The sequence below is a fragment of the Gastrolobium bilobum genome, unplaced genomic scaffold (assembly GCF_033153095.1).
Source record: "Gastrolobium bilobum isolate Gb01-03AN ecotype WA unplaced genomic scaffold, APGP_CSIRO_Gbil_v1 utg1240, whole genome shotgun sequence".
Taxonomy (NCBI): Eukaryota; Viridiplantae; Streptophyta; class Magnoliopsida; order Fabales; family Fabaceae; genus Gastrolobium; species Gastrolobium bilobum.
The window spans coordinates 181,753-253,490 of NW_026898998.1; the positions used below are offsets into that span (position 1 = coordinate 181,753).

Genomic DNA, 71,738 nt, shown 5'->3' on the forward strand with positions numbered 1-71,738 from the left:
CACTATCACGGGACCCATAAGTTATTTCTCCGTCAGCCCTCAGACTTCAGTAATCAATCACTTTATCATGAAATAATCTTTTAAAATAGGCATTGAATACGGTATTCTGTTAAAAAATAATTTTTTTTATTATACAATTTATATTAAATACTATAAATTAAGAAATAAAAATTTTATATAAAAGTTATGAAATTATAATTATTTACAATTAGTAACTTTTATTAGATATAATGTAATTTATAAAAAAATATATATGATATTTTAGCTTTTTTAAGGAATGTACTAAAATGTACCTTCTAATTGACAAATATAACGATGAACTTATACATTATCTTGAAACACCGATCAAAATGTCATTGTTTATCAAATTTTTTATTTAATTGTCACGCGAATAATGTTATTTCTCAATCTGTCACGGGAGAAAGTTCGCTACCCGGTGTAGCGAACTCGGTTTGCTGACGTGTCATATTTCTAGTGGATAACAAGTACCAAGTCAAAAAAAAAGGGGGAAGTTCGCTACCCTGTGTAGCGAATTTGGTGTCCACTAAAAAACGTGACACGTCAGCAAATCGAGTTCGTTACACCGGATAGCGAACTTGCCCTGTGACAGATTGAGAAATAACATTATTCGCGTGACATTTAAATAAAAAACTTAATGAATAGTGACATTTTGGTCACTGTTGCCGTTATCTTTTGCCAAATTAATTGTGAATTTATTATAAGGAAATAGAACCGGAAGGCGTAAGCAGAGCATGGCGGAATAGGATATGTCACTTCCGATTGGGAATGTGATTAGACCAAGCACAGCGTCTTGACTTTCAGTGTCTGCACAGCAGCAACATTATTTTACTGACACATCTAGACCCATCCCTAACCAACCTAGATCCGTTGTCCCCAATCCCCATTCAAAATTCATATTAAACAGTTCTTTTTTCTCTTTTTTTGGGTAATCAAACAGAAAAGTCACATTAAAAAAGTTTTAGATTCTTTTGAAAAAGATTATAATCCTAAAACTGAAATGGACATCTTAGAAAGATCAAACAAAGATGAGAAAGAAACAACGGGATTAATTGGAGTGGTATATATTTAATGTTATTTAAGAAATATTTTAAGATTTAAATTTTTGTGAATGTAAAAAAAAAATTAAAAAAATTAATTTTACCATAATATGAATGTTTTTGATTTGAATAAAATTTACTCTCGTAAAAAAGTACATATAATTTATTAACAAAATTAAACAAAAACAAAGATGAAAAAGAGATGTATGAAATCTGAAATCTGATCGCTGCCCTGCAGCTGCTGGCAGGCATTAATAAAAAGTTGATGACCTTTTTTTTTGGTACAAAAAAGTTGATGACTTTTTTAGACCTTTCTCTGCTTGCACTTATTCTTCATTTGCCATTTTCTATTGCGCACCGTTTTATGGGATTTGAGGATAAACTTGTTAAAACATTTTATGATATACTCCAAAAAAAAAAAAAAAAAAGTTTGATATTGTGTTAACAAAAATTTATGCCTATTTTACCTACTTATTTTTAATTATTTAATTAACATCTCAATTAATTTTCACTATTTCTTTTTTCTATTAAAAGTTTGATGTAACGTATTGAAAATGAATCGATATAAAAAATATTTTATAAAAGTTTGACTAAATTTGCTTGAGCTAAACTTTAATGGTAGACCACTAGACCGGACCAGAGGACTCAGTTTTACCCAAAGGGTTTTGTTTTGTTTACCCAAAAGAGAAAGGGTTTTTGCTTTATGGAAAAAAAATGGCGGATCTTGCTTCCTGGTTAGGCTCAAAAATTAAGATGAAAGCTAATAATTAAATTAATTTGTTGAAAATATCATTTTAAGAAACTATTTCTTTTATGTATCCATACCGATGTTTTGTTTTATAATTACTATTACACAGAATAAATTAAAAGTTCTACCATTGTCTACGAAAATCGAAAAAATACTTTTAAAAATTCTTAGAATGAGTGCCCAAAAATTAATGAGTGCTTATAAATAAAGAAGAAAAAAGTTTGGTTATTGTCTAGGAAGAGCGGAAGTAGGGAGCAGGGTACATTATTGCTGATATTATAACAGAAACAAAAAGTGAGGTAAAAACTTGGAATATCATTTATGAATAATGAGGATTACAACGAAGCTACACTTATTTATAAGAGAGCTAAATACATACAATGTAAACTCAAAAGCTGAAAGCAAGCTAATGAAGGAGAATAACAGAAAAATTGATACACTAACAAACTAAGCTAAATAACATAAATCAGTTGCAGCCTTCCATCTGTCATGGTTAAATGCGAGAACAATTTCAGAACCACCACTCATTCAGTGATCTGGATCAATTAAAATTGAGCATTTTCTGAAAAGTGTGTATGGAGAAAACAGACCACGTGGTCCAAGTTCACCGAAATTTTTTTCCGTTAAATGCATGTGCGTATATCTATGATATTGCATGAGCGTTTTCTTATGGAGAATGAGTTTGGGCTTGATGAGCTTGCATGTTTCCTGGAGAAGAGTGGGCCTAGACTTGGGTCGATGTAGTCTCTTGTCTAACCCATGCCCCCTTCCCCCAATACAAATGTGGCTTCTCCACTGTTTGCAAAAATAATATGACAATTTTATTAAGCGGCTTGTTTAGTGTAATGTATAAGGTCTGATAGTATAACTTTATACTATATGTTATAACATTTTTAGTTATTTGTTGAGACCATCGTATAATATAAGCTTATACAGCAGAACCCTTTAATACAACAAAATGATATATAATTTAATCAGGCCTAAAATGGTGGAATTAGGCCTAATAAGGGCTTGAAATATTAATATTGTTAACGAGTATAATTCTCAAAAATTAATATATTAAAACAAAAATTTCCAATATTTTAATTTTTAAAATATTGAAAAATTTTGTTTTTATAAAATTTAATATATATTTTTTGGTACAAAAATAATATATTTTTTGGACACACTGATCAAATTTTATAAAAATTAATATTGTATGACATATTTAAAAGAATTATATAAATTCTTAACTAAAGGGTATTTTTGTTAAAATTATTTATTTTTATCTTATCTAGTACTATACAGTGTATTACCAAATACTGGATAATATTATCTTATATAATATATTATTTTATATAATATTATGTCAAAACGCTGGATATTATTAGAATTTAATTAAATATACAATGAAACTTTATACTATCATATCTTTATACAATTAAACCTTATTGTACCAATGTTGTAAGAGTCATGTCCCGGGCTTAAAAGCTTGTAACAGCTTGGGAGCTTTAATTAAGCCCAAATTTTAAAGGCCCAGCCGCGGATCAGGCTTCGGTTTTTGACACTTTATTTCTTTTTAAAATATTCATGTGACTGTAACTAAATAAAATATATATTTTATATATATATATATATATATATATATATATATATATTCTTTCATGTGAACCGTACTCCAAAAAAAATATCCATGTGAACCTTTTGACAAAATTTAATTTTAACAGAGTAGTACGTAAATTTCTTAAGTACTTACGTTAATCTTTTTAAAGGGCTGTGACGCCTCAATCTAGGGGGTTTCTTTCATTTTAATTTAAAATCATTTTTTTTATAGCCTAAAATCATTTTAAACATAACGGTCGTATGCACAATTTAGTAACTGGTTAAAAAGGACATATCATATGTACCTAAAAAGAAAAGGAACATATCAAAGGATGTGATTTATACAATAAAAAATTAATTAAAATTAAAAACATATTCATCATCATCATCATTCATTTAGGAATGAAGCGAAAACAAAAGAAATAAATCAGATTCTTTACTACCATTATGTAAAAATTATCATACATGCATTTACGTAAATAAGGTGGTTAATAAAAAAAAGAGTGAATAGTGGGTAACATAAAGATGCACAAAAGATTAGTAAGATAGATTACGAGTTATCCAAAAGAACATTTAAGCATAATATATAAAGAATACTATGACCCCACTAGGGGGTAATTTCTTTTCTGGTGTTCTGGGTAGCGCGCCCCCTTAGTACCCAAAAAAAAAAAAAACTAATTGGGGCTTTATGTTGGTAGGGAAAAAAAAAGACAATACTTCCACAATTCCGATATGCTCCCATCCAATGATTAAACGAATATTTCAGTATTTCACAGGTTTAGGAATTGATTTATTCAACTTAAAACATGGGACGGAATTTCATTTTCACTCATAAGTTCTTATCTTTGTAACAAATTTCTTTTCTTCATAAATTAAGATGTGTACATAACCTTTATATCAGAAAATGGCATTCCTGTAACCATTGATTATTTGTTCTTAATCTTGTGTCAGAAACACAATATGAATATTGCTTTTTTTGTCTTCAAGTAATAATACTGTCCTTACGAACGACGAGCCTCGTTACCCATAAACATTAATCGCTGTTACTCTTGTGGGTTGCCATTGAACTTGGGACAGAGTACGGTGTCTAAGACCGGCGGCCCATAGTAGGTTCATTTATAGGGGCATAGAGCCCATGTTTCTAATTACTACGTAGAAGTTGAACTGGGCCTCACCCCACAAACGATTCCATTAAGAAGAAGTTGAATTCTATTATCCAAATGTTTGGTCCTACGAAACCAAAAAGAAAGAAAAAATAGTTGGTAGTAGTTCTTAACTTCATATGTATTCTAAATTCTAATAGAATCAGTAGTATGAAAACCGTTTAAGAATTTATCAGAATTTATTGATTGATTAAATGTTAATCTACTTTGAAATGCTAAAAACAGGCCGAGATACTATTAATTAATGCCACAAGTCCAAATTGCATACTAAACTCCACACCGTTATACTTTCTAGTAGCATTTTAGTTTCTCGGATGAGTCAAAGAATTTGAACTCATTACTTACATGATTACATTAACCTTGAGTAAATATTATTACAAAAAAAATTAGAAATTGATTTTTTTTTAATCCAACACAAAGATAAAGCTTACTATAGTTAGATGAAATTTTAAAATTACGTAAGCAGCAGAAGTCGCTATTACCGATTAATAGAATAAGTAAAAATTATTTTCTCAACGGAGGTGGAAAGTGAACCCCTAGCAATTTTTTTTTTATTGAATTTTAATAAAAAAGAATATGGGCCAGCCAGTCCTAATCACGGCACAATTTGATAAGTGTTGCAATGTAACACAGTTTCATTGACCAATACACTAAAAAAAAAAACAAAGAAAAACGTTTCCTTTTTTTATTATAAAATACTCACTCCTTCATACTCACCACTTTAAATATTAAATATTTAAAAATATTAATTAGTATATTATTAAATTAATAATAATATTATAATAATGTAATACTAATTAACTATTAATGCAAATCAATTATAATCCATCCATATTGATTTCATATATGTTTAAAGGGTTTATCATCTATCATTTAACATGACCACAAAAATTTTCCTACACACACAACATTTTGTGGGACCCGCAGCAAAAAAAAAAAAAAAACTCCGGCACGCAAAACGAATCTCTATAACATAACACAATCACTTTTCCTACAACATAACTCTTATAAAACCCATGTTTAAATGTAGTGACTTTTATATAGGATTAGTGAAAATTGTACTCCGAATGGGATTTCCTCTAATTTCCACTAATCCAACATCACTTCATTCCATATACAATTATGGGAAAAGTATTTCTTCAATCACCGAAGATAAAATTATTTTCAGTGAGCCCAAAATGACATCATTTTTTATTATAAGATTAAAAAATTATAATTATAAAGACTAATATAACCCTACAATATATTATAATTACAAAAATACCTTGATTTTCATTCCAAAACGATATCGTTTTGGAACTTATCTCCATTGATTGGAAAAATCTTTTATCCTATAATTATACTTCACAAAATTTAGACTAATTTGAGACTTTTTCTTATCTCTCGCTTCCGTCACGTGAATCATTATATCTAAAGAAGCCTTCTTGGACGTGTTGAGTTCCTTTTTTTTTTTTAGTTACCCAACCCTAATTATCTCTTTGAGACGAGTTGGCTCCCTCCGGTATCCCCACGAGCTTCGACTCTTTGAGCCGGCTATGAGACTAATCCGGAGTGCGGGGGAACAGTGATGACTAAAGGTTCAGCCCCCTCCCCAAGAATGCATTCAGCGGGAATCGAACACATATCCAACCTCACTAACTCAGCGCCAAGTTACCAACTGAACTGCACCCACTGGGTGACGTGTTGAGTTCCTTGCCTGGAATTCAAATTACGTACAGGTTCAAAACAAAACAAAAAATCCATAAATTTCATTTCTTAACTAGTTCCAAATGCATTTTTTTATTGCATCTTATCTACATAACAGTTCAATTCAAGTAAATGAGGTGATTGATCTTTGTTTTTATGGTTGAAAATTTAGCATAGGTAATGGCGGATTCAATATTTTTATGATGGCCATGAAAATAAAAAATTTATATTATAAATAAAAATACTTACAATAAATTATGAACTTAATATAAAATATTTATATAAAAATTAAAGTCAGTTCACTTGACTTTTGTTTTACATTTTTTCATATTATTAAATTATTTTATAATTAAATTTGTGCTAAAATTCAAGATAATTTCTTTTTCAATATACGGAAAATATTATAAACATATATCTACCAAAAAAAATATATTATAAACATATGAAAATATGTTAGGAAAATTTCTCTATATGAGCTACCAAATAATATTTTTTCACTACTCTTTTCAAAAAGTAAACATGAAATTAAGGAACTAACAAGATGAGTGAAAAATATCTGCATTACTAGATAACTAAGCATCGAAGTTATGAGTACTAAGTAGTTATGAATTAAAATTACTAAGCATTGAAATTACTGCATTGTTGTTTCATATTAAAAGGCTATGAATCCATTCAGTGACAAAACTATACCTGCGCAAATGACTGCATGTGCATACACAAACTTTTGAAAAATTGTTTTATATACTGATCACAAAATGTGATTCCCTCAAATCACAAAATGACGGGTCAGTGACAGACCTACACTTGCACAAGTGACTGCAAGTGCAGACACAAACTTTTAAAAAATTGTTTTGTATACTGATCACAAAATTTCATACTCTCAAATCACAAAATGTCCCTTAAGAATGTTTTTGTAATTGTTCTATTGTAATAATTTAGTTGATTATTGATTACTATTTTTTATGTTAAGTTGAAGTTTTATTTTCTTGTTAATATTCTTTTGTTTTTTAATGTATTTAAAAAAAATTAAAAAAAAAATTCGAAAACGCTGCTCGCAAACCCCGCCACTATTTCTACGAATATAAATAAAATTTTTTGGATTCGCCACTGAATCCAGTCAATGACGACGTCAAATGATTAAAAAATAACAAGATGTATATTTTTGTATATTTTTTTTTTCAAAACTGAAATTGCTTTTCTTTTATTTCAAATAAAATAAGTTATTATTAGAAACACAACCAAAATTCCTTACCTTGTTGGCCCTGCATGTTACAAACCAGTGTTTGTTGATTTATGATACAAGGACCGTGAGAAACAGGCTTCTTAAGCAAAGGAAATAATAGTTCTATCACTGTTTTAGTCAAAAGAAAAAAAGAAAGAAAAGAATAGAGAGAAACAGAAAAAATGGCTAATTGGATTAGAGATAGGGTTTTCTTTATTTTCTTTTAATTTAAGAGGAACTAATTTTCAACCCTAATAATATATCAATATTATCAATATATATGTATAGGTTTATATTTCTTCGATCCCTCGACATCCGGCAGTCAATTATTTACCATATATATAAGTGACAACATTAAATGTGAGGAATTATAATTATACAAAAAATGAAAGTATTAAATATGAGGAATCATAACTGTACACTTGTCATTGATGGACGTCAACTGACTGGAGAAATAATTTGACTATATATATGTTTACATTTCTGCAGCAATAAAATATTTGCCATATATATTTAAAAGCATTAAATGCGGGGAATCATAACCATATAAAATATGAAAGCATTAAATGTGAGGAATCATAACCATACACTTGTCGTTGTTGTACGTAAAGCGACTGCAGAAATAATTTTATCATATATATAATATAATTAAGAGGTAAGATTCAGTGTAAGATTTATTATTTTTATCTGGACGTATACAAAATTTTGGAAGGGGGGTGGTGGACAACTATTACCTCCGCCCTATGTAGCATGGCCATTGACCGGATTCATTTACCGCGAGAGCCACAGATCCACTGGGTGGGTACTATGATGGTCGCAACTGGACAATGTGGAAGCTACCCATGTTTTGTTTCACTGAAGCAGCATAGGTGTTGAAGGAGTTGAAGAGACTCCAGGGGCCAATGCATTCATTAGGATCATTGCCTTTGACAAAAGGCGCCAAGTGCACTGCATCAATTTCAATTTGCATCGACCGCTTCAATGTTGAGAGCCTATATTCCTTAATTAAACTGCTCAATTAGCATGGCTAGCTCTGCCGACAAATAATTGTGACCTTGAATTTAGCACTTGTTCTAAGTGTTCAATCAGATTTTGACATGTATGGTTTAGATTTGGCGGCAAACAAATAACCCATTCAATTGTAGGGTGATTATTATCTTGTTCCGATCATTTGTCCTCAACTTATTACAATTGAAGGATGGTTGTTTCAAGCATTGTCTAGTGACTCATCTCATAATTGAGTTCCTGTCAATATGAGGCTTCCGACCAATCAGCTGCGTCAGAGAATGAAGGGTCAAGAAGAGAAAACGAACGCAGAACAAACCAACAACAGAGCTCCCACCCAACTTATGAGATAAGACAATGACCCTTGCCACAGGCACTACAGGGTAGTGCCTAATGATAAGGCTACAACATTAGATTTTAAAAACACCCGAGCAATATGTTAAATAACTGAGATTTTGCATCTTCTATTTTGTTCTCAAAACATGATTATCTTAATTACATGAAAATAGTGTACAATTATACTCGGAATACGAAATCAATTATTGTTAGATGTCTAAGATTCACCCCTAGACTAGCCCAAAGAAAAGGCATTAAAAATTCTTGAAAATCACATATCCTCTAGGTACTATGATGCGACTGGACAACCGGGAAGATGACCATGCTTTCATTCCGATCATTGATTCAAAACTGCGCAATGTATAAGGGTTTGGGCAAAAAATGTCGCAAATAAAATAACTACAGAGTACTAGATTATACAATTAAAAGAACTCTGTCTAGCCCTTAGGGGGGAGAGAAACAGAACTTAATTTGAAACAACAAAATGAAAATCAAAATAAATAAAACAGAAATTTGAATTGTTCCAACAATTTTTGTTATTATTCTTCTTAAACAAAAATAAAATAAAATAAAATTCAGAAGTACAATTTTAGCTTCACAGTCTAGCTTTGTATAAAATCATTAGCATACTGAGTTTAGGAGAAGATTCTTTGGGATAAGAAATAATCTCGCAAAGCTGAGTTTCTTGCCGCCACGTCTAAATAAGAAAAATATTTTTAGTACTACAAATGTATTTACCACTTTGGTACATTTTTTTATATCAAATATAGAACAAAATAATATATTTATGCTACTCTTTTATGATTATTTCCTTTTCTATTCTTTTATTCTCTTTTTGGTAAGGAATTACCTATCACATTGCACCCAAAATGTGCTCCTAAATAAGGGTCATGTTATCTGATTCCAAAAGCACTTCCTGGATTTGACACGCCTTCAGATTGCTTTAGGTAGTGTTTACTGGCAAGAACTGAAAATTTTGCTCCCAAAGTGCACATGAGAATTTACGTGAGAATTTGATGAAATCACGTTTGGTTGAAGCTTTTCGGTAGATTTGTCCATTAATTAGCTTTGCCTAGCAAATCAGGAAGACAAGCAAAAAACGGGTTGATGTACTGTTGAGGAAGCCGTCTGAACAGGTGGAATTGCTGTAAAAAATCGGATAAATGAAAAAGGTGATGAAGACATGACAACTTTACCCCTCCTTCTTTCGTGGTTCGAAGGTTGTAATAAAACCAAGGAGTTTTTATAAGGATAGTTTTGTAATTTCATTAAGTTTTTCCATCAATATTTTATCTTCAACCAAACACATATTCAGAAATTTAATTCAATTTTTCTGGTAAAATTTTGCCCAACCAAAACAACTTTTTAAAAAAATTTCTATCTAACTCACTTTCCCTGTAAATCCCTAATATTTACATTTTCTTAGTATTAAAAAATTTCTCTCCAACCAAACACTCTTTTACTGCTAGTCTGCTATGCTAGCGCAAGATATTCAAAGTTACAATATTCGGTAAAAAAAAATAAAAAATAAAAAAAATTACCTAAAAATATTTTTAAAAAATTGAAAATGGAATGTTTTGCTAAAAACGTTATCATATGTTTACCAGAAAAAAAGTTATTATATGGTCCACGTAGCAATTTATTAAGGTAGTGCAACTAAATTAAAGAGTAAAATTTAAATGTGATTTATTCTAAAATTACTTATCTCTATTTTTTTTATTATTCATATCTTATTTTTTAACCTGGCTAAATTATGATTTATAAAAAAAAAATATGTGCAAATATTCTTCGATCACATCTTATAATTTTATTTTATTTTCGTTTACCGTTCAAAACAAAGGAGGTTTTAAACGACGTCCGAGTCCTTTGAACAAAAAATAACACCATAGAAATAACTGATAAAAAAATTACTAGGGATGGATAGTTTTAGAATAATTTAAATCCTCCTAATTTATTGCAATAAATTTTGTAGTTTTGCAATTATTGTTAACATCAGTGTCTTATAATTTCATCTAACCAAAAAAAACCCTTGTAGTTTCTTAACACATTGAAATTTAATCGTTAACATCAGTGTTTTAAAATTCATCTCGGACGGGCAAGATCAACTCAGATCTCGATAATTAGATTGGTTTTTCAGTTCGAGCGATTATTTAGATTAGTCGTACAATCAATCCGGTTTGAACCAGTCAACTCGGTTAAATCTCGATGATCGGACGAGTTATACGAAATATGATTTGGACCAGTCACAATCAACTTTGTTTTTTGTTATATCTTTAGCTCACAAGTTATAAATCTTGGCGCCACTCTATTTTAGTTCGTGTGAAATTATTGCTTGTTTTTCTTTAATGTTGATAATAAGAAGTTTGACATTTTGTTGTTGGTTGAAAATGACTATGGTCATTTCTGGTAGCTATAAGGGGGTGTTTGTTACTCAGATTATATTGAAATTCCTTGGAAAGCTTCGTATGGAAAATTAAAATGTTATGTTTGGTTGCAACAAATGCAAATCTTTCCCTGGTAAAAAACTTGCCTGATTTTTGTTGCTATATGTAAATTGTTGTACGATTATGTTGTTAGAAAACCCAAAGTTTAGGTGGGATAATTTTTTGCATGAAAAAGTAAAAAGCAACTAAAATAATATTGACCAAATTAACCCTACCTTTTGTGTACTAATTTTGAATAAAAAAGTAAAAGTGGGGTTATGTTTGTAAAATAACCCACATCCCTACTACTATTTCACAGTCAACCAAACATCAATTCATTAAACTTAATCAAATATTTCTGGGATAAATTTTGGTCAACCAAACACATTTTTGTAACTTATCCGGAATAAAATATTTCCAATCACATTCCGGTAAAATTATTTTCTCAGTAAATTTTTTTTTTCTCCTGTACCAAACGCCCCCTAAGAGTATTATGAGACATTTTTCTTTTATTAATGTGGTGCATCTCATTATTTGTTTGAAAGCCTACAACATGCAATAGTGATTAGATAAACCCCTACATAAACTTTGGCCTTAAGCAATGAAAACTATAATCCTTTTTGGTTTTTTTGGAGTGTAGCAGTATAACCCAATAAGCTTGAAAATTTATTTCTTGCTGCATAATGAATTGTCATTTTATTCATCATTATAATATGAAAAAGATTCTATAATTATTAGTTTTTTTATGTGAATTTTTAATATAAGTACTATATTTATATTTTTTATATGTGAATAATATATCTGATTGAATTAATAATCCAATAACCTAATACATCGACCAAATTAACATATTCGAGTTTTAAAACACCAATTAACATGTACATGTACGCAAAATCAAATAAATTAGAGAACATGTGGAATAGCGTTGCGACATGTTCACGGGAGCAAAATGTTCTCATTTTAAAATTTAATTATTTTAGGTTCAAAAATTTATTATTTTAATTTTTTACCCTACAATATTATGTTTTTTTTGCGGTAAAAATAAGATTGGAACATAAAAAAAAAAAAAAAAACTTCCCGCTTTTCCAAATTGACCACATAATGAGTGTGTATGATAATCTTTTCGAAATTAATTTTTTTTATTTTTTTCTTAAGAACAAAAAATGGATAGAAAACTCGTTTAATAAAATTGATTTTTTTTTTGTTACCAGAACAAAAAATTGGTTTAATTTTTGTACTGAAGAACAAAAACAATAATCTAAAAATTTCTAGTTGTTTGTTCTCGGGCACAAAATCTCACCAGTACCGTCACCGCCACCATCACGATGTCACCACCACTAGGGGTGTTCATTAATCATTTCAAACCGACTCAAACTGCGGTGACCGAACTGAAAAATCAATAACCAAATTAATTGAATATCGAAAACCCGATAACTAAATTAACCAAAAACTAAAAAGCTAAAAAAAAGAAAAAAAAAACAACATACTTTAATTGGATTGAATCAGTTTTCGATTTGGTTGGTGAAAATCAATCCAATGTATTATATATTTATTATTTTTGAAAAATGTAGACTTGGAATTTTGTTATTTTGTAAACTTGAATCTTAGATGTTGTTAATAGCAAACTATTTTGGTTTAGATTTTTAACTCTTTAAGAGTTTTAAGAGTTGTTTTAGTTCGAATACTTAATTTTTTCATTTGTTTGTAAATTTGTATGGCTGAAAACTTAAACTTTTAGAAAAATTGAAAATTGATCCAATTCAAACCGAATTAAAATGGATTAGATTGAATTGGATTTTAAAAAACATCTAAACTTAATGGATGATTAAAATATTAAACCGAAGGGATTGAATCGGATGATTTTTTACTTCAAAATCTATCCAACCCAAATCGAGAATACCCTTAACCACCACCTCCACCCATCGACCATCACTACCACCATGCCACCTTCACCGCCACCTTCACCACTATCACCATCATCATCATTGCAACCATTATCGTCACCGCTACCGCCACTGCCACCACCACCACCGTCACCAACTATCACTATCATCGCTGCAGCCGCTGCCACCACCACTACACCGTATAAAAAGTCCAAAATAAATGTATGTTTAATAGAAATTATTTTTTATTATATCATTTATTGTGTTATCAAACACAATTCTCATTCTTAGAATAAAAATAGAATATGTTATCAAACATATTTTTTTTCTCTATTCCAAAGCACATAAATAGAAATGAATTATTTTTTTCAAAAACAGTATTAGAGAACAGAATGATTGTGATACACATCCTGAGTGTCTGAGGACTTTTTTTTCAGCTTCCTTTTTTCTAATAAGTAAAAACTAGGCTAAATAAACTTTTACAAAAACTACTATAATTTTTTATAATGAAAAAAAAATTCAAAAGTCAAAAGCTCATAAACATTTTTTAAGTTGTATCAACTTATTTTTAATTTTAGCTTTTAAATAACTTTTAATCTAAAAAATTTATATAATCACTAAGTAGCTAGGTGCTTTATTTTAAAAGCTCTTTGTTTAGCTTTTGCTTGAAATAAACATAAATAAGTTATTTATATTAAATTTAAAATGATGTCGTTTTAGGACAAAAAATAAGATATTTTTGTAATTAAATTATTTTAAGATTATAATAGTCTTTTAACCCAAAATAATTGTTTTTTGAGTGAATATAAATAATTTATCCAATTCTCAGTACATGCCATAATTTTTTATTAAAAAAGGCTCAGAATAGCACTTGTTGGGTGACCATGGATAAAGTTCAGAAGAAACCACTCCAAATTTTTCCAAGAGGACAATTTGAATCACAAACAATACGTACAGGGAAGTTTTCATTTCCCATTTGCATGTTTCTGATTTTCATGAAAGTATTGGTATTGCCAAGTAACAAACTCAATTAAAAATGCTCTGTAGAAATTAACATTAAAAACAGAGAGTGAATTCAACAGATATAATTGACAAGAAAAGAGTGAAATCCCATTAATTCCTAGCTAAACAATATAGAAAGAAAGGTAATATGTAAGATACGATGGTTTACAGGACTCGTATATGTTCTACCTTTACAGCTCTATCACCAATCAAACCTCTTTCTATCTAAAGGAATTGGAATTTCCTTTTTCAAATTCCAGATATCATCGTCCCAAACAACATCACTATACAATGAACTGAAAGCTTCACCCATGAAGTCCATGTCCCACCCTGGGTACCAAGTGGAGCCCCATGACATTTGCTCATCCACAACACCTCCTAACCATGGTGGCATATACTCATCCCAACACCAACTCATTACACTATCAATTGCTCCCTGCAACAGCCCACCCACTAATTCTCTGCTTTCGTTCCTCTCCTCCTCCTCCATCACGCTCTTGCCCCCCTTCTGCTCCGCCTCTTTCTTTGCTTTCTTCTTCCCCATTGCTGCAACATCTTCAACTTTGGTAGGGTTCGTGGGTTTAACCCCATTAACATTCACACCTCTTTGCCTCTTCATCTTGGATCTTGGTGAAGAATGAAGGATGTTCTCTTGTGAGTAATGAAAAAGTAAAAGGAAATTGATGGTATTTAAAGAGTTGTATTACACGAAATGTAAGAGTCTAGACAATTTTGAGATCAAGTTGCATCGGTGATGTGATGTAAGAAATAGTTTTTTCATATAAACTCACGTTCGTAATCCTAATTATTCAAATTTGACACAAAAATTCTTAAATTTTTTTAAAAAAATGAGATTATGATAATTAAAATTATGAATAAGAATTTCATAAAATAATATCAGTAGATAGGTGGTATTCTTGAATTCCCATCTAAGTGGACATTTAGTTGAGGAGAAATTTTTTAAATACTAAGGAAATAGAATTGATAGGGAAATGGTAAGAAAGTTAGATAAAGTGAGATAAATAGGAAAATGTTAAAAAAAATTGTTTGGTGGAGAAAAAATTTACTGGGTATTTTGCTTCATTTTCCTAGCTATCTTTGAAAAACCATATACAAATTGGCTTTCCTAACAGTAGATTTTCCTAGCTATCTACCACAAAATGTTGAAATCTATGCAAATCACTTAGATGGAGAAATTGAAAGAAACCGTGAATCAAACATGGCTGTTTTGCTTTTCCACTTTCACTTGCATAAACATCCTCAAGAATACCCCCAACCAAACACCACCTAATAGTTCTACGTTGTTTCGCTCCAATGATCGAAATGTCATGTTTTGACTCTTTTGTGACATATTAAAAAAAAATCAAAAAATTATCAAATATTAATTTTAAAATCAACCAATATTTTTTTGAATTATTGACAATCAACTAACTATAACTTCAGGAAACTTAAGCAAACTTCTTAAAAATATTTTAGACTATTAAATAACTTTTTAATAAAATTCTTAAAAAAAATTATTTTTACGGTATATTCTTAGGAATCCTAATTCCCATTAATAAAAAAGTTCTCCTTTATTTTTTGGGTAACCGGCATTCCCTGCTCTAATTAGGAATGTAACGACAAAATATCCCGCCCTTGGGAACCACAAGGGGGCAAGTATCAAGGAAGTTTAGCTAGAGTGAAGTCAAACTCTTCATCTGGCCCATTTTTTTATGTGGGAGGGCCTAGTGCAATGAATATTTCGGTGAAAATGAGGTGGCTATTTGTTTTAAATTAACCAAAGGTTCACGCTCTTTTTTATTTATTTTTTATTTTACAGCTATCACTATTACCTAATTAATTGTGTTAAAATCATGCATCCACATGACCCTGTCCATAGCTTGTGATTTACGTGCAAGTTGCTTCGCTCTTTTTCTTTTTCTTTTTTATAAACTGCTTCTCTCTTTACTTGCAACTTGCTTGTCTCTTTTGATCCTTTTTTTTTTTTTAATTATTTGGTCAAATGTGCAAGAAATCAATGGAGTCCTGGTGAATTATTTGTTGGAAAGGTGAGTCTTAATTAAAGCGGAAGTTTCAAGTTTCAAGAAATAATATTATTAAACTTCATGATGAGCATAAATGAGACATGGGAACATTCATTTCCATCTAATAACATGTTTCATGCATATAAAATAGAAATAAAAAAAAATAGAAATTCTAAATTTAGATGGAATTTAAAGTCACCATTGGATTGTGAGGAAGGCCAGTAATTAATATTTTTACACCTTTTTAACATATTTTTAAATTAAATAATTTTTATGTGACTTTAATTAAAATAACAGTGAGTCCAAGATTTTGTTAGCAATCGATTCCAAATTATTTAACAAATCCATATGAAATTCTATTGATAATAAAGTGTATAATAAAAAGGTGTATAATAACAGAAAAGAATCCTACAAGCAGATAGGACATAAGTTAACAGTTCATTTATATCAATTTTTGTCAAATTAAAACTAAATAATTGAAGTTGAAAAAAATAGATTTATGAGTGGAAATGATAGTTTAAAAGAATCTATTTTAATTAAATGAAAAAGTATATTTTTTTAAGTGTAAATCTATATGTATTTTTAAAAAGTTTATGCGTTTAACACTTAAAATTAATTTTAGTCACTGAAAAAATTTAAAATATTTTACTTCTCTTATAATTAACTTTATTCCCTCAAATTTTATTTTTTCAGAATAAAAATCACAGCCAAACGCATTTGTTACAGTACAAACCCATAAAATGTTGCCTTAATCGGGGGGGGGGGGGAATAAAATATTGCGCTTTAATAAATAATTACGAAAAATATAACTGTTTTAAGTTAATTTATGAATCTATTGCACTCATTCAAATTCAATTTGGACATAACTATTCACACCTAAGTTAAGCGTGACTCACAAGACATTCATGTTTTTCTAGGCGTGACTCATTTGGTATTGACATGTAGCACAAAAAAGTTAACAGTTTAACCGTAAAACTTTAGAAGACTATAACTTTTGACTAAGGTGTTTGAATTAGGCAATTTTTTTTATTTCATATAACTTTTCGAGATCTACACAATGACTCCAAACACAGTTTGAATTTGCAACAATGGTACTATAAGAGCGTTTAAATTCAGAAGACTCTTAAGTTCTTTTCGAATCAACACCAAACCAATCTTCTGCCTACTAGAATCTTCTTATCCCTATCCTATGGGCTGTATTCTTATCACTGTGAATTGAGACCTTACCTTGTAAGTTGTGGTCTAAAATTAAAGATGGCACCAAATTGGGTTAGTCCATTTATAAATAAGGATACTTAATATCATAGTAAAATATATACTTTCTACCAATTGTTTGAAAAAAAAAAAGTGTATAATATTGTGAGAAAAGAAAGTGCCACAATATAAAAGTGAGAGAGATTAGTGAGAATATAATGTGTGTGATGGATTGGTGAGAATTCTTTGTTCTTATACACATATATATATATATATATATATATAGAGAGAGAGAGAGAAAGAGGTAGGATCATTTTGACATTGGTGTCAAATTTAAAATTTGACACCTCATCTGAGAGCCATTAGATAAAAAAAAATCAATGGTGTCACATGCTTACAAATCAGATCCGTTGATATTTTTTGATCTAATGACTCTCAGATGAGGTGTCAAATTTCAAATTTGACATTGGTGTCAAAGGATCCTACCATATATATATATATATATATATATATATATATATATATATTCTATGTTCATTAAGTTGCATTAAAAAATGTAAAACTTTTGATGTATTGCATTAAAATTATATAAAAGTTTCTCTCCATGTTCTGCCTCTCTTCATTTCTAACATTTTGTAAGTTCATGACTACAACTATAGCATCTAATTGCAGGTTTTTCATGGGACTCCTAGATTCTTATGGTGAACTTTATGTTCTGAAACATGCTTTGATAAGAGGGTTTGAGGTGAATTATACTATTTAAAGACGTCGAAGAATGCAATATTATAAACATATATAGCTATGTGATTTAGTAATTGTTGTTCTGTGTATTCTTTAGATGAATTGACTAGTCCGGTCTGATTTAATAGTAATATCAAAACTATTTTAGTATTTTTTTCTCTAGTTTGGTTTTTCCTAAACATATGTGATTTTTTGGAAAGGTAAGTACAATGCATTTGCTTTGATGGATTATTGTTGGGCTTGTATTAATACCACATATCATATTTGCATAAGGACTTATTTTTGAGTCAGTCTATATCTAAAACACATGATAAGAGGTAAAATTTTTGATCTCAGGTTTAACTTGAAATATTGTCTGCACAGCAGAAGAACATATAATTTCATCCGAAATAAAGTACTTTGATTTCTTAAAAATGGCATCACAAAATGTGAAAACAAAATTTAGAGTGTATTTTCTTTTGTTTTAGATCATTAAATAAAGAATTTTGTGACTTATTTTGGTTCGGGAAGAACTCGGTGGCTTATGGGTTTAAAAGCTCTTGGAGTACCATTGATGCAAATTCGAATTGTGTTCGTGAGAGATAAAATATGTCAAATGAGGTGTTATTGAGTAGATTTCGAAAAGTCATGTGGAATCGAAAACAAAAAATTTATCTGATTTGAATACCCAAGCCAAAAGTTGTAGCTTTCAGAAGTTTTACAATTAAACTGTTGACTTTTTGTAGCATGTGTCAACATCAGATGAGGCACCCTTAAAAAAGTCATAAATGTCGCCTAACTTAAGCGTGAATGGTCGCGCAAAATTGAACGTGAATGAGTGTAATAGATTCGTAAATTGATTTTAAATAACAATATATTTATAACAGAAAAATATTTTTGCAGTTACTGCAAATAAGTTATCTGCTTTTACTTTCAAAACGACGTCGTTTTGGAATTAAAAGATTAAAAAATTATAATTATAAAGACTATAATAACCCTGAAATAAATTAAAATTACAAAAACACAATGATTTCCGTCCCAAAACGATGTCATGTTGAACTTACTGGAGATAACTTATCTGCAATAACTTCAGAAAAAGTAAACCTTTTTATAATTATTTATTAAAACAATGCTTTTTTTCCCACACATGAGTGATTTCATGTGAAAATAACAGGCACCAAACAAAAGCATATTATTTTTAAGTATTTTTTATTTATTTATTTGCATCACTTAATGTACGTTTTGGAGGGAGTAAAGTGGTATGAGGATAGCCGTTGGATATTACGTGAGATAAGTAAAAAAAAAAATAGAGATTGAGATAAGTAACTTTTGTGATATAAAACAGGGGTTTAATATTTTTTTTACTAAAGTAGAAAAATTTATTTTTTACACGTATAAAAAGGCAGGATTCTTCAACATAATGTCTAATTTTAAATTTTGACATCAAATTTTAATTATTGATTTTTATTAATTAACAGTTATAATTTTTATCAATTAAGTTTATTAATTAATTATTAATTTTAATAAATTATAATTATTGATTGATGGAAAGTAATAATTAAAATTTAGTATCATATTTCTAATTTAATATCGACGTCAAAAAAACCTATCCTATATATTTTGTTTCACTCTTTTTCTCACATAATCATACATAAATCCTATAAATAATAGACTTAATTGACAGTTTCAATGACTTTGTCTGTATATGTGGTGGTGGTAGTGGCGTGTCATTAAAGGCAGAGGCATAGTTAGGGTGCGCATGTTGGCCAAGCGGCAGGAGCAGTTGAAATTGATTGAGAGATGAAAACCTTTGGTGAATGCTGCTGCTGCTACTACTACTTGTGTCAGTAGCGTGCGTGCCTTTGCCTTGTATTCTCTACTGTTGCATGCATGCTCATCTCTGTCGGCATAAAGGCCAAATCATATTGTGGGAGGGACCCTTTGACATACTGTTGACAAGTAATGTCATGCGTAAAGCTGGAAAGTGGGAACCATCTATTCATATCACTTTCCTTCAACTTGTTCTTTTATCGGGAATATCCTACAACTTGTTTTTCTCCTTTTTAATAACTACTACTAATTAAGTATTTAAGCTCTCCTCTCTCGGTGGGTCACAATGGGAGATTGTGGGAGTAGAAGGGGACTTCAAAGTTCAAAGTTTATATCTGACAAAATTTGAAGAGGTGTTTGATAGAGAGAAAAAAAATTATTTGAGAATTACGATTTTTAGAAATATGATGGAAAAATAAGTTTTTTTGTGAATGTTATCAAAAAATTATTTGGTAAATTAAAATATTTTTTAGAATATTAGATTAATTTTCTTAATGCTATGTTTAGTTGTATTAAATTTTCTCTTGTCATAAAAATTTTAAAATACCATTTCCTGAATTGTATTCCTGGATGGTATTTTTAAAAATATTTACAGACAAAATAAAATTTCGAAAAAATTAGATTTTTGAAAAAAATTTAAAAAATTTGTACCAAATGTAAATAAATATGATTACCACGTAAAAGAAAGATAAAATAGTAGCAGTGAGGCTGTTAGGGGGACAGAGTAACTGAAGAGGGAATGCTGACCTCAAATTAAAAAAATAGTGTAGTTGAGACTGAACAATGCCCACCTCTAAAGCACGGACACGTTTTTTTTTTGTGAAAAAATGCGTGTCCGACACGTGTCGGACACGGACACGTTAGGACACGTTCGGACACGCGTCCGACACGTGGTCAACTCTTTGGGACACGTTGACTTGAGGGACACGCGTGTTTGACCGAATCCGACACGTAGTCAACGAATTTGGACTCGTTTTGGACCCGTTTTGCATTTTTTTTAACAATTAAAAAAAATAAAAAACATTTAATAAAATTAAAAAAAGAACCCTATCCTCTGAATCTCTTATCCTCTCTCGCGCTGGAGAGTTGAGGCTGCAAATCGCCGCTTGGTCCTTCTCGTCGGTCGTCGTCGGTCATCGTCGGTCATCGGTTGTCTTCTCCGGTCGTCGGTTGTCGGTTGTCTTCTACATCTCCGGTAAGTCTCCGGTAAGTCTTCTGCAATCCAAACACAAGATTTATCCGAAGTAGTTCAAGTTTTGTCAGAACTAGAATCGACATTAAAATTCTAAAACTTCGATTGTGAATTTGTTGTCCATGTAGAGCCTAATGTTTTCTAATAAGCATGGGACTTTTTTTTTTGGGTCAGTGTCTGGGGTCAACTGACACCATTGGACTCTATCAAAAATCGAAAGTTCAGTAACACCATTTAGAGTAAGGTCTATTTTAATGGTTTCTCCTTAAAGTTTTCTGAGGTCTTCTGCTCCTTTTTGTTGTACCATCATCAATTTTGATCAAAATTTCTCATACGAGTCTTTGTTGGTCTTCTTACAAGTCATGACCAATCCACCTTAAGCAAGCTTCCATCATTTGCTCATCAATAGGCTTTGGTGTGTTACTCTACTTTCTGCTCTTGTTCACACTTCACTGATCAACATTGTTGACTATCATAAAGCATTTCTGGTTTGATTGTGCCATAGTTTGATGAGCACTTTGCATTCATAAATTGTAACTAAAGCATTTCTCCATTTCATCAACCCAGCTTGAATATGCATGAAATGACATCCCCGTTACTTTATGTGGTGGTTCCAAGATACGCAATCTGTGCAACTAATTGTATGATGTGCTTCCCAATTGACACTTCCAAAACATTCTCACATCTTATTGAACTTGCATTTCATATATTCCTTATTATTCCTACTCAACCGAAATCTCTTTGATTCCAAAGCTTCTTTCCACAAAAAACATGCATTGACTCTTAGATGTGCCCTCTGCCCAATTAGTACGTCCAACCAAGTTGACCCCTGGTTCAAACCTATCATATTGTTATAGGAAATTTTTTTGTTACATCTGCATGAGTTTCAATACTGGCTGTTGTCCTATCACAAATATCCTTTATAGCAATAATATATGTGACATGAACTCCTTGATTCTCTAGATCCTATTACATGATTTCGCATGGCATCTTATCGTAGGTTTTTCCTAGATCAATGAAGATCATGTGTAGATTTATTTTATTTTCCTGTTTCTTTCTATATTTTTCTATCAAACCCCGCACTAGGTATATAGCCTCCATGATTGACCACTACAGCATAATAGTAATTGAGTGTCCTCTTGTTGTAATATACTCTCATTACTTTTTTTTCAGAGTGTCATCATTTGGCTTATTCTGTAGTTTGCACAATTTTGCATGTCTTTTTCATTCTTGTAAATAATTGTCTAAGTGCTTATTCTCCACTCATCAGGCATTTTTGAGACCTTCTATCTCAATGAAAAACGTTGTGATCTGAGTTTATACCTTTCTCCCCTAAGCATTTCCAAACTTTCATAGGCATGTTATCCTGTCCTACTACCTCTAAAGCACGGACATGTCTTTTTTTGTGTTTCTTTAGTTTAACTTTGTTTCAGCAGTTATTGAGTCAGAGAGGAGCAAAACAAGTGCAGGCATATTAATAGCTTATATTCTAGCAGCTGTTGATCCTTTTTATTTCATTCTTTTTTCTTTCAACCATGTTAATCCAACTCCCTCAGACCTACGAACTACTTTAGTTTTACTCATTCTATTCTAGCAGCTTGCATCAAGTAATTTAGTTCTCTGTTTTATATACTAAATCAATCTCACTAATTTCATTTTTTTAACACATTTATAGAATTACAAGATGGATCATTCGAGTTCTGCCTCTGCCAGTGCAAGTAATAGTGCCACTGCTGCTACCAGTGCTTCTGATGTTAATGAATTACTAGATAAACCCTTATGGAAATATGTTACCAAAATAGATGCTATAGTGGGAGGAGGAGGAAATTTATCTTAGATGTGCAACTTTTGTAAAAAAGATTTTAAAAGTTCATATACTAGAGTGAGGGCTCATTTGTTGAAACTATCAGGCAAAGGAATTGGGAAATGCTTAATGGTGCAAAATAGAGATGTGATAGAGATGGAGAAATTAGAAAAAGAAGCTGACCAGAGAAAGCAATCCAATGCACCCAGAAATGTACCTTTACCTCCTTCTAGCTCTTCCACGTGCCCAAAAAAAAGAAAAATTGCAGGTTCTCTTGAGATGGCATTTAATGTTGGGGAGCGAGAAGAATTAAATTACCTGATTGCTAGAATGTTTTATTCAGCAGGATTGCCATTCAATTTGGCAAAGAACCCTTACTTCCAAGCTTCGTATACTTATGCAGCAAATCATAATATTGGAGGTTATTTGCCACCGGGATATAACTCACTGCGAATCACTCTGTTGCAAAAGGAGAAAGAAAATATTGATAAGTTGTGTGAACCTATTCGAGAGGCTTGGACTCATAAAGGGGTGAGTATTGTAAGTGATGGGTGGAGTGATTCACAAAGGAGGCCACTCATTAATTTCATGGAAGTATCTGATGGTAAAGCAATGTTTTTAAAATCAGTTGATTGCTCGGGGGAGATTAAGGATAAGAATTTCATTTTCAGGTTGTTTGTTTGAACTTTTGTATTCTATTTGAGTGTTTATTTGCTCAAGGGAGACTAATGATAAAAATTGCATTTTCAGGTTGCTAAAAGAAGTTATTCAAGAAGTAGGAGAGGCGAATGTGGTTCAAGTAATCACAGATAATGCTGCAAATTGTAAGGGAGCAGGGCAATTGATTGAGCAGGAATTCCCATCTATTACCTGGACACCGTGTGTCGTTCACACATTGAATTTGGCTGTGAAAAATATTTATGCTGCAAAGAATGTTGAGAGCAATCAAATAACGTATGAGGAATGCAGCTGGATTTCTGATATTGTAGGTGATGTTGCTGCAATAAAGCATTTCATTATGAATCATTCTATGAGATTGGCCATCTTTAATGAGTTTGTGAGTTTGAAGTTGCTTTCTATTGCTGATACTCGTTTTGCTTCAATGATTGTGATGCTGAAGAGGTTCAAGTTAATAAAGAGTGGTCTCCAAAATATGGTGATAAGTGAAAAATGGAATATTTATAGAGATGATAATCTTGGGAGAGCCAGACATGTGAAGGAAAAATTAATGGATGATTGTTTTTGGGATTCAGTTGATTACATACTTGCCTTCACTGCTCCTATTTATGATATGATCAGAGCTTGTGACACTGATAGAGCTTGTCTTCACTTGATATATGATATGTGGGATGCAATGATTGTGAAAGTGAAGAAAGCTATATACCATAAAGAGGGGAGAAGGATGGAAGAGAGCTCCTCTTTTTATGATGTGGTGCATCGCATTCTTGTGGATCGTTGGACAAAAAACTCAACTCCACTACACTGTTTGGCACATGCTTTGAATCCCAAGTAAGTTTTTAAATATGATTTAGTTTAAAATTAATACTCCTCTTGATATAATTTGACAACTTGTTGCTTTTTTTTGCTTCTCTTTTAGATACTATAGTCAACAATGGCTTCAGGAAGATTCTAGTCGAGTTCCTCCACACATGGATTTAGAGCTTACTCAAGAGCGACAAAAATGTTTAAGGAGATTCTTTCCTAGCATGGAGGACCGAAGCCGAATTAGTTTGGAGTATGCAGATTTTATTAGCAATAGTGGAACCTTTGGCGATTTTGATGCCATCAATACTCAATACACTATGGATCCGAAATCTTGGTGGCTACTTTATGGTACCTTTACACCGATGCTTCAAAAAATAGCATTGAGACTTGTGCAACAACCCTCCTCTTCATCATGTGCTGAACGCAATTGGAGTACTTATTCTTTTGTGCATTCCATCAAGAGGAATAAAATCACTCCAAAACGTGCTGAAGACTTGGTTTATGTGCATAGCAATCTTCGACTCTTATCAAGAAAGACTCCTAGTTATGCACAAGAAGCAAATCAAATGTGGGATATTGCTGGAGATACATTTGATTCACTTGATGATATTGGAGATCTTCAATTTGCTAGTCTTTCACTTGATGAGCCAGAGATAGAGGCCATGATTATTCAAGATGGAGATGAAAATAATTGAACTGTGTGTAATCATAAGTAAAATAATTTTTCTATTTTCTACACTCTACACTCTTGGGATGTTCTATTTTTTTTAATATTTATGTTATGAAATTTAAATATTTGATTGGTTATATGACTTATTATGGACTCTTATATGTATTAAATATAAATTATATTATATATATTAAATATTTTATTTAATATTAAAACGTGTCCCAACGTGTCAAAATTTAGCATTTTTTAGAATTAACGTGTCGGCGTGTCATGTCGTGTCGTATCCCGTGTCCCGTGTCCGTGTCCGTGCATCGTTGATGCCCACTCTTGAAAATTTTCTAGTTATAGAATGATCTTAAATGCGAATGCGATACTAGTAGAAAAAAATTTGTAATTATATTTTACAATATTTCAAAATAGTACTCATCAACTCCTGTAATATTCTGTCTTGTATATTGTGAAACTATTAAAGTAGAGGAATTGATTTATAAGGTTATAAGACTTAATATTTTTATACCTATCAGTATTTAAAAAAAAAAATTGATCTAGTTTATTTTAAATTATAACCATCTATTAACTAAATAGTTCTTATTTTTATATATTTTAAAATTATTTGCTACGATAAACTCGAGAAATATTTTAAAATTATATAAATATAATTCATATGATAATCTAACAGATAATTTTGAAATTATTTAATAAAAGATTACGAAATAGTACAAGAGACCGATCCCTCTTCATTGTAAAAACTCTCCGATTTATGGCTATCAAATCTAATGGAAATCATAAACATTACCAACTTTTTCCGCCAAAATGACATTTGTATCTTTTTTTTTTTTTTTTAAACACATTTGTATCTCTTTATTTTAAGGAATTGTTTGGTACTTAAAAATTATTTTTAAGTTAAAGCTAAAACAACTCAGAAAATAAAATTTAAAAATTGTTTGGTGATTATATAAGGTTGTTATGATGATTTTGAAGGAGGAAAGATAAAATAATTTATTGTTAGAATTAATTATTAAGGTAAATTATAAAATTTATAAATACTGATGTCGAAAACATGTAGAAAAAGTAGCTAAATAGAAATTTATGATTTCACAAAAATATAAACCTTGCTCTCAATTTCTAATTATCAAAATAACAAAAATTAACTCCTCTAATAAAGGTTACAAGGACTCTTTTATAGACTAATTATAAATTGATCCAAATTAAAAAATTAAAATTCTAAAAATAAGGAAAATTCTTAAAATAAATATAACGGTAATTAACTTCTAAAATTAATTAAATAATTGCAATTAAATAATTCAAAACTCATCTCAAATCTTAGATCTTAAATCATGTCAAGTGTGTTTCTTTCCTTTTCTTCCTAGACAAGTCACAATCATATCTGCTGCTTCGTTTGAATTTGAATTTGATTGTAATTTGTTATATTCTAAATTATTATTTTTTAATGATTTTGTCATACTTATTGGCTCGCAATTTTGGTTGACTCCAGACTTCTTTAATTAATAGTTGATCTATACACAATTTGACAACTGTAAATACATCAAATACAAATTTAAAATAAGAATAAAACTGTAAAATAAACGAGGAGTCACAAAAACTGACATACATATTTTTTCTTTTTGGGAGCTTTTAGCTAATATATATATATGGGGAAAAAAATTCTCAAATAACTTGAGTTATATTTATCTCCGTCTATGTCAAAATTACGTTATTTTATTTATTTATTTTCATATATTAATTAATTTATCTTTGAATGGTTATGATTCCCTTTTCTCTCTCTTCTTTTATTACCATTGATCCATTTTTGTACGGTTATGATTTAGTAGCCAGAGATAAAGTTATCTCAAGCAACTTGAGAAACGATAAGCCATATATATATATATATATATATATATATATATATATATATATATATATATATAGGATTTCTGAGTTTCTGTTCAACCAACGAGCTTAAGCACCCTGACCCTGATTTCTAAAAATGAATTAGACTTAAAATTAATGAGTAAGGACCATTGGTTTAGGTCTAATAAAGATAATAAATGATGTTAAGCCTAGCATTAGTTATTCCGCAACTTCACACAGTTATAATTAATATATTTTTAAAACGGTGTGGTTTAAAACGGGAAAAATGAACAAGGTTTTCAAAGAAAAGTTTACCCATATTTTAATTGAATCAATGTGTTTGTAACTGCGCTTAATATCATAAAGCAATGATAACAAACTGATTCTAGAACGAAGTGTTACATTTTATAACATATATATATATATATATATATATATATGTATGTATATATATGTATATATAAGGGAAAATATTTGTCCTTTTAAAGGATATAACTTTGAGTCATTTTAGATCCTAACTGTTGATTTTCTTCAGTCAACAGTTAGGATCTATTGGATTTTATTGCGAATTACTAATTAATTAATAATTTTAACCAAAAAAATCTCAATAGTTGATTGACAGAAATCAACGGTTAGGATCTAAAATGACACAAAATTATATCCTTTAAAAGGATAAATATTTTATATATATATATATATATATATATATATCTTATATTGCATAAGATAATGTATCTCATGTTGTGAAATAAAATCAAAGTGGGTCCCATCTTGATTTATTTATTTTTTAGTGGGTCCTGCCTTGATTTTGTTTCACAACATGAGATACACTATCTTATGCAACATAAGATTAATTTTACCTATATATAGAGAGAGAGCTAAAATCATATCTAAAGTTGTTATACGTGTAGCAATGACAGATCTATGGTTATGATTTCTCACATTTAATGTTTTCACCTTTTGTATGATTATGATTCCCCACATTTTTTAACCCTATATATATATATATATATATATATATATATATATATATATATGAAAAAAATATTTCTCAAGCTGCTGGAGATAAATTTATCTCTGGCCACCCCAAAACTACATCGTTTTGATTATTTATTTCCTTATATGTATTGATTCACCTTTGAATGATTAAAAATATTTCTCAAGCTGCTGGAGATAAATTTATCTCTGGCCACCCCAAAACTACATCGTTTTGATTATTTATTTCCTTATATGTATTGATTCACCTTTGAATGATTATGATTCCCATTTTCTCTCTCTTCCTTTATCACCATTGATCCATCTTTGTACGGTTAAGATTTAGTAACCGGAGATAACTTTATCTCCGACAGCTTGAGAAATGATAAGCTATATATATATAGTTGCTCCTGTCTCTCTCTCTCTATATATTATCTACGTTTCAAATGAGACATTCATTTAATAATTTTTGAATTGAATTGAAATTTCATGTTATATTTCTAAATCTTTTTAAATAATGAAATTATTTAAAAAGATATACTATGGTTAACATTTTGAAGCTTTTATATTCTTATGTCTAAATAAAATAATAAATGTCCACAAACAAAACATAGACATATACAATTATAAATTTTTTATGTTAAACAATAATTAAAGCCTGTACATATAATTGCCTAAGTATTTAGTATTTACCATTGAATCTAACCGGCAGTGGAAATACCAGTGTCAATTTGACTGAATTATATTATTATACAGCTAGATGGTTCGAGCAAGGCTCTGCATTGATTTTGGAGCAAATAAAAATAATTATAATAAATCAACTGTTATTAATTTTTCTTAACAATTTTAAGTAATTTAATTAATTAATTATATTTGTGAATTTTCAGTAACAATTAATTAGTTATTGGTATTGACTAAGAATAATAAAATAGTAATTGATAATTAAATTAATATATTTATCAATAATATTATTTATTTAATATTTAATGTGATTTAGTATGAATAATAATAATTTTTTTCATAAAAAAAAAGGAAAATGAAGAATTTTTTCATTATCTTTGCTAAAAAAATATGGGCCAACCTGACATAATATGGTAGCCTCATATCTCTTTTTATTTTTTTTGAAATTTAACGTTAAAAAAAATAAAATTACTCGCCTTATTGAATAGGCCAACCTCGCCCTAACCCGTTTTAGAAAGTGTATTGAAATTTTAACTCTCCCCATTTTATTGCAGATTGGCGAGCCCATTCGTGTGCGAAAATTGAGAAAGGAGAGCTTTTTAATTAATCCTTAGTTAGGCCGGCTAGGCCATGTTAGATTATGGGCCTATGCTAGGCACTGGGCTTGTTTGGATTCGTCCAATACGTGGGGATTTATGCGGTGACAGGCAGCTTTTTTTTTCGTCAGGGTACCAATAAACTTTAATAATTATTGATATTTGAATTTTATGTGGAGATACTTTGTTTGCAAAGCAGAGATTCAAAATTTGTTTACCCATTCTGGGCTTTCAGAAAAGTGATTTCTATACCTTACTTATTTTAGAAGTATTTTTTTACAAAAATTAAAACTATTTAGTTTTTTTAAAAATATTTAACTTTTGATTTCTGTTTTTTTAAAGCAAACATTCAAAATTTCAAACAGATTTTATAGTGAGAAAAATATTTTTTTTTTAAAAAATAATTTTTGAAAAGATAAAAGCCCATCCAAATAAGCCATAAAAGTAACTTCTGATTGTGATTTAGTTCAGCGTGTGAAGTTTTTTTTCACTGGACTTCTAGTACCGTGAAATTTTATTTTTCGGATTAATAATTAACCAAGGGAAGAAAATCTTACTCCCAAACTGTACAATTTGGACAATTTAAGTATAATTACGAGTACCTTGAAAATGTACTCGTGCTCATTATATTGAATCTAAAAGGGAAAATTAAGGCTTCTCTCAAATTTTAACTCGAATGGGAAATTCCCCAATATTAGTGACTTTTTTACTCTATTTCATGGTAATCACCCACTGTGGAAACCACAAAAGTAGCCAGATTGCAGTCACGCAAGCATGAAGAAAACATTGATGTTTTACGAATGTATGTTTTACGCAATAAAAATAGGGTTTTGTTAGTCTCATTTCACATAAGATAGTTAGTTATCTTATGTTGTAGAGAGAAAATTGGTGGGCCCCACCATTACAAGAAAAAAGAAAAAAAAAATGAGGTGCGAAAATCGAAGTGAGAGAACATGAGAGGAGAGTAATATTTTCCATAAAAATATAACAATTGACAGAACACAAGGTAAAACATATATATCCAAAAGCTTGTCCCTTGTTAACAATGTTTGGTATCACTCATACTTAACATATTAATGAGGATTTTTATTAGTAGAGTCAGCAAAATAGTAATTGGGATTCCGCTTCCGACGAGGCTTGGTATCGGGGAGTGAGGAGGAATCTGAGGGAGCCATCCCGATGGGGTGAGAGGGCAACACCCCCGACCCCATAGAGGTCTGGTACCATTATGGGTCCATGACTTATTATAATTTTATTTTTCTTAGTAGTTTGGGCTTAGATCAATGAATTGCTACTGTTACAATTTTCTAAATCCTATTTATATTCCCTTATAAACTGAGCGACTCATAACGAGTGTCGGTGAGGTGAATATAATACAAACAAGCTGGACGTATAAGGGAACTGAATAAATCATTGTGTCAAATCTATCTTCTCTTTCTCTTTTATTTTTTTGATTTGTGTGTGTTGATCTCTAACAAATAATCGGTATTACTAATACCTTTAAATATCAATTTTTTTTACACAAGAAAAATTAATTATATCTTGACAATGAGTCTCTTTGAAATGTAGAAAGAGACATAGGAGTAGGGTTGGCAAAACGGGCCAACCCAGCTCGACCAGACCCAACCCGAGTTCAACCCGAAAAAAGAGCCGGGTTAGGGTTAGCTCGCGGCTTGGCTCGAAAATAAGCTCGCGAGTTGGCTTAAATAAAGCTCGCGAGTTGGCTCGAAATATTGCCAACGGGTTGGCAATACCCTAAAAACAATACATAGATCAAAGCCAAAACCTCAAAAAGAAAAAAAAATGAATCAATTTATCCTTGTACTATTCCTTCTTCCCCACCACTTCTTTACTTTCTCAATTGAACCATTTTCATTTCCAAGTTTATGTAAAATGAGCTTCGTTTCACGCAGTCTTGCACCATAATCCTTTTTCCAAGCTTCGAACATCTATTTTAACCTTCTAAGCTCTTTATCTGGGTCCAAACTTGCATACAATATATTTAAATATTGACAAATGATTATGGTCGACAAATCTCTAGAAGCGAATGTTTTACTGAATAAACAATTGTATTATAGCATGAATGGATCTTATGTTAAACTAAAGAGTATGGAATGGAAAGTGACGACAGTGATTAACAAGAAGAAGAAATTAGAAGGCAGAAGACGAGCGAAGAAGAAATTAGAAGGCAGAAGACGAGCGAAGAAAAGAAAGAACATGGTAGGGAAAGGTCGTTTACATGCTCTCTGGCAACGAAGACGAGCGAAGAAAAAAGAAGAGAGGGATGAGTACGATGAAAGAAAAGAAAGTGACGACTGATGAAAGAAAGTGAGAACTGAGAACGATGGGTACGGCTAAGGCGGTTTTTCATATTACAATTTTTAATAAAAAAAAAATACTCCCAACCCGCGAGCTGGCCCTTTGACTCGCGAGCTGGCTCGTTTTTGTTTGGGTTGGCAACTCATTTATGACAACTCAACCCGACTCATTTTTGACATGTTACGAGCCAACTCGATGATGGGTTAGCTTGTTTTTGCCACCCCTACATAAGAAGCTGCATGGCAGGAAATACTCCCAAAACACCAAGAGGAGAAAAAGACACACGTTACACGTAGAAAAATAGAAACGAATGTGCCACCCTCGTCACAAAAATTACCCGTGTTCAAGAAATGCAATAACTCTGATCACCGACTGATACTGGCTAACAAACACATCCTCTATTATCATTGTTACAACTTACAACCAACAATCAATGCACAAGGCTATGCATTTCAACATTTGGTCAGCAGTGACCTAACCCTTATTAACGGGTAAACCGATTTTTTTATTTATTTCTAGTGTTCAAATTAAAGAAAACAGAGGTTGGGTTTGTGTCATGCGAGATTTCGTATTGAATCAAGTTCGATGCTAAATCGCAAAGCTGAAAATGTTTGAGTTAGGCATTGAACTAAGGAATCACGTATAAGAGACTTCGAATAGTATGATTTTGAATCAACTGAGTTATTTTGGACCTATTACAAATAAAATAAAATGATTCGACTCAAAATCTAATTTTAAAAACTAGTCTTCTAAAATATATGGTTTGTTTCGGTTAGAGGTTGGGTTTGGTTATATCTAATAATTTGCCCACCCGTAATTGGTAGCACCCTCTATATATGTTTTTTTTTAGGTAGATAAAGTTGTGTCCTTTTAACCACATACAATTATGTATTACGGGAACATATAATGATAATATTAAAATTGTATTTTTTTCCACGTCACTTAATAGGTTCTGAAGAGAGAAAAATAATAATAAAACGTTAATATTATAATTTGTAACTATATATTCCACCTAATACATAATTATAAGCAATTAAAATAACATAACATGTGTACTTTAAAAGATAAACTATTTTTCCTAAATTAATTATCTCAAAAAGTAAAAGATAGTAAAAAATATTCACCGTCATGAACCCTTTATTGTTTAATTCAACTTGTAATCTCCTAATTTTAATTTTCCAACCACAAATTGATGGATTAATATGATTTTTCTAGTGATATGAAAGACCTTTGTAATCCAAGTCAACTAGCATCTTCCAGAGATACCGGCAAGCATAATTTGGACGATAGCGACATCCATTGGTTAGTGTAAGATAACAATCTGCATCGAACAAGAAAAATAGTTTCAAGTCTTCAACACATACCACAAAACAAAAGAGCACATATCAATTTTTATTTTTTTTTCGTGAAGAATAATTTATTAAAAAAATGAAATAATTTTTGACAAATCTTGTCTCTTATTGATACAACATCTCAATGGAATTGATCCAGAACTAGCTATAAATGTAATGGTACATGAATATGATTATGATTAGCTCCGCTCTAGGTCTTTTATTTATTTATTCATTATCAACACCAAATAACAAATTACTATCCATTTAACAATTTATAATATATAAGACATTGATTTAGTTAAGTATTTTTTACCATTCTTTTTCTTAAATAAAATTATCTTTTTGTTGAGTATTTTATACACCTTTTTTTCACTTTTTTTTTTATCATTTTCAAAATATTACATTTATTTTTAAATTGTAACATTTTTCTAGCCATATATAATTAAGCAACCAGAAACTATAGATTTGTTAGATTATTGCTTTTAAAAATAAAATAAAATAAGATATTTATTTTTAAATTTAAAATACAAAATATTGTTTGGATGCTTATTTTTTATCTTATTCTTTTAAAAATTCATTCTTCATAATTCGCTTTTAAAGTAAAAAAATAAAAGTACATTTTTATTTTGTTTTTAAAACTTATTTCTTTAAAAAAAAGAAGCTCATTTTAAACCACTACCATCGTCTTCCTTACGGCTGCCGTCACTGTAAGAGTTTATTTACGTTTCTATAACTTAACTTCAAAAATAAAATTGGGTTTTATTAGTGTTATGTAACATAACGTAAGTGTTGTTTCCAACTCTCACATCAAAAGAGAGAGAAAGTGAAATGATGAAAGAGAAAGAAAAACATGTGGACCCCACCTCTTTAATGTGTGTATAGAAAAGTGAAGTTATATTATGTTAAATGATAAACATAAAACCCAATAAAATTTATCAAATAAATGTTTTAATATTTCTAATTTTGTAAGATTACAATAAAATCAAATAATTCCTTATGTAATCTTGAAAGTTGCTCGGGACTTGAATCTTTTTGTTTCTTTTACATTATATATTTAGGAAATAGTATTTGATGTACAAATCCAGTTCACACTATCCTACACTATAGTAAGATGATAAACATAAAAATAAAAGTGTACTTTCATACAAATAAAGTGAGAATAATAATGATTAAATGATAAAAATTAAGAAAGAATATTTTACAATATCTTTTTTCTTATAACCTTTTATAATTATGTTATTATTATTAATCAAAATTAAATCAACAGTTATAAAATAATATCAATTAAGAACCGATGATTTAATGACAATAAAAATAAGGGCTTTATTAATCTCCATCAATAAGAGGTCAGATATCTTTTATCACTCTCACAATTATGTGGTAAGACCCACGTAATTATAAAATTAAAAAATTAAAAAACAAAAGCACACGAATCGAGGTCTCAACTGGAAAATAAACATATCTTCTGTGGTTGAAGATTAGTTTTTTCCTAAAAATAATTATAAGAGGTTTTACATATAATTTTCCTTTAAAAATTATATAAATAAAAAATAGCATATGTAAGAAAAATTGAAAGTAATATTATCGTATGATTATTTGTAAAATGGTGCTCTAATTTAAAACATAAATATCTTTTTGGGTAATTTATGAAATTATAATCAATGAACTTTTTATGTATTTATTAAAAAATTAATATTTATCAATAAGAGGGAGGTCCATCATAAACCACCAGATCTGCGAACCACACATCACTCAGAAAAAAAAAAAAAAATTAGGAAGAGACTGAACGCGTGGGCAGTCACAGAACCATCACAGCTAACGCATGTCCAATGCAACGGGACCGTCTGGGAACCTTTTTTCTTTACCAAAAATAATTGAAACAGCCTAACTTTTGCGTAAAGTATAAGCAAAACCCGCCAAGACCCAAATGATAAGATACGCAGAATTCAGCGAGAACTGCTGTTTCTTCATTATTTTTTGAAGTAAATTTTTTTTTTTATACTGAAATAAAATATAGGGGTTTCAACTTCTCATTCAACAGAAGATCAAAATTTTTGCAGCAGACTCATGGAGAGCCTCGCTTTCCTTTTTTTTTTATTTTTAATTAAATAATAAACTTCATTTCAAGATCTATGTCTATAGCAGAAGATCCCATTTTTTTGGGCTGCACAAGAAGTGATTTCCCCTAAAATATATTTAAACAAAAGTATTTCTTTGTTTTATCATTTTGTCAGAAAATGTAAACAATTACTTTAATATATATATATATATATATATATATATATATATTTAAACAAAAAATATACTCTTATATTGTAAGAGAGAATCTTTCTCTCCTACACATACATCGATTTCAGTGTTACTTTTTTCTTTTTCTATAGTGAATAAATCTCACACATGATTATCTCTATTGCATTATAAAGTTCTCTCCTATTACATCAGATTAATAAAACCCATATTTAAAACTATTTTTTGAAAAAAATATTTTTCCTTTAAAAAAATATCTCACTATCTTTTTCTCTCACCAATCTCTTCTTTCTTTTCAGCCGAAACAAACACAAATCAATTCAAATACGACAAAAAGAGTCAAAGAAACAAAAAGCAATTTTACTCGTTCATGCTCTACACATTGCAAAAGACCCGACCCATTCTTTGTACAGATTTTCATTCTTAAGCCGCGCTAGATACAATTCAAAGATCCTTAAAAACAAAATAAAAAAGAAAGATTCCCATCCTCTAAAGACTTAAGACACTAATTCTACTTTACAGAAGAGAATGGGGCATTAGACACTAAGAGAGGGGCCAGGGCGAAATCTAACACCCAAATTAACCCTCAACTGTAACCTTGACCGTATTATTTGAGGGAACGGACGATATTCCTAAACAAGACACCCTATTGACATTTACATACACTAGTTGATTAACTGACAATATTTACAAAACAGGCACAAGATAAACTTTTATCTGTTCCTCTTCAGAGAGACTCAATAGACCCAAAAATTCCTCTTTTGCCGTAGGTATCAAGATTCTTCTTGTGTGTGGGTTATAATTATGGTGTGAATTTAATTCTAATCTCAAGACGTGTGTGGGGGTTGTTGTTATTCTAAGCAAGAGCAGGGATGCTGCAATTTCGCCTGTCCCTGTCAAGGCAATCGAAACCCTCGACTCTCACAGCCGGATTGCTACCAAAATTGGATCGCACACAACCTCCTTTCCTTGCCGAGGATGACGGAGACGGTGGCAGACCCGACGACGGGGAAGGAATCACCACCCACGACGACGGCGAAAGCGGTGAGAAATTCTCATCCCCAAATCTAGCATCCTGAATCAATGGGTTAGCTACTCTGCTCGGCGGTGACCCGCAGAAAAATGGGGGCGACGAGGCTACCAGTGGACATGATTGCTCTATATCACAATCACCCTCCTGCAAATCCAAAAAATAAAAATAAAATTCAAGCAAAGGCAAAGACACGTATAATCAATGAATCAACCTAAATCATAGGATCCATAATAAAATATAAAACCAATGAAATAAAAAAGAAGAAGAAGAGAGGAGTACCTTGGTGAGAATGGTATCCAAAGGATTAGAGCCAGATGATTTTGAATCACATGGTTCAGCCTGGCAACTGCAGAGAAACAAAATATGCAACGTTCAATAAAAATCAACCAAAAGGAAAAAGAAGAAGAACATGAGGAGCAGAGTAAATTTACCTGAGATGCCACCGGAGGGCTCTCGCAGGGTGGTCGGTGACGGCGAAATTGAAGAGACCGACACGACGAGGCTTGGGGCAAATCACCGGGTCTCTGCCGTTCATATCTTCGCATGATGCGACGACGTTTTGGATGGCACAGTGCTTCATCTTCTTTCTTCTTCCTTGGATTTTAATATTCACAGTTATAACCTGGTCACCCAGATCAAAAATCTTAAAATTCAAAAGCCAAAGGAATAAATAAATCAAGCGTTTAAAACTGTTTTCAGTATTATATTTTGAGAGATCGGAAAACGTGAATGAATATTTGAACAGCTAAAGCTCGAGATCTGGTCAAACTCGAACCTAATAACCAAGTAAATTATAATTACGCTAAGAATTTCTCAACCACTCAGCTCTAATCATACACCTTACCTACAGATCTAACTGAAACAATTAAATTATTTTTTAAAATTAATACAAATAGACCATAAAAATAACAGAAAAATCAAATTTCATAGGGACCAAAAAAAATAAAAAAGAAGAAGCACGGATCATTTTATCTACCGAGGAAACAAACTGAGCTTTCGGTGAGGCAGATCATAAAAAAGGTAAGTATTAATTTTAATTATTTAAAATCACAGTTAATATGCCAAAAATAGATTGGAAATTAAAAAAGAGAAAGAGAGGAAAAACGGTTGTTGAGATCTAAAATGGAAAAGGAAATAGTAGTACCTGTGAGGCGAGGCGAGGCGAGATGAGGTGAGATGAGGTTTGGTTTTGATTCACTGTACACAGCTACTGAAACAAAAATAATTGAATCGAAAGAACAAAGTGAAGAGAGGAACACAAAAGGTGTTGCTGTTAAAGAAGGGAAACGGATGCAGATTGAACCGCAAGTTCCAACCACACTTGCTTTATGTTTATGTATTTATATATATATATAATTATTTTAATTTATTTTTGAGAAGATTTTTTAGTATCGTATTCGTATGGTTAATTCATGCGGGCGGTGCCTCCCGCGAGATATCACATCGGTTTTCGCACCCACAAGTCCATATTCTCTCTTTCTCCTACCGTAAATATAATTAATAATAATAATAATACTATGTTATGCTCTTATGGGAATAATAAAATGTTTATTATTTATAATAATCAAAACAAAAATCTTAAATATCAAGGGATCCGTTGTGAATGAAAAGGACTTTTCTTTGGTGGATCGAACCTCCACCAGACCATAACTCACAACGTTTCTCCTCATCCCTACACGTGGCAGCCTCTTTGAGTTTTTTTAATGGATAGGTCGGCGAATGCTTAAACTTTGAAGAGGGCCGGCCCTAAATGCATGGTCTTATTTCAATATTTTTTTTATTATTCAAGTTGAGTTGATTTCAAAACATTAATTAATTTAAGTCATTTTGTGGGTAATTTGAATCGTGGTTGAGTTAGCAAAAGTCTTAAAATGAATTAGTTTCGAATTATTATATTAATGATGCATGAGTTATCGTTATTTAATATATAAAATTTAAAAAAATATTCGTAGAATTTTAATTGCATAATTTCTTATTTTTTGTTAATTAGTTTTATTCCACGAATGCCATTCTCTTTTTATTTGGCTTCTTGTCATTAGAGAATAATCCCAGAAACAATGCTTAACAAAACAAATTAATCAAATAAACTGGGTTTTTCATAATCTAAGTTAATAAAGTTGTTGGTTTTGATTTATGTTATAATGTAATTAAAATATGGAACAAAAAAAAGTTTGAGATTTCAAACAAAATTACATAATAATTAGGGTTGGAAATAATTTAAATTCTATCAAGTCAAATATAAGTTAGGATCAATTTGATAATAAATTGGGATCATTTTGTTGAATCAATGTCACTTTACCTTAATAATTATTATTATAATAATTGAGGTATCTACTTAAATTGAAATTACATTACATATTAATTTATATTACTTTAAACTATTACTGTCATTGTTAATATACTATCTTGACAAGATCGGGATATTCTCATATAAAAAAAAAAGTAAAAACAATTTGACATAGTCATATAAAAAATCATAAACATATAAAGGCAGATTAATAATGATAATAAAAAAATTAAAATAGATAATTACAAAATTATAACTATTAATTCATTTTTATAAGATTATTATTTTCTTAAATGATCATATATTTTTTTAAACATGAAAGATTCCATTTTCATCTTGACCAATTGACGTGAGACATCCCACGGCAGGACTTGAATTTGAATGTGCATAATTTATCTTTCCTCGAGCAATTAGCAAGCAAAGTATAAAAATGATGAAAAGTTATACTCTTATATTAAATAAGATATTCATCTCTCATGTTACACTCACATAAAAATATGTGCCTCTTTTTTTAAAAATAAAATAAAATTAGTGGACCCCACTTAATTTATCTCACAACATACAATAACTTCTCTCCTATAGCATGAGAGAAGTAAAGCCCAAAAATGATTTGCATATAAATTTAAAGAGATAGGATGTTGTTATTATTAGTTAGTGTTATTTATTTTACCATTAGATTGTTTAAATTAATTCAACGCCTATATTTTTTTCCATTTTTATATGGTTATTATTTTTCATATTTAATATGAAAGCATAAAATATGAAAAATTATAATTTTATAAAGATAAACAAAAATATTAAATATAAATAAAAGAAAGAAGATTTTTTAAAAAGTTAAATAAGAGTTGTTGAATCAATATAATTGATCTAATAGTAAAACAAATTAGTAGTGACATTGATAATAAGTAGTAACACTAATTGATAGTAACAATATCTTATCTCAAATTTAAAAGAAACATTTTTTAAATTGAATTTTATTTCTGCAATTTTTTTATTAAATTATGTTTTAATATAGTGAATTTATAAAACATTTTTTTTTGGTAAACAGTTTATAAAACATTTTATTATCTCGTTATTTAACGAAAAGAAAGTTGTTATTGAGCTTTTCAAAGATTTAAAATATCACTACGATCTTCTTATTATCATTCTGTTAAGGGGAAAATGCTTTTGTTTTAAAGGATAATCATGTGTCATTTTAAATCATAATTATTGATTTTTATCAATCAACGGTCATGATTTATTAGATCAAACTTATTAATTAATTATTAATTTGTAATAAAATTTAATAAATCTTAATCGTTATTAACAAAAATCAACGATTAAAATCTAAAATAATAAAAGATTATATCGTTTAAAACTAGAAACATTTTCCCTTTCTTTTAATATTAAGAGTAAACACCCTTTTTAGTCCCTGGCAATATCTACGAAGTCCTTTTCAGTCCCTGGCAATAAAAAAGGACCAAATTGGTCCTTGAAAGTACAGAAAAAGGGTCACTCTACATATTTGGGAGTTGACATAAGGACCAACATGGCTCTTTTTTTGTAATTTCAGGGACCAATTTGGTCCTTTTTTATTGCCAGTGACCAAAAAGGACTTCGTAGATATTGACAGGAACTAGAAAGGATGTTTACTGTATTAAATGAAAAATGCCGTGCTAAAAGCTTGGACTGGGTCTCCTTGAATGTAACGTGGGTGTCCACAGCGGTAATATTTATGTTTGGCATGGGTATAAATGCTATTTGACCATTGAGACGTGTTTGAATGATATTTTTATGCGTATGTTTCCAAAAGTTATTTTTCAGCAAGGGGTATTTAGTTCTGCTTTTATATATTTATTTTAATGAATTTTGTTGATTCCGCTATATTTAGTTCCTCTGTATTTTTGGATGGCTGAGATAATTGCACCATATGGTGTGATCCATCAATTCCCCACTGGGGTTCTCGGCGTGTCAAAATGGGTCAACACGACACGAATACATTAACACTAATACGACACGAATTTTTATTCGTGTCAAAATTTTTAACACTGACTCGACACGAATTATTTGCGGGTTGACACGACATGAATAACACGCAAAATAGGGGTCAAAATAGTAATTGACAAATTTTTTTAAAAAAATGGATCGATATTAAAAAAAATTAAAATAATAATAATAATAAATTAAAAATAAAATAATTTTAAAAAAATACACACGAACACGAATACATCAACACGAACACGACACAAATTTTTTACGTGTCATTTTTCCAACACGAACACGACACAATTTATTTTGCGAATTGACCCGCGTGTCAAAACCTATATTGACACCCCTACCCTCAGAACTTGAAATGATAAATAAAAAAATGAAAAAATTAATGAGTTCTCCAAAAGAGGTCCACAAACTCATTGAAAAAATAACCTCAAAAATAAAATAAAATTGAAAAGAGAGTATAAAACTATAAAAGCAATCTCGTGGGGCCAATTCGTAGAACTAAATACCCTGCACTGAAAAATAAATTTGAGGCATACCAAACATGTAAAATACACATGGTAATGCCCAAATGGTTAAATGACCTCAGTATAAATGCTTGATTGAATGGTATGTAATATAAAGATATAGAATAAAATATTGAATATGACTTATACTTTGCATATTGATGAAGACTGTGTGAAAATTGACAATTACATACAAATCATAAATGAAAAGAGAAAGAGAGAGAATTGACACAGTGATTTATCCTGATTAATCTAATTTAAGCTACGTTCATCTTGTCTGTATTATATTCACTTCACTGCCACATGTTATAAGTCACTCGATTTATAAGTAGAATATAAATAGGATTAGAAAAATATCAACACCAGTTATTCATGGGCCCAAGCTTAAACTATTATGAAAGGAAAAAATTGTAATAAATTAGAGGCCTACAATAATACATAGCCTTTATGAGAGAATTTTCTTCTATACTACTGCTGTACCGAGTTGGGTACAACATTTTCCTAAATTGAAAATTTCTAATACCATTTGAATCCAAGTTTTTTCTCATAATTCCTTTTAAATCCAAAAGTTTTCCTTTTTTAGAAGTGATGTATGGTGCAGCAGTAGTACCCAAGGTTTGCTCCTTTATGAGACCCTAGTTTTTTTTATATTGACCTCGACAACAAAGGCCCTCATCAGCATGCGAAATATGAGCCACACCAATAGATCCTTGTTGGCAGGGTCAGCAAAAAGTCAATTGAAATCTCATAGAGACCTAGAGACTCTGACTTATTGTATTTTCTTTTTCTTAATAGTTTGGACATGGACTCATGAATAACTATTGTTAGAATTTTCTAAATCATATTTGTATTCTCTTGTAAATGACTTGTAACGAGTGACAGTGAAGTGAATATAGTACAGACAAACTGAATATAGCCTATATTGAATGAATTAGGACAAATCTCTATGTCAAATCTATATATATATATATATATATATATATATATATATATATATATATATATATATATATTTGTGTGGTTATCGATTTTCAAAATTAAATAACATAAATTAAATGAAATTACATTTTATTCTGATTTCGGCAGAACTCCGTTCACTCCTCGCGGAATACTATTTGGTGCTGTTTGGTTCACGGTTTTAGCCAAGTTTCCTAGGCAAATGAATCAAGGATTTCAGAAAACCAATGTTTGGTTGAATAGATTCAGTAAAAAAGGCCATCCATCCGATTTGCATTGCTTTTCAATTTTTTCATGGAATGACATATTTTGGCACTGTTAAGAAAGCTTTTTCGTAGGTGTTTTTTTGTTAAAAGATGGGTAAATCAATGTTGTCTGAATTTTTTCACACCCATTATACCCTTTGAAAAGGCAAGAGAGATGATAGGATTTTTGCTTCCTTTGTGTGGTCTGCAGCCGTTGTCTTCCTTGTGTGGGTTGAAGAGCACCTTTTCACACGGCTACCGGAAGAAAGCATCATTGCATGGTGGTTGTCGACCGGAAGAAGAGCACCGAATCAGACCTGAATCCTTGATCTTTGTCTCTTGCTTTTTTGTAGATCGTGCTTCCTTTCCCATCGTATGTAGGTGCACAACATCCTGTCTCTGTATCCCTTCAATTATCACTTTGTCCCTAACATTATTATAGATCTGAACCTTATTAGAGTCCTGTGAATGTTCACCCAACAAACAAACACGTATGCTCTTTAGTTGAGTTGGATATTTGAACTATAGGTAACTTGCTGAGTATTTGTGTGAACTAATTTCATGCACCTTTTTCATGATATACACCATAATTAATTCAATTTTTTGTACAGATCGCTGATTTGACTTATAGGTAACCTTACTTTTTTGTCTGGTATGTTACAATGATACCATGCTAAGTATCATTGTACACACATGGCTGCAGTAGAGTCACAATAAAATTTCAGACTCTAAAATGTGTTATTTTGTATGAGCAATGTCTGATACCTGGATGTTTTTTGGTGAGGCCAACTGAGGTATTAAAGCAAGAGGCAAACCATATACTCAGTGTTGAATCCTATGATCCTTTCGGTCTTGTTATGGCAGTTGCAGTCCCAATGGCAATGGTATGTTCATTCTTTAATTCTTTTTTTTTGTGTTCACTATAGATTGGATTTAACTTGCAAAATGTTTTCCTGTGATAGCCTGACAGGGTATTATGATTGACACCATTGGCTACACAATCTTCCAATGTGGCTAGTGAGATTGTGTTGCACTTGTTATATTTGAGTGTTGCACTGATTATGTTTGTTATATTTCTGAATGAATGGATTAGGAAAGAGGAAAGATAATTTGCTTTGGCATAGTGAGATTTTGTTGCACTTGTTAGAATAATGAAGAATTTATGCAAATGTATATAAATTTTTCATGGTCAATTTTATCTTCTTTGCTGTAATTTGTGCTTCTGACAGGTTCTTGAGATTTTGAGTCACGTAAACAAAAGAGTGAAGCTCCAACCTGATGATGGTTTGCCTTTGTCTGAGTTATGGAAATTGTACTCAGAATCTGGTGCTAGCCCTATAATAAGGAACTTCTGCGTTGTGTATATAGAGATGGCTTTTCAGCGTGTTAATGCAAATGTCTCTCATTCTTTATATCCTAGTTTCTATTTTTATGACTACTTTGTGGCTACAATGTCAGTTTTGATGCTGGTAATTCCTTTTTCAGCATTTGGCTAAATTTTCAGAAGTAAGTTATGTTTCATTATCAGATAGACAAAATTGATCAGTAGAGAGCTTTATTTGGGACTCTTTTAAAAATTCGTTTTCATCTCTTTCAATCAACTGTATCTAAATTATCAAATTATAAATTATTTGTTTTCCATTATGGAATGCTTATCATGGAACTTGTGGAGACAATCTAATGCCCCGTGAATTTGGAATAGGAAAAGGAAGATTTGGCACCTATTCTCTTGGAGAACATCGCAAAACTTCCTCCCCAACACCAAGAAATTGTACTTAGAATCATTGTTAAGGTATCAAACATTCTGAGTCTTTCCATTATTATATCTTAAATATTCTATACCACTTCAATTGATGTTTTTCATTAATTTCATGGTCCATGGTCTGTCTTTCTTTCATGGCATATTACTTTTTGTGATGCTACTCCAGTTGGTGAAGTCCTTCTTTTGGTCATGAGCAGGACCTGTGATCGAAGTGGTGTGGTAATGTGACTTGAAGCAGCCTGGCATGATTGACACCACTGTGAAGAATATTCAGAATTATTGTCTTCTAACATGCCCTCTGGATGACCACAAGATGTAAAATAGGAGTCTGACATTGTTTGGTTTAGGGTGTATAAGTTCATTGACAACGTTTTACTCAAATGCATTTTTGTGTGTAGATGGATATTTACAAGCAACAGCCACTGTTATTGATTTATATAACAGCTTTAATGATGTACTCATTTGCTTCATAAGCACTTATTTCATATAATGTATTTCTGTTCACCTTTGTTAGTAACTATGCCTCGATTTACTTTTTTATTATGTCAATTTTGTACTGATCTGGACCCTCCTACTACATAGATTCCAAATTAAAATGGAAGCCACAAAAAAATTGAAATTATGATGATGAACCATGCTTATATTTTAAAAAGAGACCAATTACAGATGATTTCATCGTCTCATAGAAGGATATCTTCAAATGCTCACTATTACAGATCACAAATTACAAATGCTTTACTTTATAAAGAACACTACAATATGTGGTGGTAATTCAGCCAAAATTGATACAGGAAATGGAGAGTAACTTTTCCTATCTTATAACATAGAAACAATAGCATGTACATGAGCAATAAGTTCCAAAAAATATTACAACATGTCTGATACAGTAAAATTTATCAGGGTTATTTTCGTAATTTCATGCATCTTTCCCATCTATATTTTACTTACATCCAAACATAGACTTTATAAATATTACTTAATTTGCCCAGTAAAATTTATTCCAACCAAACAACTTTTTTTAACATTTTCCTATCAAACTCATTTTCCAACCATTTCCCTATCATTCATAAAATTTCTCAGCAACCAAACGCCCCCTAAAAGGGCGAGAAATTTTTTTTTATCAGAAAATTATAATCCTAAGAATACGATGGAAAGTTGACTTTTTTTTACGCCAAATTATTTCCGAAAATGTTAGATTAATTTTTCTAATATGATATTTGGTTGATTAAAAATATTGTTAGAAATGTGTTAAATTTTTCATTTTCTTAAGAATCTAAGAATATCACTCTTTGATTAGTATTCTTAGTTAAATTTTGCTCACAAAACAAAATCTAAAGTAAATCACATTCACATAAGAATTTTCAAAAATCTTTTATCAAATGTGAGTAACTTAGATTATCATCTCCAGTTTTTCAAGAATTTAAACAAAAATCATCTACCAAACACTCATAAATATAATTTGAGAGTATCTACTAGTTGACAATGGAATATTAATTCTCTTAAAGAGTGTAGATCACGAAATCAAAACCCTATTAACATATTTAAAACACTTATGGAGCATTTGGTAGAGGAGAATTTTTTATTTATCCGAGAAAAATTATTATTGGAATGTAGCAGAGAATATATTTTACTGAAATATTACTAAAATGCTGTTTGGTAGACTCATATTTTCCCGGAAAAATAAAGTTAATTTTACTGAGCTTGTGTTTGGTTGGATATGAAATTTTAGTGGAAATGTGAGGTTATTTTACGAAAATAACCTCACCTTTACCTTTTCGTTCAAAACATAGGGTCATTTTGGTCTTCCTTTTCCCGCTTCAGTTTCCTTTTCTCGGGGAAGTCAACAATTCCATATTTTAATTGGAAATCTTCCATCGCAACTTCAACCACATTTAATCAGATCATTTTCCTAGAATGAAGTGTAGCCCAGGAAAATTTCAGAAAATTTCAGGATCTTGCGTACCAAACGTGGTGTAACTATTTATCCGTCTCAACTTTCCCATGCATTCTCAGAAAAGTCACGTACCAAACGCGCCCTTAAGGGAGCGTTTGTTATCGAGATTATATTGAAATTCCTTGGAAAGCTTGATAGGGAAAATTAGAATGTCATGTTTGACACCAATAAATGCAAATTTTTCCTCGATAAAAAGTTTACCTGATTTTTGTTGTTATGTGTAAACTTTTGTACGGCTATCTTGTTAGAAAATTCATAGATTAGGTGGTATAATTTTTTGCATGGGGAAGTAAAAAGTAACTAAAATTATGTTGACCAAATTAACCCTACTTTTTGTGTACTAATTTTGAATGAAAAAGTAAAAGTGAGGTTATATTTGTAAAATAACCCGACATTCCTACTACTTTCATAATCAACCAAACATCAACTCAATAAACTTAATCAAATATTCTCGGAACAGATTTTGGTCAACCAAAAATATTTTTGTAATTTATCCAAAAAAAAATATTTCCTATCATATTCCAACAAAATTATTTTCTCAATAATTTTTTTTCTCTTATACCAAACACACCTTAAGGTGGTGTTTGGTATAGGAGAAATTTTTTGATGTCTGGGAATCATGATTACTAGGAATATGGTAGGAAAGTGAATTATCACGGAATGTTATAAAAAAGCTGTTTGGTAGGCGAAAATATTACTGGAATTTTTTAGTTAATTTTACTGAGTCTTTGTTTGGTTGATTGTAAAATATTAATGAGAATGCAGATATTTTACCAAAATAACCCTGTCGCTTTATCTTTCTTATCGTGATGAATGGGACTTTCTTCCTCCTTCTTTGTTCCCATGTCCTCTCATGGAAGAAGGATGAGTTCAGAAACTGCAACCAGACCCCATTCTGCAAGCGAGCTCGATTCCGCAACCCTGGTCCTCCTCCCTCGTTTCCACCGATGACTCCATCGTCGACGGCGACCTCACTGCCAAGGTCATCTCCAAAGAGAAAGCAAGGGAGGTATTCCAAATCCTATCATCCGCTATTGGAACGAGAAAGAAGGAGGAAGGGTATATTTGTTCCGATGTCTCCATTTATGGTCTCGCACGGGAGGGGTTCTTCTGGTTTCTTCCGGTTTCAGTGCTGCTGAGATGCAACGAGAAAGCAAGGGTAGATTTATCCAATAAATTTAATGTGAAAATCCTATCACCCGCTACTCCACAATTACCACCCCTCAGGAGGTATTTTGAGAAGTGGAATTTTAACACAATTTACACATAGACGGAAATCTTGGGCAAATTTGATATCTGGGAAAATTTTGCAAAAACTCCTAACAAACATGGGTAAATACAAATCCTACTATCACTTTCCTGGCATTCTACAAAAAGTACCCCTACCAAACAGCCCCTTTCAGTATTTCCTTGTGTGTTGAATTTGCACAACTTTTACAAAAGTTGTTATTAGACTATCCGCACCAAATAAAATATTATGTTCATAAGTGTATACCAAAAAACAATGTTCATAAGTATTATATTGAAGACTAGTTCGACAAGTATGGTTACATAACTCACATTTGATTACTGATTTTTTTTGAATTTTTTTTACAAATTTTGAAAGATATTAATTAACATATGAAATTTTTTCATATTGTTAACCAAATCCTAATTATAATTATCAAGGTTGTTAAAATCGAGATTTTAAATAAAATCGGAAGGGGACTAAAAAATCGTAAAAAGTAAAATCGTAACGTAAAAAAATCGTAAAAACGTAAAAGCGTTTGGAATATTGATAAAATCGTTTTGATGAAAAAAAATCGTAAAATAACTATGATAATTATGTTTATACGTGTCATTGTTTAGATGTTTAATTGAAGAAGAAGAAGAAAAAGTTATCACCTTTATTAAAAGTTTTAATATAACTGGATGAAATAACTATGATTATAAGTTTATTTATTTTCATAGTTTCTATATTTTAAACATATGAAACATAAGTTTGAATATGATTGATGATGAAATAATTATATAATTAAATTTATAAAATATTATATGGCTCCATCCTAGACCATAATTGAAAGAAAAAGAAAAAATAATAATAGAAGAGTATTGAGGGAAGTGGAGGAGATTATCTTTAATTTATAAGAATAAATAAAAATGAGAAGGGTTATATTTACAAACTTTTTGTTTACAAATTCTTACAAACTACATTAAGTATTCCCGAAAGTACATTAGATTATACTATGTACTTCTTGGAGTACATAGTTGTTATGTCTAAAAGAAAGAGATGTCTAGCCAGTGGCTGATATATTTTATATAGGATCTATATGTCCTCTCTCAGGTATCTATAGATGAGATACCTTTGATGGTAGGCTGATCACTGTGCACAATAATAATCGACATAGTCAAGACGTGGACTGTGTGCACAGTGATAAGCTAAGAGAGAGGGTTTAGAGAGTCTGTACCTTATTGGTTTAATCCCTTATTTATAGATGGGTTTTATGAAGGAGTGTACTTTTGGGCCTCTTAGTAATATTGGGGGCTCAAGTCCAACTGCTTAGCTGTCTGGATATGATTGTCATTAATTGGAGATTTCCTTCCTTTTGTGTTGTCCTTTATTGGTCCTTCTATAATATGAACTTTTGTCAGGTCCATAACAATAGTGTAATTTACAAAAATTTGTAAATTTTTTTTGTAAAGGAATAATTCCCCAATAAAAATTAACAACTTTAAATTTATAGAAACTTATATATTTTTGTAAGTTTTTTTTTTTTGAAAACATAAATGAATTTTCTTATATATTATTAGAAGCTTATGAGTGACATATTCATTAATAAATTTTGGTTATAAAGGAGAATGATTAGCTTACAACGGTATAAGTATTACATTTATTATTAGTCAATGATTTCAATTTTTAACCATATAAATCATTAAATATGAAAGAAATGAACAACTAATAATAAGTGTAAGACTTATATATACATTGTGATAAGTTTGATCCTCCCCTTTTAAAAATTGTTACTGGTATGGTAACTTTCTCCATTAATGGAAGGATTTATTATTTCTTAGCCATGCTATTTTGAATTTTTTGGATGGGAAAAAAATTGCAATGATAAAGAATAAAATAGTCCAAAATAAACCAAAATTTCAAAAAAAAATAAAAAATACCCAACGCAATATAACACATTTTGAGAAACATTTAACTTTTTTTTTAAAAGTCATTTTAAAATAAGTAATACATAAAAAAATATTTTTGCTCATCCAAACAGCCCTTCTGGTTATTGAATTCATATGCTGTGATAAAATCTGTCCACATAAAGTAATATTTAGCTTATTACAAAAAAGAAAAGAAAAGAAGAAGTAATATTTAGCAATTGGGTTAGAATTTATGGTGTCGCTTTTAGGGTATAGGTTAGATGTTTGGGGCAATAATATTTTATATTCGTGTAAGTTATATTGTTAATTTTAGAGGTTGATTCTATTCATATTCAACTTATTAGATAGGTAAATTGTTAGATGTAAATCAATAAATAATTAAAATTAATATAATTTTTTGCTTTTGCATTGATATAATTTGATTCTATTACTATATGTCTACATCTATTTTTTTTTGGTAGACTATGTCTACATCTATTTTTTGTAGATTATATATTATATATATTTTCTTTGTTTCCTGTCTTACATAATATACAATATACAGGGATAAGTTTCAAGAAAGCACAAGTATTTCTTTGGTGTTAGATTTAATTAATTTGCAGAATTTTATAATATTCTTTTGAAGATTTCTTGACAAATCATTGACTAATTAACTAATCCGATCAAGTCGGCAAAAGTATAAGGAATACAAAATTTGCCTTATTAAATTCTTAACAAATTTTGTAATTTTATACGTTAGGAATAAATTTAATACCCACCCTCCAATCATTGAATTATGGCGCGAAGATTTGTGAGACTATTTATTAATTGAGCATGCTTACCAGATATCGACACGGAACACGCGACACGATACGACACTCTGACACGTTAATTTTAAAAAATATTAGATTTCGATACGTTAGGACACGTTTTGATATTAAATAATATTTTTAATTTATGTAGTGTATATTATATTTAATATTCAATAATTTAACAAAAAAATGAAATTAAACTTATAATATCCATCAATTTTGCAAAGAAACATAAGATATCCCAAATATTTATATTAAACTCAATAAAATGGTAATCGTAATCCAACGAATCTAATAGTTGGAATTAAAAATTCAACGCAACGCAACCTTTGAACTTTTTTTTGAATTTCTATAACGCGTGTTGGAGTGTCGAGGAATGTCGAAAAGTGTCGACCTCGACATGTCAGAATTTTTGAAGTATCAGTGCTTCATAGGTTACCGTAAGATATTTCTAGTAAGACTTGAATCTCTCTATTGTAAGTAAAGTCCATCCACATAAGATTACCAAAAGAAGAAGAAGAAGGAATTCCATCCGCATAAAAATCAATTTTCTAATTAAGTCATACTTCAGGGTTAAAAAAGTCATTCCAATGTACAAGTTATACTTTTTTTCTTTATTGAAGTAGATATATTTTGTTTTTGGTAAAAGATATAATCATATAACATTTGTTTTTAAGAAAACCATATTATTACGCGAATATAATATTTTTGATGTCTGTAAAATTCATATTTTTTTTAAAGAATCAATTCCAGTACACAGTTGTTTATATGGTATATTCGCAATTTCCTATGAAAGAATGTATTATTATATGTATACTGTGTTTATTATGTAAATACCTCTAAGAAAAGGAATTTATAATTTGATGTATGAAAAAATTATGTCCTTTTTTTTTTTTTTGGTATCCAATTTATTTGTCCTTTTAAATGATATAAGTTTATGTTCTTTCACTTCTTTTAACTATGTATTCTGGAGAATACATAAGTATAAAAAAATTCTTCATAAACTCGTCAGCTGAAATGAAAAGAGAAAAAAATACAACTTTGATATTATAATTATATACTTTGCGAAATACATAACTATAAGAGGTGAAAAAATATAAATTTATATTCTTTTAAACGACACAAACTGAACCCTTGGTATATTTGTTTCGGTTAGGGGAAGGAATTTTCACCAATCCAACTCAATGCACCAATCCCTAATGTCTTGTTTTTTGTGCGGATTACACGTTAATAAAGATTAAGAATCTTATATAAATTTAAAAAGACAATAAAAAAGAAGAGACATGTTGACAAAAAAATGATAGAATTATTGACAAACCGAGAGACAGGTATCTTTTCTTGCATCTATGCTTCCAAAGTAGTGGGACACAAACAATATTTCCATCTCTGAATAAAGAAGTGCAATCATAATTTAAATTAATCGTGTCCGGATTTTGTAAATTATTGTCCCTTTTCAAACCTAAATTATCGGTAAAGTTCATTGCATTTGATTCTTTTATTAAAAAAATTTCAAAAAATTCTTCTTGATGTGGTTTACATTCTGTCATCAAGAATCATAATCTTCTTTACTAGATCTAATGAAGCAACTGAGGTGTTGAAGTTAGGCTTACGATTTGGTACAAAGGACAATTTTGGTTGAAAGGATTTGACGCGCTTTGGTCCCAATACCAAGTTGGGGTTGATCCAACCACCTTCTTGCCTTTGCTTTTAGCAGTGTCTTTAAGAGGAATAGATCCAAAATCAACACTAACTGATGGGGATGCGTTACAATCACCTCATGCTCTCGGGGGAAATTTTTTCTGTATATCAGATGTATGCAAGTGGGTATATTTTTTTTACCAAATTATTTTTCCCCATTTAATCCATATCTTTTTAAGCATTTTCCATCAAATTTCAAAATTTTACTTTTTTTGGACAAATATATGATGTATCTCATGCACCAAAAAAGTGGTCTCCCATGGGCTTTACAAAATCATTCTGTTGACGTATGCAAGTTTGTTATAAAAATCTAGTGCGTGTCTTAGCAGCAATAATAATAGTTTATTTGCAGATGCTTAGCATCCAATACTAAGGCATGTGGTGGGCAAACGATGATTTGACATTCGAATCGATATGTTTCGTTGACCATTTCAAACAAATTTCAAATATGAAGAATTCCTAGGTGAAGACTTCAAGAAAATTGCATGATATGGATTATAATCAAAGGTCAACCAAAAGCTGTAAAACGACAACAAAATGAAAAAAGGGAAAAATGTTTTCGTAGAACAAATTAGTTGTTCAGCACTACGCTTTTCAACTTGCTAGATTTTTATTCGAAGACAGAAGACAGAAGAAAAAGAAAAAGGAAAGTGGAAAAAGGAAGTAGGAGAGAAAAGGAAGCCAAAGATGTCCTCCTAGTTTTGGAAGGAAAATACAACTGTCGCGTTGCAATTGTCAAACTCGTATTACGACATAGTAAGTGATTTGGTTTTCCCCTAACGCATGGGTACTACGATTAGAACGGAATTTTCATCACCGGATAGGGAAATATGCGCAGAAGGAAGAACTTTCGGTATCCACCTTGAACAAGAAACAAAAAAATATATCTTAAAACAATTTTTGATGAAGACAAAAGGCGTCACCTTATTATAGTAACTATACACGTTATTACAACACGTTTCCTGCAAAAACTGGAAAACCAAAATTTAAAATTTTATTTATTTATTTATTTTTTCAAAAAAATTTGGTGATGGAACAAAAGGTAATGAGGTATAAAACATTAACTTTTGTTTGAAACCGGCACTAGAACACATTCAATGCAAAAAGAACAAAGAATCAATTCCTTAAGTTACAAAATAACAGAATGAACCAGAGATACATGTGAGGTGGTTCCTAACGAAAAAATCACTTTGCACCTCTATTGAAGATTTCTAAATGTGATGACACACAAGTTGTTCAATTTCAAACCGTGGATGGTTCAGAAGCAGCAGCAGCAGCAGCTGCAGCTCGCTTCTTGGCAAAGTATTCTTCGGCACGTGCAAGGTTTTTGGCAACTGATGGCTTAACCCATTTCTTCCGGCCAGGAAGCACAGTGAGAGAACAACCAACATTCTCAAGTTTCTCCTTTGCTGATGTGGAAAAGGCACGGGCTTTTATCGTCAACTTCTTGCTTAGTTCTCCGTCACCCAAAATCTGAAACCAAAGTACAACAAACTATTATTTCCATCCTTGGTTTTTGAAAATATATTCTTGATCCATCAAGACCAAAATTGTGGACCTTGAGATGTTCGATGCACAGCATGGTTAAGTTGAAGCAAAATGCTTGCTGAAACATACTAACAAGTTTAAAGTTGCATAAGATTTTCCTGTGTTTCTTGGGAAACCAGAAAAGCATTTACAAAGACATGATTACCATAAAATTTAACCAACAAATCATGGTGCTCCTCCATGTAGCAGAGTCATTGGCCAGAGAACATGCTAAAGTTTCAACTACTAAATATTAGCAAATGTCCTTTCAGAAATTAATTACTAGCGATTCTACTAAATATTACTGTCAATGTGAATGAACAGAGTGCAGTTTATTTACCCAAATACTGATGTTTTTTTTTGTTGAAAATGATCATTTAATAATTCCACTGCTCTATGACAGGAATGTCATTACTTCTCCCGCATAGACAATTTGTAACAAAATAGCGATTCTAGTATTTGGCCTGGCCTCCAGCATGAAGATATTGAAAAAGGCATCACCTTTTATTGTAGGCAATCCCCCCCCAAGCAACCGAAGGTTGCAAAGTAATTATTGCTTGAAAAATCACCATAAGGCAATATGTTTTGAAGACCCTTAGATGCTCCGGTAAGAAAATAAATTTGTTACTGAAAGCATGACATAAAGAAAGGAAAATATCACATAATTTGTGGTGTTCCCAACAAAATGGAGAAGGATATTCCAAATTTACAGTTTCATATCAGTGAGACACCGACCATAATATTATATGTTTGACCTTAGATATACACAGCAACAAATGCACAGATAAACTTAAACACAAAAAACTATGATCTAAGAGCATCTAAGAATTTGCAGGACGTAACTTTATTAAGAACAAAAGAGGGACCTCTAAAGAATAGTCTTTTTTGGTAGTTGGTGCTAGGAGAATCTAGCATTCCTAAGTAATCTGTGTGTCATTATGAGGAACCTCTAATAAAAGTCAAACATCATATTACCTCTACACATCATGAAAATGATCTTGGAGAAGCAAGTGTAAGACTGGAAAAAAATCTATCTGTCATTAAACCAAGAAGTAATCTGTACCTTCAAAGGAAGTCTCCTTTCTCTTCCTGATGGGTTAATCACACGCTTCTCCTTCAGTGTCTCTAGAGACACCTCTTCCCCTTCCTGAAATTTAGCATCTATGTCCCTCAGATTTACATGGACATACTTCGGCAATCCCTTCTGCATACCTTATTATTATCATTGTTTTTTTTTTATTATTTAAAAAAAAAAGAAGGGACATCAAAAATGGTTCCAAAAGAGATACATGCACACAGATGAACATTAAACAGGTTAAGAGAGATCATATACAGAAGAATAAAAGGGAAACATTTCATGAAATAATTGCTTTTGAAACAAAATTATGGAAGGAAATAGGAGGAGAAAGAAGTATAAAATAATATCAGAGATGACAGGAGGACACAATTAGTAAAGGTGTGCAACATCATAAGATCAGAGGCATTTTGACCATCCTAATTTGTTTTCTCAATAAAGTTACCAGTTTAATGTAATTTAAAAACTATTTTCCCATGTAATACGTTAAGTCCCACACAGAGATGCAGCACTAATCCCGTACATGAAGCATATGGGAGTGAGTGGATTGAATAAGTCCCGCATTCAGTGAATGCAAGACTCACTGTGTAAAAGTGAAATGCTTCAATAAACCAATTCAAATTGATAACAAACTTCTAGGAAGCAATTTAAAATAGGTCATGCTAGATAAGCTCATCTTCATGGATAAAGGTTTGGTTTTTCAGGAATGCAAATCCTTACAAAAGATGAGCTTTGCTTTATTGGCTTCGTGGTGACACTATGAGTTAACAAAAACATGCTACCTAGACAAATTGAATTCTACTCAGTTGCTGCGGGTACTGATCTGTTAATAAAAAAAATAACAATTATAATGTATAATTGTATTCTTGTATTCTTGTCTATTCAAGAACAAGAGAAAGGTTAACAATGGCAAAATGATGACTTATATTAGAAACATCTGAAAAAAGAATGAGATGTCCCTTCAAATGTTGAGTTCATGGTGCAAAGTTTTTCTTCGAGCAGTCCAATGTGATCACTCCCTTGTCTTGTCCTTGTCCATCAGCAACTCAAACCCATTACCAGCTCCTTTATAAGACCTTCACCACCCAGTTTATTGGCAACTAATGGCAGGAAATCCTCAAAATCAATTCCTTTCCCAATCCCAGCCATCTCTTAATTTCAAAGAAAAAATGAATATGGAAAGTGAGTTTCTTTGGTGAGGATGGCGAATATTCATATTGAACTCTTTATATAGATACATAAGAGAGTTCAAGGAAAGAGAGGATAGAAACTTAATGAACCCTCATCAGATGACAGCCAAGGAACAGAGAATTATTAGCTGAATAGCTTTATTCTGCAGAACAGATTGCAATTGCTTCCCTGCTTCCGAGAAGTCTGTCAGGGGCATTTCTGTCAATTTGAGTTGGTTTACATAAGCAGCAGCCACTTTCACGCAGTGAGTCCCCCATTCAGTATATACGGGACTTATTTAATACACTCACTCCCGCATGCTTCATGGACGGGATCAGTTCCGTATGTCCTTGTGCAGGACTTAATGCCATTACATAGGAAAATAATTTTAAAATTACATTAAACTGGTAACTTTTTTTGAGTAAACAAATTAATACGGTCAAAATGCCTAAGATCAGAGGAAGGGAAATTTAGTTGCTGGAGCATGATCGCATCCAAAAAGCAATTATTCCCTTCACATAAGAATCACCATTTCAGGACGTCAATCAAATTGCTTAAACTCTTATTTCCTCCAAATGCTTCTTCAAAAATCAACATATCAGAGATATATTCAATACCCTGTCCAGACCTACAATAGATGTACCCTGTCTCTATAGGGGACAACTACAGGACTTTCCAAATATAATGTAGCAAGTATATGTAATCAAACTGCATGGTAAAGCAGTATATAATACTTCTCTTGACTTCTTCGATTCTATTTCCACCAAGAAGAAAGAAAAATTCCATGTGGAGCATCTCCAAGACCCAAATAACTTTCCTTGTTACATGTTGCACATTTGTTTTTATAAAAGAAAAAGAAAAGAAAAAAAGTAACAAGACAAGGGTCATGAAAATATCCTCAAGGAGTGAGTACAAAATATGAGCAAAAGAAAATCTCATTAAAGAGCTCTCTCCTTTTACTGGGGAAAAAAAGGAGCTCTACCCGAAAAGTCTATGAGCTGAGATCCACAGGAAGTCAAGAAAATCACTCTTTCGGTCTATCCCACAGAAGCTACAAGGAAATCTCCAGTTGAAAACTCTAGCATTAAGTTCTAACTAGGAGGTATACAGAGATTTCTCTAGCGCTCAATTATTATGCCAGGATAAGAGCCCGACAAATAATATATACAAGAAAAAGTCAACTAAGCCATAATACAGTCACAGTTTACTGCATCCAGGTGTTGCAACCCTCATCTAACTTCCACAAAACGTCAGAAGAATTGCATGGTAGGAAATGACAAAATCTCCTTGCACTTAATAGTATATGTTTTTCCCTCTAATGCAGGGGTGGAGCCAGGGGAAGGCTAGGGTGGGTGCCCCACCCAAAAAAAAATAAAAAATAAAAAAATTGATGTAGTTGAAGACTAAACGTGGTACTGTTATTACTGTTAAATGTGCTTCTTCTGGAAGTTCTGATTTGAGATCCAAGTGAAATCTACCTCCACTTCACCTAATGTGTGCGTGTTATGTGTACCCTTTTCTGCATTTTCTTTTTTATTTTCATTTGCTGTGTTTTGGTTAATGAAAGCTTTGGCCTTTTTGCTTTGCTCTCTTTTCATTTGCATGGTTGTGTTTCTCTTTCTGCAGTGGTTTCATATAGTGAAAATGAGTTTTGCTCTAACTCAAAATATTCACTTTTTGGAGCAACTTGGTTGCAGTCTTTTATTTCTTTAAAAAAAAAAATTGTAGTTAAAAGCATTGTTTTAGTTAATGTTAACATTGAATGAAGGCACTCTCCTTTTTTTTTTTAATAATTGCTTTAAACTACTTTTTATGTCTGTTGGACCCGACCAATAATACATTTTCAGTCTTTGAAATATTGTTAAATGTTAATATTTTGGCAAGAAATTACCAAAATGATGAAGGTACGAGGTCAATAGATAGAGAAAACATTGATATTATGCAAGACAAAAAATTAATTTTAGCCCCCCCCCTCCAATCCTGGCTTCGCCACTGCTCTAATGATAATGCCACAAGTAGCATTTTTTCTTGAGCTCTATCTTAAAATAGGATCCTAATCTAATCTATAGCAAACAAATTTGAATCAACCATCAAGACAGCTGAATAAACTCCCAACGAAGCATGACCGTGAGACATACAAGGTGACAAAACATTAAGGCATAACATGGTACGAAGTATATACTAAAAAATTTTATAAACACCCAAAAGTATACACGAACACAAGTTTGAACAACATCAATTGCTATTTTATAATTTTCATTTCAAAATTGGATTTTCATATGAATTCCCAGTGAGAGTGTTGTGAATAATTACCTCCTGCAATTCCTTTAAGTTTGGGGATTCGTCGATAGAGTGGGGTTTGGCCACCTTCGAAACCCTTTCTAACGCCAGGTCCAGATCGAGATTTCTGACCCTTCATGCCAAAACCACAACTTGCTCCTTGCCCTGCTGATATACCTCTACCCTTTCTCTTACCCTTCTTCCTTGAACCTGGTTGAGGCCCCAAATTGTCTAGGCGAAATCGACTTGAAGTGGAAGGTGCACTCACAGGGACAAAAGCAACCTTATTGACAACAAAAACAAGGGGTCTTGCTCGCTGAATCCTCAGACATGGTTTTGCACCCAAAGTTTTCAGAGTTCCCTGCAACGGTGAAATTGATGAGAATGATGGAAGAAGCATGTAGAGATTGAAATGAAGGTTGTGACTTATTGACGGAATAACAAAATACCTTGAAAGGAGAAGCCAAAGATGGGAACCGCGACACAGCAATGAGAGAAGTAGCAGCCATATCTCTCTCTCTCTCTTTTTCTCTCTATGGTCTTCCCTGTGCCATAAAGCACAATCGCCCCCCCAAAAATAACGGATAGGATAAGTTTTTCGATTTTTCATTTCTCGTTTTTTTATACCACCAAATTTGATTAAACTACAATAAATACTAGGGATATCTGATTTTTTTAATATAATTTTGTACCATAATACTCAAAAATTAATATTCGGCTAATATCGTTTTTTAATCTAATTAAACTCAGTATATTTTTATTTCAGTGAGATGATGTTTAAATCAACTTATAAGCACTTTATTAATAAACATTTAAATTATTTTTAAATATTTTTGCATAAAAAAGTGTTTACCATATATACACTTAATTTACCTTTTCAATTTGATTAAAGTAAGATAATTCATTTACGTAAAAATTAAGATAATTCACAATACAACTACGGGTAGAATGCATTTGTGATTGCCCGTTACTTAACTAATCCACTGAGTAAAGTTTAATTAAACTTAACATTTGGAGAAATAATTCTTTCATCTATTTGTTTCGGCTTATATTTAGTAAAGAGGAGAAAAAAAAATTCTCACTCTTTCCATTTGATTGGTGTGACACGTTACCTTATCACTTTTTTGTTGTTTTTTAGTACAGACCACTTTAAACGAAATGTAAAATAAAAATAAAATGAAAATGAAAATTTATTTTCGTACGCTTTGTTTGGATGGATCTGTTAGTAAGTGCTTATCCAACCCTTTTATGGCCCGAAGATCTTGGGCTTTGCTTTTTTTTTTCTTCTAACTTCTTGGGTGCGGACTCTTTAATTAAATTCAGTGAATAAGTCCAACCCGAAATTGCAACAAGCTAGGTTGATAATTCACTCTTCTCGCCTCTGAAGAAATTGGAATCAATTCTCTCATAGTCTCATGCCTTGTTTTAATATGATGTTATGCGGAGGATTTTGATCGTTTATTCACAGACAAATGGTTAGTAATTAAAGTGATAGTTTTCACTTCCTCATTTTACAATTTACTTCGTTATAATTGTAACCATTAATATCTATATATAAAAGGCTGACATCTTTAACACGACATAATTGTATTAAAACAAAATATTGGATGATTCATTATAAGTCTATAAAATGTCAACAAAGATATAAAAGAGAAAAATAAAAAGTCAGAGAATGATGTGAATGAAAAGATGAAAATTAACATATATATTAAAGAATGAAAATTCAAAAACTATTAAAAAATTACATAATCACAAAACCGTAATAGTTCTATTAGAAGAACTTTTGTATCTTTTGGAAATTTTCTAATTTTTTTTTTCTAACTTTTAATTCAACTTTTAATTTTCTATTATAAATGAAAATTCAACTTTTAATTTTTTGTTTAAACCTTTTTTTCTAACTTTTCATCGTTTCATTTATAAATGAATTAGCAAGACATTAGAGAATTGGCAACAACGTCTTAAGAGATATTTTTCTTTCGCTAATTTTTTTTTAAATAAAGATGATGCATTTAAAATTTTAAAGGAGTATTAAAATAATTTTTTATAATAATATATAATATATAATATAAAAATATTTCATAGCATATTTTATTCATGATTCTTTTTAAATTTCGTCTTTTCATTTATAAATGAATTAGCAAAGAACGTCTAATTAAGAGATATTTTTCTTTCGCTAATTTTTTTTTTTATAATAAAGATGATGCATTTCATGATTTTAAAATTTTAAAGGGAAATTAGATAGTTTTTTTTTCATAAGTAATAATATAAAAAATTTTAATAGCATATTTTATTCATGATTTGTTTTTCATCTTTTCATTTATAAATGATTCAGGAGAATTGTCAAGAACATCTTAAGAGATATTTTTATTTCGCTAATTTTTTTTGAAAATAAAGGTGATGCATTTACGGTTATCTTTCTAAATTTTAAGGTAGCAGCTAACAAAGACAATTAATTTTTAATAATTTTAAAAATATTTTGCTAATATATTCATCTTAAATATAGAAAAATAAATATATATTGAAAATTATGTATATAAAATTTAAAAACGTATATCGAAACATTGTTAACAAATAAATAAAATTGAATCAAATCATATAATTATCATGTTTTAAATATAAGTTTATACTTTATAAAAAGTATGTTTAGCACCTTATACTAGTGTTATTAAAACCGAACTGACCCGGCCGGGTCGACCCGTGAACCGGTAAACCGGTCATATAACCGGTCTGGTTCAAGCAACAGACCGGCTATGCATCAGAACCGGTGCGACCCAGCCGGTTTTCATGAAAACCGGTGACCCGGCCCAGACCCAAATTTTTTTCCAAATTTTGTTTCAAAAAAAAAAATCATAATGGACATATTTAAATATATTTTTTTCTTATTAACTTACATAAGCTATGTACCTACAACACTAATATTATCTTAATTATGCACTATGCAGAAATTTTCGATTTGATTTATAGTTAGAGATGTCTTTTTCTGAACCTAAAGCCCCGTATCATGATCATTATATTTTTTTTTTATCCTTTATTGTATAATAATATGTGATTTATTCTTTTTTATATTAAGATATTTGAATTTTTTTGTCATTTTTGCTTAGATATTTGAGTGTGTTTATAATTTTTTAATATAAATTATAAAATTGCATATAATTACCGGGTCATGCGGTTGAACCAGTAACTCACTGATTGAACCAGTGATCCAGTACCTCGACCGGGTCAATGACCGAGCCAGTTTTAATAACATTGCCTTGTACTAAGTAATCTTTTTAAAATATTTTGATTATAAAGCTTTCTTAAAGAAAAAATAAATCAATATAAGTATGTATTGAGTATATTATCTATTGAATAAAAAGTGATAAAATTAATAATTGATCTAAACAATTCGCGCAATACAAATTGAGGACAACTAGTTTTAAAATTTTTTCCTTATTCAACAGAAAATCAAAGGCATGTGATATAACATCCATAAACAAATATGAATAAATAAATTTTGTGGTGAATAGGAATCATGCAAGTTAATAATATCATCACATATTTATTGTCTCCTTTTAATCAGGTAACTGTTTTAATAGAATATTATAGAAAAACTTTAAATGATTGTGACAAGGTGATGAGTTATAAAAAAAAATCGTGAAAGAAAAAAAATTCAAGATAAAACAATATTGTTGAAAAATACCAAATGGCGGTGACAGTATAGTTAGTTAGTTGTGAAAGTATTATTGAAAAAACCAGTATTATTGAAAAATATCAAAGCAGCATTAGTTGTGAAAGTAATAAAAAAGAAAAAGGGTGCAAAGATAGTGGTAGTGTCAATTTGTCCTTGTCCAGAGGAAGAATACCTATAAATATGTGAGATTTTAGCAGGAGAAAAAAATTAAAAGGGTGAAAAATAAATTGTGAGAGTGGAAAAAAATAAAAAGATATAGGAGATTTAAGTAAGAATTTATTTAAGACTTTCACACTAACTAATTGTTTTGATTCTTACCTTTACTTAGCACTTAGTGCTTGTTTAAGAGCTCTTATTTTTAAATAATGTTCTCCTTATTAGGAGAAGCTTAACGAAACATAATTTTACAAAAGCTTTTATCATAAAAATAATTTTTTTATAGTAAAGAAAAAAATTAAAGTTAAAAGCTAAAAGCTCTCACGATAAGCTTTTTTAAAGATGTATGTTAACTTTTAAGAAATTTCATATTTATTTTTCATTTATACCTTTATTCTAAATTTTTATTTATAAATTTTATTATTTAACTTAATAATTTACCCTAATAACAAATTGTATCTTCTCCCTCCTTTGAAAATCCCAAGAGCAACTTTATACAATCATCAAACACCTTTTAACTTCATTTTTTATGCTCTTTTTTTTTTTTTTAACTTTAACTTTAAACTAGTTTTTAGCTTAAAAAAATATGTGCCAAATAAGTTATAAGGTGCACTCAGGAAAAGCTGCATTTCACCACGGCAATTTAGTAATGGGTAAAGTATGTTGCAAATTTGTTAGGGTGCAGAGACCCATTTAAAATGCTGACCATCAGTAGTTAGAATGCTTAACAAACTTTTTTAAAACTTGAACAATATTCCCGTTGATTGACGTCGTTTGCTAACTTTAAAATTTAAATTTTTTAAAGATTATACCTTTTAATTTTTAAAATTAATTATAAATATTAGGTTATATTTTTATATTTTTTAATTATAAAGATAAAACAAGATGATAATTTTTTTTAGTATATAAAACAAGGTGATAAATTTAGATCCCACGTAAAAAAAACCTCAGTGTAGATTAAATGCCCAGAGATGTCTAAAACCCTAGAAGTTTCTCACTCACTGCCATCGATTTCCCTAGATGTCTAAATCCCCAAATACATTTCGTCACTTATCACTCCATTCTTCTAATCTGAGTCGAGGTTCGTTGAAAATTTAGGTTTGGTCTCTCTTTCCTTATTGCTCACAGTAATACATATTTTTTTGTATGACATGTTATCTGAGATGCATTTCATGATAAAATCTGAGCTACGTTTCATTTTCCTCTATAATCTTTCCGCACCATTCTCTCTTCTATTTCTCATTTTCATGGTACATTTATGTGTTTTTTTTGTTTTCGAAACATTTTTTTTCCTAATTTAATGAATTTCGTTGGTATTCAAATCTTCGGATCTAAGAATAAATTTGTGTTTCTGGATTTTCCGATCTGATATATATATATATATATATATATATATATATATATATATATATATATATATCAGTAAACATAAATGAGAGATATGTTAGATCTGATTTCTTCATTGATTTTATTGCCACTATACTTAGAATGCCTTAATGTTTCAGAAATTGCAACAAGATTTGCATGCCAGTCAAGGTTCTCATCCATTTGATGGAGTTAACAGTCTAACTGTAGATAATCTCTCACCTCCAAGTTTGCACAACTACATACTTATTAGACTCAGAGGTTTGTTTCATGTAGTTTTTTGTGGTTGAATGCAATAACCTTGATATAAAATAAGCAATGCTTATTATGATTCTCTCATCTCTGGCTTAGGTTCTTGCCTTTTTGTGACCATCCAGCTCTTTTGGTAGAAGTGAAACTCAGACTTTGTTCAGGTAAAGATATAGTGGACCTGCAAATTGTCTTTATTTCAATGTTATGACCTTTTCCTTTTTTTGTTCAATTTTTCATTTCATTTCAATTTCTCCTTATTTTGAACAAAGACTATTTCTTTCACTGACAATACAAATATGAAAGGTGAATTATACTAAGGCAAAAATGTAAATATACCCCTTAACTTTGGGTTTTTATATTTTAAAGAGTTTTTTTTGGGCAATATTTTGGGTCCTTATGGATCTCGCCCTCTGAGTCTAGTGGTGGGGTCAATTCATCTATTGGAGACCAAGAAGTTGGAGAACTAGATTCAGAAGCCACCATAGTAAGGTAAAACATGCCTGATAAGTGATCACTACAACTATTGTTGACTGGAAAGGTGTGTGAGAGCCATGGATACAAGGAAAAACTAAGATTCTAGTGGCTGGAATTGGTGCACAACTATAAGGAGAGAATCATAGGACAAAGACAGGAAAAAGAGAAACAATTTCTTTTTATATTTTGGAAAACTCAGCAATGGAATTGAGGCTGCTTTAGGTCACTAAGGTTGGTGTTGCTTTGATACTGTGTTGAAATTATAGCAAAAGGATTGAAAAGTAAGAAAATAGAGAAATAATACATTTTACTGATAATGAGATGTGTTGTGATCACTAACATAGTACTTTTTTATGCTAACTAGTGTATTTCTTGTATGTTATTGGTTCAACATGAACTTTATTATCAAATAACACAATACAAAGAAACTTATCAAATTAATATGATAAAAAGTTTGGATAATATAATGGGAGTAATACCTATCTTTGGTAAAAGAAGATGATTACATTGGAAAATATATAAATTGGAGTATTTGGGTTTCCCCATAATGATGGTTTGACAATAACCAAAAAATTAAGGTTGGATATGATAATTAGGATGAGACACAGGAATTTGACAGAATAACAAGGATTGAATTTTAGTAGGGAGATTGACTCTCAGAAATTTGACATGTGGCATTGTTGACAAGGCATGAATTGTGTTTTATACTATATTTAATTAGTGTAGTTAAACTAGTACAAGCAAAACCTAATATAATTTGAAAGCTCTTTCTTGTCTATTCATAAAAAAGGAAAAAAATTATAATAAGTTTGGATTATCTTTTGTGAGACAGAATATATTTATAAAAGACAGAATATCTTTTGTGTGTGTGTGTGTGTGTGTACTTGTCATTTGTTTTTGTATAATGATCATGACTTTACCTTGTGTCAGTTGCACTTGCTTTAGCTCTGTTATGGCCTGAATGGTGATTTCTGTGATATTTACTCTTGTCCGGGAAAAGATGTAAATTTTTTAGACCCTGCTTGTAATTAGTTCTATATTTTTTGTTTCTGTTATTGATTGTAACAGTTTTAGTTAGCACTAATATGGATTCTATATATAGACTATTTCTTGCCCGCTGAACCTTCCATCTTATTTAATGGGCATATAAAACAAAGATGGATAGTATTAACTTCTGTTACAAGAGAGTTCTGAATGGTTTAAGGAAATGGCACCGGCCCTATTCATTACACATAGGATTTAAAATCACTAAAAAGGGAAACAAGGAAACTACAAGTCAAACTAAATTTAATCAAATCAAGCTAATAAATTACAGATACATAATCCCTAAAATTATGGGATCTATTTCTTAAAATAGAAGGTACTATTCAACAACTTCAAAGTTGTTTGTTCTCTTCAACATTAATGACTATATTTATAAAAGGAAGTTGCAAGATCGTAGGGAAATTTCTGGTAACAAAATAAATATACATAATTGTTAAAGCTTTGCATAGCCAGTTTCACAAGTTATTTAATATTACTGCACGATTGCCTCTCTCTCTCTCTCTAAATATATATATATATACATCTCTCTCTATATATATATATATATATATATATATATATATATATATATATATATATATATATATATATTTCCTCTATATTTTCGAGTATAAACATGATAAATTTTTTGGGGCAACTCCGGTTTCTATCTTATCAAATGGAAGAACATTCCTACTACCCCCAAAGAAAATCTATGACCGTTTCTTTAAATTCTGAAGATAAACTTTGTATTTTCTAAATATTCCAGAAATACAGTAGGGAAATGCAAAAGCAAATGGCATTGATTACAGAATTTGTGTAAATAATTCTCATATACGAATTAAGTGCTTTTTGTGGGATTGGAGTCTGCAACAAGATATATTTATCGATCTGTTGAGTACCACACTCCAAATGAAACAGTAATCTTTCGAGGGAGTTTTGGATGTAAGGTCAAGAAAAAAAATCTATCTTTGGTAGGAGAATAGATAAGAAGAATTAATAACAATACACACCATAACAATCCAAAGTCTAAAATTGCCTTTCAGGAGTAAAATACAAGGGTACATATGTATTTATGGCTATAGGAGGGTTTATAGTAACATCTTCTAGAGGATGAATTGCTATTTCAAGTTATAGTCACCATATTCCTTGGGGCATAAAGTATTTGAACGTAAACAATCAACACTGTTATGTTTTCCTGTTTGCTCTTTTTCTTGGGGTTAGAGGGAGAGGCAATGGTGTTCTATTGCAGTACATTGATTTGTAGAATTGCTGCTGACATGCAAACAAATCATTTTTATTCTTTAAGAGGAATCAATCTTCAATTGCTATTGTTGCAATTATTTGTACTTTACATCCTTCAAATCATTTATCTTTTCCCCCATAAGAAAAAAGAATTTGTTAAGGACTGATGAAACAAGATAAAGGATGGCAATTTTCTCAAAAAGTGAAAGAGAAACTAAATAAAAAAAAAAGCATTAATGGACAGTCTACAGCACTAGAAAATCTAACTTATAATGTCCTTAAAAATCAAATAATGTTAAAAGTGATTGGGTGCTTGCTTAAGTCAAATTAGATTCCCTCTTGATATGTCATGTGTGAGCTCTGCTTAAAGAAGATATGGGCTGAACACAAAAGATGAGCTGGTTGAACAATTCTGTCTCACATTAAGCTCCGAGTTTTCAATTCTCTTCAATGATTTATAAATTTTAACTCTTCTTTATGAATTTTTGAAGCCATCCAATCATAACAGTTCATGTACTTCAATCTTCATAACAGTTTGGATCATCTTTCTTTTTGTATGCTTGAATTTGACGATTTCCTTGATGGTATGGTATTGAACCTTGACAGATCATTTACTTCTTTCTTTTTTCTGTTTTGTAGCTAAAGGAGATGAATATCACGTGTTTAGGGAAGATGCTAAGCAAGAATGGGATTCAGTGAAATCTTATTATCAGAAAGTAAGTATAATTTCATATTTGTCCTTTTCCGGGATTATTTTAACTTTCAGATCTTTAAGCTAGTTTGTTGTAGAGTTCGAATATCAGTTAAGATCATGAAAGGCTGACATAATTTTGCAGGCTGCAACAACATATACCAAAGGAGATCGAGCATATGCTGCCTTTCTTTCTGACCAGGTTCATTCTTCTTTTGGAACAATGGAATTGTGTTTAAAAACACGAGACACTTTTTTTGCACCCGATCATTGGGATAGTTTTTTTTTATAATTATCTTTTATGTAACTATTATCCTCCACGACCACAAAGCATTCACATAAGATTGCATCCCACCAAAACCACTAACCCTTCTTATATCATCCATAAAAAATGCCCATTTTCAATTGTACTTTTCAGTTTAAGATATAACAAATGAAACTAATTAACAATGAAGAGTTGGAAAATAATAAACAAAATAACGCACAGATGCATGGGCATGATAAACATGCATGGTTTCTAACGCTATAACATAGTAATATATTATGTGTTATTTATACTATACACTTTAGAAATGCTTGAGGATTTGGCTTATATATTCTTCATGTTTATATGCTTGTAGTCATTTCCCGAAAGCAGGGTGCAGACAACAGTCACAGGACTACTGAAACTTAATAAAAGCTACCTCTCAACCCAGTCCTTGTGGTAATTTATTCCTTACAATAAGCCTTATTTACTCAAATACCAGTTTTACTGGTTGTAGTTCATTGATGACATAAATTAAGCCAAAGGGTGAAATATTATAGTATTGTTGTGAAGCCAAATTGATGTTGTCTGCATAAATTGTTTTGAAATAGTAGCTTTTATATAAAGAATAGTATTTATTACATGTTTTAATTATTTAAAGAAAATAAAGATGAGATTGAGAGTAAGGGAGAGGGGTAGGTGATTTATATAAAGGCTGGGAGAGTAGAGGGATGAGTGAGTGACACCTCTTAAAGAAACACCACCAAACTTTAAATCTAAGCCAAATTTTATTAAGTAAAATCCAATATTTTTGCTATTTCATTTTAATTTTAATGTTCACAAATTTTGTGAACTTTCCTATACATGAATATTGTTATTGTTTGAATGCTAATTCATGTTATTTGTTGAATTTGAAAACAGATTTATCTAACTATGATTGATAAGAGTTGGATTGAGAAACCAATTAACTCGAAAGAGTTCTTAGATGGGGTAGTCCAATTTTTAGACTTTGGCTTTTCAAATGCATCAATAAATGGACAGATATCGTGTCCTTGCATTACTGTGGATTTCATCGGATGCATACAACAACAATTCTTGGAAGACAGATTTAAAAAATGTGTTGTCATATTTTATTTAGTTGAACAATGAAGTTAATATTTTGTATAGATGTCTAGTGACAATCACAAACTTATAGTTTTAGCTTTATTTGACAATTATTTCTCTTAAATGATGTAAGTGAAAAACTTGATTAGCTCCTTTTGTTGGTAAAGGAAACTCCTTTAGCTTATATGAAAGGGAAAAAAATACGAATTTTTGAATTTGTGTAAAAAACGTGATTTACTCATATGAATAGAAAAAAATGAATTGTGTACTCTATTTTATTTGATTATCTCCCTTAATTTGGTTTTTGGTTCTTGTATCAAATGCAATTTTTATTATGTTTTTTATATGATTGGAAAAATTTGTAATATTTTTTTTAAAAAATAAAATTCCTTATAATTAACCACAGTTTTGTCTGACAAAATAAAACTTCTCATCTTTGGGATCCAAATCATTTAGCCACGGTTTTGTCTGTAGCAAAATAAAACTTCTCATCTTTGGGATCCAAATCATTTAACCACGGTTTTGTCTGTGGCAAAATAAAACTTTTTATCATTGGGTTCCAAATCGTTTAGCCATGAATATAACGTGGCTAATATAACATAAACTGTGGCTAACTCAATGTTACCACACTCATACAAACCGTGCTTAAATGCAAAAAATATCGTGGTTAAAATAATGCAACGCCCGTTAGCCACGATTTTTGAAACAGTGGACAACTCATTTAGCCATGGTTTTTATCATATTTTGCCACGATTTTTGCCGTGGCTAAAGAACAATTTTGTTGTGGTGGTGAGTGAGTAATGATAATTATATCTAGTCGAAACTTTATTTAAATTCTATAAAAAATATTTTTATTTTTTATTTGCTTTCATATATATAGTCCAAACCTTATATATATATATATATATATATATATATATATATATATATATATATATATATATATATATATTGCTGTGCTAGTTAAATATATTGTTATTGTTATTCTTAAATATATTGTTGTGCTAGTTAGTCTTGTTAGACTGTTTGGTCATAGTTTGTGTGGTGGTCATGACTTGGATTTTTTTTTTGGTCATTACTTAATTAGAATTTATGTGGTGACATGTGAAAAAAAAATACTTTTAAATTTTGGAAAAAGTATTTCTACTTTGCTGCAAAAAACTTTTTTATGCTACTAGGGATGTAAATGAGCTAGGCCGAGCCAAGCTTTAGCTTAAATGATCCAAGCCTAAGAACAATATTTTGAGTTTGGCTTGGTCTATTAGTTGTTATGAACTACATGTTAGACTTAACTTAAGTGCATCAAATTCTGATATCGAAAAAAGAAGAATTGAGAAAGAGTACCTGGGATTGGTCAATTGCTTGTAGAGTTAAAGATAGTTATTGGTTACTAGAGTTGCGCTAAGTAGAAGGTTGGGGTAAAGCCGTGAAAAGATGAGTGACCAAGAGAGGAAAGGAGAAACCAATAGTCAAAGAGCTTGTTTGTGAATCTGTTACCGCGAGAGAATGCCAATAGACAATAGCAAAAAAACAGGGTTACAAAAGTAGGGTTAATGGTTAAGTGACATAAAAATATATTACTTTTTACAATAATATATCAGGCTAGTTCACATGCTTTCAAGCCAAACCTCATTAATTTTGGCTTGGGCTTGTTTGCTAAATAAGCTTTTTTTTAAAGCTTGAACCCGTTCTATTTATTAAGTGTAAAGAACCTTGAGGTCACCACCCCAAAAGCTAGCTCAAGGGGTGGGAGTGCCCAAGGCCTTATAAAGGCCATATTAGTTGCTCATCCAATCAATGTGGCACTATATATCTCAACACGCCCCCTCACGCAAGAGCCCTTTAGGCTATAAGCGTGGAAATTGCACAGGCCCATTTTTGGTTTACCTTTTTGTGCTTTTTATTTTTTATTTTTAATTCCACTTTAAAGTGGGGGACGGTGAGGCTCTGATACCATGTTAAGAACCTTGGGATACACCACCCCAAAAGCTAGCTCAAGGGGTGGGAGTGCCCAAGGCCTTATAAAGGCCATATTAGTTGCTCATCCAATCAATGTGGCACTATATATCTCAACATTAAGCAAGTCAAGCTTTGGGTCCTTGACAAGCCGCTTGGCCCATTTACACCCTATCTGTCACAATCACATAAAAGTGAGTGCTTGATTGGATTCCATTAAATTTTTCTTGACTTTTTTCTAATTATAATGAGACCCACTCATTTTTATGTGAATGTGATAGAGAAAAATTTCCTGCGACAAAAGCGTAAATACTTTTACTATTAACAAAAAAACTTTTTGTTAAAGAATGCAATAAAGAATTTGAATATAGGGAGAGATGTTTGCCCATGGATCAAGTTTAATGAAAATAATATTTTGATATGATTAATTTTTTTAATCTATTTTTAGTATAGTCCTGATCTTATTGAACCGAGGCAGCCCAAAATTTGAACAAAATGTATAATTTTAGACATTTTAAATAGCTATAGATAATAAATTTTAAAATTAAAAAATATTTTACAATATAAATTTAAATGAATTATTTTAATATATTTTTCTAAATATAGGATAATAATTTAAGTGAAAAAATTCTCTCACTTGCCCCTGCTATGAAAATAACATACTTTTCATGAAAATCATGTCCATCAATATTCTTATATTAAAATACTAATTGAAGTGATGAAATTTTACAACTTATCCTTAATAAGAAATGGGAAAAGCATTTTTCCTTTTAAAAAGTATAACATTGTGTCATTTTAGATTTAATTTTCGTCATTCAACGATTATAATTTATTAGGTCAAAATTATTAATTAATTAATAATAAGTTTAGTCCATTCTATTTGACCCAATAAAGTATAACTGTTGATTGATGGAAATCAACGGTTAGAATTTAAAATGACATAAATTATATCCTTTAAAAGGACAAATATTTTTTCCGAAGAAAATATATTAATTTTTCACTAAAATGATATCCATCAATATTTTAGGGTTTGTTATTATCCGCAAAAATTGAAGTTTACTCAATTTTACATTTGATTCCCACTTATTGATATCGTTTACTTTCAGAAATTCAACGAACGCCAAAGATAATATTCTTGGTAAAGACATAGATAAAACCATCGAATTCAATACTTGGAGTTTGTAGTCATGTAATAAACTACCATACTTAAGTCAGACCTCCTAGTAGCAATTCAACGTGTTAGAAAAATATAAAATTATTAATGTAAGATCACTCATTAGTTTAATTGTTTAGGTTGAATTAGTTCTTTACATGATATTAGAGCATCGGCTCTTTTGTGAGGGAACGTGTTAAAGAAATATAAAACTATTATAATGTAACTTCACCCGTTAACTTAACTTTTTGCGTTGAATTAATTCTTTACAAAAACACAAAATAAGAGTATCATAAATGGGATATATATAGGAGAAGGATTACACCTCTTGGTTGGTGAGTGTGCCCTCGGGGCCGGTGAGTGATTGTGCTCTATGTGTAACTTAATCAGAGCATACCACTGAAGGGTACTTTTCTGAGTAGATCTAGAACTCATTCATTTGAGTGCAAGGATTTAAGCCATGTGAATTGTCTAGGTAGCTAGTCCAATGCAGAGCCAAAATAGAGGCTCGAGATTAGTTTGATGTAGAAGGAGGATAAATACCCTCTAACACCGAATAATCTTGGTGATATGCATGTTTACTTTTATTAGGGCACCGTACTTTGTTGAGTCCACTTAGTTATTTGTCTCTGCAAATTGAGGTCACTGTAGTTATTTGTAGTCAATATAGAACAATATTGAGAATATATATATAAAAAAAAGAGGCAACAAAGTAAGCAGTAAGTCTTTGATGTTTGAAACGTATATTGTTGAAAGAAATTATTCTTTTATGTATCAATTTTTATTTTTATTTTGAATTTAATATAGCGTTTCTTCCCTCTTTGGAATGAAGGTAAGCTACACTAAAGAAGAAGTGAGGTATCCCGTAGCATTCTAGTGAAAATAATAGGAGAAAGAACCGGGAGTAGTGCACCCAAAGGCATAAAGACATTAGCAGGAGGGCTACTTTTCTAAGAACAAAAAAGGCTGTGTATGCAAA

At 30.6% G+C, this 71,738-nt stretch overlaps 5 protein-coding genes across 5 annotated transcripts in view; 2 read left to right on the top strand and 3 right to left on the bottom strand.

Annotated features, from left to right (window-relative positions):
* Positions 1–14,309: 14,309 nt before the first annotated feature.
* On the bottom strand, positions 14,310–14,726 carry LOC133286105 (uncharacterized). Its single transcript, XM_061483451.1, has one exon. The coding sequence runs from the start codon at positions 14,724–14,726 to the stop codon at positions 14,310–14,312; it is 417 nt and encodes a 138-aa protein (XP_061339435.1).
* An 8,025-nt stretch (positions 14,727–22,751) lies between these two features.
* LOC133286125 (uncharacterized) lies at positions 22,752–25,051 on the top strand. Its single transcript, XM_061483481.1, has 4 exons — positions 22,752–22,809; positions 22,978–23,542; positions 23,622–24,380; positions 24,469–25,051. Exons 1-4 carry the CDS (start codon positions 22,752–22,754, stop codon positions 25,049–25,051), a joined length of 1,965 nt encoding a protein of 654 aa, XP_061339465.1.
* A 10,416-nt stretch (positions 25,052–35,467) lies between these two features.
* Positions 35,468–37,391, bottom strand: LOC133286120 (uncharacterized). The gene is made up of 4 exons (XM_061483474.1): positions 37,207–37,391; positions 36,494–36,684; positions 36,342–36,408; positions 35,468–36,206 (listed from the first exon to the last, which is right to left on the bottom strand). Exons 2-4 carry the CDS (start codon positions 36,640–36,642, stop codon positions 35,886–35,888), a joined length of 537 nt encoding a protein of 178 aa, XP_061339458.1. The 5' UTR covers positions 36,643–36,684; positions 37,207–37,391; the 3' UTR covers positions 35,468–35,885.
* A 14,959-nt stretch (positions 37,392–52,350) lies between these two features.
* Positions 52,351–58,028, bottom strand: LOC133286117 (large ribosomal subunit protein uL15c). The gene is made up of 4 exons (XM_061483468.1): positions 57,876–58,028; positions 57,460–57,787; positions 53,965–54,113; positions 52,351–52,847 (listed from the first exon to the last, which is right to left on the bottom strand). Exons 1-4 carry the CDS (start codon positions 57,933–57,935, stop codon positions 52,617–52,619), a joined length of 768 nt encoding a protein of 255 aa, XP_061339452.1. The 5' UTR covers positions 57,936–58,028; the 3' UTR covers positions 52,351–52,616.
* A 4,720-nt stretch (positions 58,029–62,748) lies between these two features.
* LOC133286126 (zinc finger protein JAGGED-like) overlaps positions 62,749–71,738 on the top strand; it is a 16,688-nt gene continuing 7,698 nt past the window's right edge. The window contains exons 1-4 of the mRNA XM_061483482.1: positions 62,749–62,878; positions 66,251–66,327; positions 66,448–66,504; positions 66,923–67,005. Of these exons, the coding sequence (XP_061339466.1) occupies positions 62,749–62,878; positions 66,251–66,327; positions 66,448–66,504; positions 66,923–67,005 (347 nt within the window). The remainder of the gene's footprint in view (positions 62,879–66,250; positions 66,328–66,447; positions 66,505–66,922; positions 67,006–71,738) is intronic.

Coding starts and splice junctions, on each gene's coding strand:
- LOC133286105 (XM_061483451.1), bottom strand. CDS start 14,726: ATGAAGAGGCAAAGAGGTGTGAATGTTAATGGGGTTAAACCCACGAAC.
- LOC133286125 (XM_061483481.1), top strand. CDS start 22,752: ATGGATCATTCGAGTTCTGCCTCTGCCAGTGCAAGTAATAGTGCCACT. Junction 22,810..22,977: donor TAGTGCCACTGCTGCTACCA/GTGCTTCTGATG, acceptor TGAAACTATCAG/GCAAAGGAATTGGGAAATGC. Junction 23,543..23,621: donor GATAAGAATTTCATTTTCAG/GTTGTTTGTTTG, acceptor TTGCATTTTCAG/GTTGCTAAAAGAAGTTATTC.
- LOC133286120 (XM_061483474.1), bottom strand. CDS start 36,642: ATGAAGCACTGTGCCATCCAAAACGTCGTCGCATCATGCGAAGATATG. Junction 36,409..36,493: donor GCCCTCCGGTGGCATCTCAG/GTAAATTTACTC, acceptor GTTTCTCTGCAG/TTGCCAGGCTGAACCATGTG. Junction 36,207..36,341: donor TGGATACCATTCTCACCAAG/GTACTCCTCTCT, acceptor TTGGATTTGCAG/GAGGGTGATTGTGATATAGA.
- LOC133286117 (XM_061483468.1), bottom strand. CDS start 57,935: ATGGCTGCTACTTCTCTCATTGCTGTGTCGCGGTTCCCATCTTTGGCT. Junction 57,788..57,875: donor CTTTGGCTTCTCCTTTCAAG/GTATTTTGTTAT, acceptor TCACCGTTGCAG/GGAACTCTGAAAACTTTGGG. Junction 52,848..53,964: donor AAAGGAGACTTCCTTTGAAG/GTACAGATTACT, acceptor CTTTGGTTTCAG/ATTTTGGGTGACGGAGAACT.